Genomic DNA, 62328 nt, shown 5'->3' on the forward strand with positions numbered 1-62328 from the left:
AGAGCTAGATGAGCAAATTGGTAGTACTTTGATGTAGAAAGCTTGGTTGAATACTAAATCTTCCTCACCAATTTCCTCTAAACCACATTTACTGGGATCGTCTCTTGAATAGTGTCTTTGAGTAAACAAGGTAACAAAATTATTCTAGAATTATAAAAAGGCAAATATTACATTTCCTGAGTGTTTATCAAAACATTTTTCTCAGAAAATTTTATGTACCTTGTCATAAAAAAGAGATGGTTTGCTCATTATTAAATAGAGTGAGAAGCAATGTATTTCCCCAGTATCCCCAAAGAAATCACTCCTTTCTATAATTTTATAGGAAATTTAGTTATCTACTACCTGACCTAAACAGAAAATGTTCATGCTCAGTTCTCGTTGCTGAAACAACAGGCCATCCCTCAACATTATCTCTCTCCTTCTTCTTACTAATCCTGAATTCAGCTGGGAAAGGCCACCAGGCCATATGTTCCCAATGTCTCTGGCAGGTAAATATGCCTGTATAGCTACATTCTGTCTTTGGGGGGGGTGCAGTGAAAGTCATGAGTACAACTCCCAGGTCAGGCTCTTGTAAAGGAACTATCTTCCTCCCATCCCCTTCCTACTTTTTATCTCTTTACAAAGAGCAACCAGCTCAGATAGGTGGACCCTATGGTGTGGGTTACCCAGGACACCTACATTTGTTTCTGATGCCCTGAGGTCTTATGGTCACTCAATCTTACACCATTTGGTGGAATTTATATTAAGGATGACCAATTTACAGAGTAGAAGAGCCATTGCTATTTTTACCTTTGTTAGAGCAAACAAAAAGGCAGGTGATATAAAAGTAACCCAAAAAATTAGAAAATTTTGTTGAATTTTAGAATAAAAAATTGTTTCCTTCAAGGTGTTTAAAATCTATTATTATGTTGAACATTTGAACAAATAAGGTTTTTTTAGGCAAGACAAAACAAAGCCAGTAGGTTTTTTCTGAGGAAACCCAAAAGGCTTTTTGGATGAGACAACATTTGGCCAGGGCCTTGCATAATAAATACTGAACAGTCTTCCAAAGGAATAAATGTTCTGAGTAAAGAGATAAATATGAGCAAAGATATCAAGGGGAGATGTGAATGACATTTCCTAGGAATTGGAGAATTTAGAGTGTCAAGTTGCAGTATGTAAGAAAAACTAAAACAAGTTTTCTATTCAGAATCCAATTTGGGAGAAATTCAAATGCTACTCTGAGAAGTCTAGCATTTATGCAGAAAATGTGGGTCACGGAAGGTTCCCCTGGACCTGCTCTATACAGGAGAGATCGCAGTGTTCATACTCACAGGACAGACGATTGACTAAATGTGGTTAATGAGGGGACAGAATTAGTGACACATGAGGATATTTTAAAAATAACTAATGCTGGTCTCTATTCCCATTTTCTGTTATCTCTTGACCCTGTATATCCTTATACTTCGCATTCAGCCAGAGAGATTATGTTTTTTTGCTTCTGAGTTTCAAACAAAAAGGCCTTGAGAAACTCAAACTGTAGGGAAAGAAAAATTAATAGATTTATACCTCATTACACAAATATACCCAAGACTCTCCTTGGAGAAAAGGAAGTTAAAATATTATCCATCAGAACCTAGGTATTAATTGACCCCTAAGAAATGAACCCTGCATTGTGACCATCCTTAGGACTTCTAAGAAATTGTGTGGGATCCAACAACAGAAGAACCTAGGAAGGAAAATGGGATTCCCAGATGAGAAATTTTGGCCTTCCAGAGACAACAAGATCTTTGTCAACTATAAAAATTTGCAATGAATCAGCATGGGAAAGAACTTCTAAGTGATGTCCAGATGGCCCAGGGAACAGAAAAGCAGCAGAAAGAAGGGGTCAACTTCAATCATCTTCTACACAAGAACTGGAGAGCCTATTGGGTCACTCTTGTGCCAGCAACTAAGGACCAGCAGAAGGATGGTATGACCATGAGGCCCCCACTGGCAGATGGCACAGTGAGTGAGACAGGTGCACTCTGCCCCCAACATCACTATGACACTTATAGAAGATGTCTGCTACCTAGAGTCAGCCCTGCAGAAAGGGTGAAAAAAACCCAGTCAGAGAACAGTGCTCTGCTCTGCCAGAGAAACACTGGCTCAGAAGAGAAATGAACTTCAGTTGTAGGGAAGGTTCAGGACTTTTTCCCACCTGCATTTTGGGATGATGGGTTGCATCAGGCCTCTGAAATCTCTGACTAGGAGACTTGAAAAGATACTGGTACTATGACAGGTGACACAAGTAGAGAAGGAGAATGTTACTGGCCTAACACAATTTTTAAATTCCTGTCTTAACTAATGGTGAGAATAATTTATAATTACTTAAGAATTTACTCTTTTTCATTTCTTTCTCTATTTCTTCAGTAAACAACTATTGATTAAATTTTCCTCATAGACATGTTTAAAAGTGAATTAAATTACTAAATAAATTAAAATCTCAGAATTGAGTTAAAAGTTATAGTAAACCCTAAAATTAAGTTAAAGTGAGAACAAATGAAAAGAAACATAAAATATGATAAAAATTAAAAATTATGCTTGAAACTTAAATGCATACTTTTAATTAATTGTTTTCTATTTAGTTAATTACTAGTATTGCAATAATGCTGTTTTATACTCTTAATATAACATTTCACCAGCACTAATAATTAAGGCTTATGAAGTAGTATGAAATCTAATCACCACTTATAATTTTATTGTGAAATACATTCCATGTGCCAAACCGGCTTTTACCAAGTAATTTTGAGGAAATTGAAGAGGAAAAGGTAGAATTGGGAGTAGAGGAATGAAAGGAAGAAGGAGGAGAGAAGAAGAAAAGAGGGACCATAATAAAAGGAAGATGGCCGTTGGTACCTGAATGTGACTTTAGCAATAGGGAGGATGAATCTCAAATTTTGCCCACACTCTCTATACTGCTTCCAACATGGAGTACATCCAGAGTAGCAATGTCTTGCGCCTCTCTAAGGGAAGGGAAGGAAGAGTGGGCAGAGAGGAAGATGGAAGCCATGCTCACACAGAAATGCCATACCTGTTGGGCCCTGGGCCTGGGGAGCAGGGGAAGCACAACTTGTATGCTGGTGGCTGTGTGGACCATGTGGCAGTGCTGAGACTGTGTCCAGGGGTCTGTGACCCTTGAGGGAAGGTGCTCTTTGTTATTGCCTCATTGTCAGTCACCTAGAAAGCACTCTGCCAAACCAATCAATAGCAAGGTGATTGAAAGGCCTATTATTATTACTGGTGATAGAATGTTTTAAACCATGAACAGATAAAAAGAATCAACATTACAGATAAAACTTATTGGTTTCAAGTATTTTACATAAAAATTATCATGCAATTATATGAATTAATCTTCTTCTCCCACCCAAGAGCTGAAAGTTTTAAAGTACCTACTCTTAGTATAAAGGAAAAGTATTTACATCAGACTTAAAGACTGGTTTGTAGTTTTTTATTTTGAAATCATACTAACTTTTCCTCTAATAGACCATATGATTTGCTTTTAGTGAGTTCATGGACATGATTCTAATAAGGTAACAGGTCTGACACAAGCAAGCACTAAGGTGCTTACTCTAGGCTGGGGATTGTGGATGTAACTCAGTGCTCAAAGGTAGAGTGCTTGGTTATCATGCCTGAGGACCTGGGTTTGATCCCCAGCACCATGAAAAAAGAAGAAGATATTTACTCCATACTAACTAAGGCTACTTTTCAATGCAAAGGTTGACCCTGCTATTACTCCTTATTTTAAAACATCAAGGAGAAACATTACTTTTGTTTTAGTTTATCAAGCAACTACATCATGAATTCTTGCAAAGAAAAGAACATAGTGAGAAGATGTGCTTCAAAACAGAAAACAATGGGAATAGAACAAAATAATTATTTGCAAAGAAATATTCAATGTCAATGCTAAGTCCCCAAAAAATTTTAAAAAAGAAATTTATTTTCAAGTTTTTCTTGGTTGGACAACCTGTGGGAGAAAGAAAAGGGAGTCACACATGGGAACAACTTCATATAGAACCTGTGAACACTTGTGATGCCAAGTCTTGAAGGCTAGTTTAACCATATGAAATGTCCAGTGTTTGGCTATCTTTTCTCCTACTTCAGTGGCAAGTCCATATGGCTCAATTTAAGAATTACCTTATCAGACACAAAAATAAAAATGAGAACTTTAATAAAAATAATTACATTATTTTTAATTTCTCTAATAAGGAAAAGCTAACAATTAAGTTCATTGACATTCCTCATTGACACTAGGCTGACATCTGAAAATGGCAAAAAATGAAATAAAAATAGTTTTATGTGAAGACTGCCCTAGGACCATCTCAATTTTTAAGACAAGCTACCAGAGGGAAGAAAGTGAATACATAAGACGTAAATATCAAAGATATCCTCTGCATAACTCATATTTTAGGGAATCTAACGTTTTCCTTAAGACAAAAAGGTCAGAATTCCTCCAAATCTCAGTGTAGGGGCCTCTCTCAGGAGAATGTGGCTTTGACCTCTCAAGGTGATATAAGAGGTAAGAAAGGAATAAATTCATTGGATATAATCTCAGTAAAAGGAAAAGGCTCTTGGGATTAAAATTGAGTTTGAAGAGAAAAAAAAAGTAATAGAAAGCAAAAAACAAACCTGGAGTAAGGGGGCCTCAGTATTCTCTAGTTATACAAGCTAACCAGAAAAGGGCAGACATCTGAGCACATGGCACTACTACTAGAACAGGTGTTATGTTAGATGGGCATCAAAGCCCGTCACACTTCCTGTGCCAGGACCCAGCCAGCACTCAATAGCCTGATGAGCCAGGTTCCAAATCTCACAATAAAATAGGAATGATGCTTTAGACATGAATCTGATAACCACTGCATTCCATGGGAAGCCTTTTGCCTTCCCCTCTGTAGCTCCACATCCATTGAATCAAGGGTGTGAATAGTCCACAAGAAGGGCTGAACCTAGCCTTGAACTTAGAAATCAACACAATTTCTCTTTCTACTTGAGTCAATGGTGGTGGCATAGCCAGCTCTCATTGAGAAAGAGGGGGGTTCTCAAAGCTTCACCAAGCAAAGAGGGGCTAGAATGCAGCTTCATGGTAAAGAAGGGAGCAGGAAAAGTGGGAAAGAGGGAGTAAAGAGTCCTTCTAGGACTCAAGGGAAAGAAAGAGAGAAGAAATAAAAGTCATGGTTTTCCAATCCTCCAAGCATCAGAACTTGTATGTTCCCTGGAAATAACTTAGAAAAATATTCAATGCCTTAGAAAGGCACATGACAAAACAGAAGAGCAACATTGAAGAGGAAATTGTAATACAGCATAATTAAGCAGAGAGGAGCTGAGAGATGATGTTTTGCATCAAACACTGCAATCCAGATATTCTGGAACACTCCAAAATGCAGAAGATAGCTGATTATACTGGTCATGATCTCCCCCTTGGGAGTAGGGAAGGTAGGAAGAACTGCCAGTCAGAGAAGGACAAATTGATTGTGAAACAGAAAAGCACAGGGCAGACTGCCCAAGCCAGTGATGAAATGGGAGTGCAGCCCAGCTGAGGAAACAGCAGCACTCCACTTCTGTGCTCCCCACCACCAACCTATAGAGTGTGAACTAATCCAGTGAGAGCAGTGGGCTACAAAGGTTTGTTGAAAGTTAGGAGCAAAAGTGACCACACAGTTCAGATGTATCATGGCAGCAAGCTGATAATGAAAGATGGTGGGTACCTGTCACCCATGTTCACCCCATGTCAGCATCCTAGTGATCCTAGCTTCACTAGAGGGTTGGGCTTTGCCTACTCTGCAGCCCCATCCATTGTTTCCCCCACATTCACCAAGCTCCAGAACACTGGTCTCCTTCTGCTTCTTCATCCCACCACTGAACAGAATGCTCTTTTCCCAATTTCTTGTGTGGCTGGCTTCTCTGATATCCCTGGTCTTCGTTTATTTTATTTTATTTTTTTTGGTAAAGATGTGTTTCAAACCAAACCATTATGCTTAATGGTGAAACCTTTGAAACATTCCTATTAACATTCAGGAAGAAGAAATCAAAGATGCACTCTCACCATCTTACTGCACTTTTTTTATATAAAAGTACTAGCCAATGTGATTGCCAAGATAAATAAGATACAAATATTGGCAAAATATAGACATGCATGTGATATGCATACTTGGAAAACCCAAGAAAACTGAGGAAAAAAACATTAAAAGTCTTAAAATGAGGTGTAGTTTCTGGCATACATAATAACAGCATTCATAGCAGGGACTATGGTGAAAATATAAGTGGGGCTATTGTTAACATTAACAGGTTGAATAAACACATCTAATTTTTTTCCCTCCTGAATGCCATTAAAACTATAGCAAAGGGAATTTGTTTGAAGGCATAAACTCACAGGATAGGGACCAAAAAAAGAGAGAAGAGAACAGAAGTAGGAAAGCCATATGCAGACCGCCAAGTGATAACCTCCTCAAGAAAGCCAATTTAATGTGGAAAACTAAGAATTTACTCAATTTATACAATAGAATCCTCAAAAGGCAGAAAATACCACAGACCCTAATTCTGGACATCATTTTGTTTGGTATCTGTACCTGGTATTTATTGTCATTGTTCAACAGCTTTGTTGAAATAGAATTTTCATACCATAATATTCGCCTGGTTAAAGGGTATGATCAATGTGTTTTTAATTTATTCAGAGGTGTGGCAACCATCACCACAGTCTAACTTTAGAGTAGTTTCAAATTGTGGGTCTCAGTATAGATGGCTTCTCCTCACCAAAGTTCTCCCAGTCCTTCATAGGGACTCCTTATTTCCTGTTTCTTGCCTTTCCTTCTTTCCTGGTTCAAGAGATACTAGCAATCCATAGTTATTTTTGTTGGTGGTTGGCTTCCTTGTTTATTGTCTGCCTCTCCCACTAGAATTTTAGCTCCATCAAGCACTCTTTACATCTTTCTTGATATACTTTGCAGTCCAGCTGGTAGCACAATCCAGGGGCTTGCACATAGTATGTGTCACTGCAAACATCTGCTGAGCCAATAAACTGGCAAGACATCATTGGCACAGAAGATGGGCTCTGTGAGCTGATGAAGGACCAGTCATCATCAATAGCACCATGAAGCCCTGAGGATGAACAGCAAACAGGAGAGTGCTGCACGGATAAAACCCAGCTGTCCACCTGGTGTTTGGAAGAGGAATCAAACCCTCTGAGATGAGAAGATCCAGAGGTTCTTGGACAGTTAGAAAAAGTGGAAAGGGAAGGAATCAAGGTGCTAACACTTCCAGTAAGAGTAAGTAAATCTCATGCAATTAATTAGAAAATAAAAAGATATGACTACGTAGGCTGGAGAAGATGTTCATATTGTTTACATTCACACAAAGTATATGTTCCTTTGATGCATCAACCCCACATCTGATAGGGTTATTTAAATGCAAAATGGCTATATTATACAGGGTAGTACACAATTCTGGGGCCACGAAGCCTGCTTTTATAGCTCATTACACTACTTTCCAGCTGTGTGATTTGGGGCAAGTTATTTAACTGCCTTTTTCTTTGATTTATATATTTATGAAATAGGCGTATTAATAGTTCCAAACTGTAAGAGGTTCTTTTAGTGAAAATAATCAGAACAGCACCTGTCACAAAGTAAGCATCCTATGTCATCTAGTAGGGAGAGGTCACAGTAGTAGTCATAGTGATGGCAGTGGTGGTAATAATATTGGTGAAATGACAGCCCATCATGATTGTTTTATGGGGCAAGAAAGTAGAATTTAGATCAGTGTCAAGTACTAAATTAATATCAAATTGACTTGCGCTCATGTTTCCTGTAACACTGCAAGATGATTTGACATAATTGATTTTTCTTCAAGAACTGAGTGAATCAGCAGATTTGTAATCCTTGTCATTGGCAAACCAATTCCAAGTAATTCCTTTTCCACATTGGCCCACAAAGTTGGACAGCCAACTGTGGGGGATCATCAATGTTGGGGCAGGCAGTAGATGTGGACTCTTTGCCAGAGGTATACGAGAATTTTATTCCTTAACACAACAGAGTGGGACAATAATGGACAGCCCTGAAAAATAAGACATGACATTCACAAATCAATAGATTCATTGATTAGAGAAGTCCCTGGTTTGCATTTATTGACAACAGTGTCAATGCTTCCTCTTCAAAGACAAGTAAGAGAGAAGCCTCATTTAGCATCCTAGCTAACTTCCCAGTTTATTTACAGTGGAGTGTGCTGGCTCTTCATGTGTGTTATCTAAGGAAGAGGAGTGGAAAGGTAGTTTTTTTCTCACAATCTGTACAGAATCAGGGTTAGCCTCCAGGACCAGAAGTGGGGTGTGAGACTAGTTATTTAGTCTCCAGGGGAACCAGGAGAGAAGATTTTAGCATAAACAAGGATAATAAAAAGAATGTGATTTTAAAAGAAGAGCCTAAAGGATTATTTTCCATCTATGAAATGATATGAGACCTAGAGAACATTTCACAGTAGGGTGAAATAAAGTTGAATGCTCAAATCCAGTGTAGAGCAGTATACACAACTTACTCATAGGAAGACATAGAGCAGGAAGTAATGATGACTAGCTCTTATAAGAAGCTGTCTGATTCTTCCACTTCTAGCTCTTCCTAAAAAAATATAAGGGCCAGTTGTAATATATGCTGGTTATCCCAGTTACATGGGAGGTGGAGATCAGGAAGATCACAGTTTGAGAGCAGCCTGGGCAAAAAAGTGAGCAAGACTCCACCATAACCAAAAAGTCAGACATACTGGTGCACTCCTGCAATCCTAGCTCCAGCATAGGTAGGAGGATTGTAGTGAGGCCAGCCCCATGCACAAACAGAGACCCTATGTGAAAAATATCCAAAGCAAAAATAGGCTAGGCATGTGGCAAATGTGGCAGAGCAAATGAGAGGCACTGAATTCAAACACAAGTACCACCAAGAAAAAAAAAATCAGATATGAAAAGGGAAGGAAATGTCCTCCAGATGACTCATGTGCCTACTTTTGAGTGAGAGTCACAAAAAAGGAGTATGTGCAATTGATGCACATAGGTTAAATTCCTATAGTAAATTCACTTGTAAAATGAAATACAAGGATATTCATATTTTTGGTAGTCCTTTAGCAATTAGTCAAATGCTAGCTGACTCTACAATTGTATTGTGCCTGATTCTAATTTGACTGATGACAAAGAAGGTTAACACTATTGAAAGCAAATTTTAATACACCTCCTCCAGAATAAGATGCACAGCCACCACACGAGTTCACACGATGGAGAAGACATCCAGGCAGTCAGGAGGCAGAAGATGAAAACAAGGGAAGGTTTAGGCCTGTGCCTTTACTGGGGTTCCACAGCAATGGTGAGGCTGAGCAGGGGCAAGTTTAGGATTGTGTAGACTGAGCAATGTCAGCATGCCTTAGGCTAGAGGGTGCTTCCTAGTCTCCTGGTACCCGGCCCTGGGATGATGAAAGCACAGGAGATCTGCTGCTGAGGAAAGCAGACCACGCACAGCATTATTCTGGATTGCTTAGTTCACATGTCAGGCATGGAGTGCCACACTGGACCCTCTGTTGTGTTTAAGGGTTGGCCAGCCCCAAGAGGCACCATGTCTCTCCAGTCAGACAGGTCCTTCAAGATGTCAAAGTTCAGAGATTACAAGATGGCGGCTAGAGGGAGGAAGCAGAAAGCGAGACTCCTATAGTGAAATCTTGGAGAGATGCCGGAGACACACTTTGCAGGCATAATCACTGAGAAAAGGCATAATTTTGACCCCTCCACACCTCCAGCCGGTGCAGAGAATCTCCACTTCACATTAAATGGAGAAACAAGGAGGGTCCCCGTGCCACCAGTCGCCGACGCCCAGACAGCTTGGGAAGACGCAGACCAGATAAGCTTCGCCGTACCACGGTACTCCCACACACAAACCTGGGCCAGAGCAGCATAGCCCCCTGGACAGACTGACCTCCACCCAGGGAAAAAAGAGAAACTGAATTATAAGCAATAAGAGCAATAAAGACACACTGGAAAGAGGGTGGGGCGCCCTGAGCACTGAAGATTGGGGAAAAGGAATCCTTTCTGGGACTGTAAATAAACTGTAAATAAACAAGCCAGGCAGGCCGGAGAGGCTCTGGCGGGAGCAGGGGCGTGCGCCAAGCAACCAGGAGCGGGGAAGCTTGTGAGAGTGGCAGAGGGAGGAAAACTCCACAGGAGAGGAGGGAAGACCCACTTCCCACATGAACTGTAAACAAACATGGCGGCTGGCAGGAGCAGCAGCACCGCCCAGTAAGCAGGGGCAGGAAAGCTTATGGAAGTGGCAGTGGGAGGAAAACTTCACAGGAGAGGGGGAAGACCCACCTCCCACATGAACTGTAAATAAACACGCAGGCCTGACAATGCGAGTGCAGTGTAACCATTCCCAGTGTTTGGAAAGGGGAAAGCCTGTAGCAGAGGCTCTGGCACAGGAGAACTCTGAACAAACAAAGCCTGCGGGGCCAGGTGAGTGCTAAGCTCACCCCACAGATCTGCATAAACAATGCCTCCAGCAACAGCAGGCTGACAGCAGTGGGCAGGCAAGCCACAGCTCTAGATACCATTCTCAGAACTGTCTCCAGGCTCTTTTTTTTTCTTCTTTTTTCTTTTTCTCCCTACCTTTGATGAGAGAACAACTGAATTACACCTGCAAGTGGAAAAACTTACTGAAACTGTATTACATTTGAATTTGGGATACTAGATGGGGTTTTGTGTGTGTGTGTGTGTGTGTGTGTGTGTGTGTGTGTGGTTTTGTTCTACTTTATGCGTCCCCTTTGATGAGACAACTACAGAACAACATCTGAGGCACCATCTCCAGGACTGGACACTGAGACGGACACCCAAATTATTAAGATGGAAACTTCATTGCATTTGAACTTGGAGGGTTTTTTGTTTTTGTTTTTTTTTTAATTTTCTATTTTACATTTTATTTTAATTCATTTTTAATACATAGATATTTCTTCCATTTACTTATTTTTTATTTTTATTCCTATCTTAATTTGTTTTTTTTTATTTTCAATCCTATCTCTGTCCCTCTAAAGACTGTTCAGCTTACTGTCAATTACTACACTAACGTTCCCTGTTTATACCTTTCAAACTTTCTTGTCTGAAACCTTGTTCTGCTTTCTCCCATTTATCTGTGTATTTGTTTTCCCCTTTTCTTTAACTTCTTGCTTTCCATCTCAGCTCACCCTTCCATTCTAAATATTACCATTGTTATTATTACAAGCTAGAAAATACTTAATGGCACACAGTACAGGGACAGTAACAACACCAAAGACAATGATGGGAAGACAGAAAAAACAGGGAAACCAGTTTCCTCACAGAAAAAATTAGTACAGGAACCAGAGGGGAATTAAGAAAACAGAAACTCAGATCCAAACTCCAACAAAATGAAGATAAACTATGCCAAAGGACCCAATGAAGCCCTCAAGAATAATTTAAAAGAAGACATACTACAAGTACTCAATGAGAATTTTATAGACATGATACTGGATAGGGTCAACCAAAATGTACAGGAGACACTCAAGAAATTCCAAGACAACAAAAATAGAGAATTTGAAAAAGAAAAAGAAGAAATAAAGGAAACCATAGAAGCACTGTATAAACACCAAAGTGAAAGAGAGAACATGATGAATAAATGGATAAATGAACTCAGGACAAAAATAGACAACATTAAAGAGGAAACCACCCAGGATATGGAAAACCTCAGAAAAAAGAACGAAACAGAACTGCAAAACAAAATGGAAGGCCAATCCAGCAGAATAAAACAAACAGAAGACAGAATCTCAGAACTTGAAGATGAAATGGTAATTAAAGGAAAAACTGAAGAACTATTAATTAAACAACTCAAGACCTGTGAAAAGAAAATGCAAGAACTCACCGACTCCATCAAAAGACCAAACTTGAGAATCATGGGCATCGAAGAAGGAGAAGAGGTGCAAGCGAAGGGAATGCGTAATCTATTCAACAAAATAATAACAGAAAATTTCCCAAATCTAGAGAAAGATATTCCCATACAGATGCAAGAGGCCTCCAGGATACCAAACAGACCAGATCAAAATAGAACTACCCCACGACATATCATCATTAAAACAACAAGTTCAGAAACTAAGGAAAGAATATTGAAGGCTGTAAGAGAGAAAAAACAAGTAACATACAAAGGTAAACCCATCAAAATCACAGCAGACTTCTCAACAGAAACATTAAAAGCAAGAAGAGCATGGGGTGACATCTTCCGGGCACTGATTGAAAATAACTTCAACCCCAGGATACTCTACCCAGCAAAGCTACCATTCAAAATAGATGGAGCAATAAAAGTCTTCCATGATAAGCAGAAACTAAAACAATATGTGACCACAAAGCCACCACTACAAAAGATTCTGCAAGGGATTCTGCACACAGAAAGTGAAACCCAACTTAACCATGAAAAGACAGGCAGCACCAAATCACAGGAAAAGAAAATGCAAGACAGTAGAGAGTAACCTCAACTTAGGTACACACAATCAAACCTTCAAACAACTAAGACAGCTAAGTGACAGGAATCAGGAATCACCACATACCTATCAGTACTAACACTTAATGTTAATGGACTTAATTCACCCATCAAAAGGCACCGCTTGACAAAATGTATTAAAAAGGAAGATCCAACAATATGTTGCTTATAGGAGACCCATCTTACCGAGAAAAATAAGCATAGGCATAGGATGAAAGGCTGGAAGAAGATTTACTAAGCCAATGGCCCCTGAAATAAGGCAGGAGTAGCAATACTTATCTCAGATAAAGTAGACTTCAAACCTACATTGATCAAACGAGATAAAGAAGGACATTCCATACTAATAAAAGGGGAAATAGACCAAAAGGAAATAATAATCATCAATCTGTATGCACCCAATGTCAACGCACCCAATTTCATCAAACATACCCTGAAAGACCTAAAAGCATATATAAACGCCAACACAGTGGTTGTGGGAGACTTTAACACCCCATTATCATCAATAGATAGGTCATCCAAACAAAAAATCAATAAAGAAATCCAAGATCTAAAATATGCAATAGATCAAATGGACCTAGCAGATGTCTACAAAACATTTCATCCAACTTCTACACAATATGTATTCTTCTCAGCAGCCCATGGAACCTTCTCCAAAATAGATCATATCCTAGGTCACAAAGCAAGTCTCAGCAAATATAAGAAAATAGAAATTATACCGTGCATACTATCTGATCACAATGCAGTAAAAGTAGAACTCAACAACAAAAGTAAAGACAAAAAACCATGCAAACAGCTGGAAACTAAATAACTCATTACTTAATAAAGAATGGATCATCGATGAAATAAAAGAGGAAATTAAAAAGGTCCTGGAAGTCAATGAATATGAAAACACAACCTACTGGAACCTATGGGACACAGCTAAGGCAGTCCTGAGAGGAAAGTTTATAGCCATGAGTGCATATATTAAAAAGACTGAAAGATCCCAAATCAATGACCTAATGATACATCTCAAACTCCTAGAAAAACAAGAACAAGCAAATCCCAAAACAAATAGAAGGAGAGAAATAATAAAAATAAGAGCTGAAATCAATGAAATAGAAACCAAAAAAACCATTCAAAGAATTAATGAAACAAGAACTTGGTTCTTGGAAAAAATAAGATCGATAGACCCCTGGCAAACCTGACTAAAATGAGGAGAGAAAAAACCCAAATTAGTAGAATCAGGAATGCAAAAGGGGAGATAACAACAAACACGATGGAAGTCCAGGAAATCATCAGAGACTACTTTGAGAACCTATATTCAAATAAATTTGAAAATTTTAAAGAAATGGACAGATTTCTAGATATATATGCGCATCCAAAACTGAACCAAGAGGAAATTAATCACCTGAATAGACCTATAACACAAAATGAAATTGAAGCAGCAATCAAGAGTCTCCCCAAAAAGAAAAGTCCAGGACCTGATGGATTCTCTGATGAATTCTATCAGACCTTTAAAGAAGAACTGATACCAACACTCCTTAAACTGTTCCACGAAATAGAAAGGGAAGGAAAACTGCTAAACACATTTTATGAAGCCAGTATTACACTTATTCCAAAACCAGGCAAAGACACCTCCAAAAAGGAGAACTATAGGCCAATCTCCTTAATGAACATTGATGCAAAAATCCTCAACAAAATAATGGCAAACTGAATTCAACAACACATCAAAAAGATTATTCACCACGACGAAGTAAGCTTCATCCCAGGGATGCAGGGGTGGTTCAACATACGAAAATCAATAAACGTAATAAACCACATTAACAGAAGCAAAGACAAAAAACACTTGATCATCTCAATAGATGCAGAAAAAGCCTTTGATAAGAGCCAACATCATTTCATGATAAAAGCTCTAAGAAAACTAGGAATAGAAGGAAAGTACCTCAACATTATAAAAGCTATAGATGACAAACCTACAGCCAGCATTATACTTAATGGAGAAAAACTGAAGCCATTCCCTCTAAAATCAGGAACCAGACAAGGATGCCCACTATCTCCACTCCTATTCAACATAGTACTAGAATTCCTAGCCAGAGCAATTAGGCAAGAAGAAGGAATAAAAGGAATACAAATAGGTAAAGAAACTGTCAAAATATCCCTATTTGCAGATGACATGATCCTATACCTTAAAGACCCAAAAAACTCTACTCAGAAGCTTCTAGATATCATCAATAGCTATAGCAAGGTAGCAGGATATAAAATCAACATAGAAAAATCATTAGCATTTCTATACACTAACAATGAGCAAACGGAAAAAGAATGTATGAAAACAATTCCATTTACAATAGCCTCAAAAAAAATCAAATACCTAGGTGTAAACCTAACAAAAGATGTGAAAGACCTCTACAAGGAAAACTATACACTTCTGAAGAAAGAGATTGAGGAAGACTATAGAAAGTGGAGAGATCTCCCATGCTCACGGATTGGTAGAATCAACATAGTAAAAATGTCGATACTCCCAAAAGTAATCTACATGGTTAATGAAATTCCCATCAAAATTCCAATGACATTCATTGAAGAGTTTGAAAAATCTGTTAAATTTATATGGAAACACAGGAGGCCATGAATAGCCAAGGCAATACTCAGTCAAAAGAACAATGCAGGAGGTATCACAATACCTGACTTCAAACTATATTACAAAGCAATAACAGTAAAAACAGCATGGTACTGGCACAAAAACAGACATGAAGACCAATGGAACAGAATAGAGGACCCAGATATGAAGCCACACAACTATAACCAACTTGTCTTTGACAAAGGAGCTAAAATTATACGATGGAGAAATAGCAGCCTCTTCAACAAAAACTGCTGGGAAAACTGGTTAGCAGTCTGCAAAAAACTGAAACTAGATCCATGTATATCACCCTATACCAAGATTAACTCAAAACGGATCAAGGATCTTAATATCAGACCACAAACTCTAAAGTTGATACAGGAAAGAGTAGGAAATACTTTGGAGTTAGTAGGTATAGATAAGAACTTTCTCAACCAAACCCCAGCAGCATACCAACTAAGAGATAGCATAGATAAATGGGACCTCATAAAGCTAAAATGCTTCTGTTCATCAAAAGAAATGGTCTCTAAACTGAAGAGAACACCCACAGAGTGGGAGAAAATATTTGCCAACTATACATCAGACAAAGGACTGATAACCAGAATATATAGGGAACTTTAAAAACTAAATTCTCCCAAAACTAATGAACCAATAAAGAAATGGGCAAGTGAACTAAACAGAACTTTCTCAAAAGAAGAAATTCAAATGGTCAAAAAACACATGAAAAAATGCTCACCATCCCTAGCAATAAAGTAAATGCAAATTAAAACCATGCTAAGATTCCACCTCACCCCTGTTAGAATAGCCATCATTAGCAACACCACCAACAACAGGTGTTGGCGATGATGTGGGGAAAAAGGAACCCTCTTACACTGTTGGTGGGAATGTAAACTAGTACAACTACTCTGGAAAAAATTTTGGAGGCTATTTAAAAAAGCTAGACATTGATCTACCATTTGATCCAGCAATACCACTCTTGGGGATATACCCAAAAGACTGTGACACAGGTTACTCCAGAGGCACCTGCACACCCATGTTTATTGCGGCACTATTCACAATAGCCAAGTTATGGAAACAGCCAAGATGCCCCACCACTGACAAATGGATTAAGAAAATGTGGTATCTATACACAATGGAATTTTATGCAGCCATGAAGAAGAACGAAATGTTATCATTCGCTGGTAAATGGATGGAATTGAAGAACATCATTCTGAGTGAGGTTAGCCTGGCCCAAAAGACCAAAAATCGTATGTTCTCCCTCATATGTGGACATTAGATCAAGGGCAAACACAACAATGGGATTGGACTTTGAGCACATGATAAAAGCGAGAGTACACAAGGGAGGGGTGAGGATAGGTAAGACACCTAAAAAATTTGCTAGCATTTGTTGCCCTTAACACAGAGAAACTAAAGCAGATACCTTAAAAGCAACTGAGGCCAATAGGAAAGGGGGACCAGGAACTAGAGAAAAGGTTAGATCAAAAAGAATTAACCTAGAAGGTAACACACACGCACAGGAAATCAATGTGAGTCAATGCCCTGTATAGCTATCCTTATCTCAACCAGCAAAAACCCTTGTTCCTTCCTATTATTGCTTATACTCTCTCTACAACAAAATTAGAAATAAGGGCAAAATAGTTTCTGCTGGGTATTGAGGGGGGGAGAGGGAGGGGGCGGAGTGGGTAGTAAGGGAGGGGGTGGGGGCAGGGCGGAGAAATGACCCAAGCCTTGTATGCACATATGAATAATAAAAGAAAAAAAAAGAACTCTAAAAAACAAACAAACAAAAAGATATCAAAGTTCATAATATAGAGAAAAATTTAAATGTTTTTAACATGCAATACAATTTAACATGCCTAATGTCTCATTGGTCATATCCAATGTGATGCCACTCATGACACCTCGGTTTCTTTTATCTTAGTCTATTCACATACACCAAATATGTACTTGCATTTTGCAGCAATGGAAGTATTTTCAATATATTAACTTTTTATTTGGATATATTAATTGTACAGAGGGAATTCTTTGTCACAATTCCAAATAGGCTTATATTGTACATTGATTAGATCATCCCCACCATCTCTACCCATAAGACTACCCCCCATTCCACTTAAAACTATTGCATCAGGTTACTTTGCTCTTTTCATATAAGTATTTGAAGTTCATCAACCATATACCCTTACCTTAATCTCTCTGTACACCCCACCAGTACCCCCCCACTATATCTATTTTATAGTCCTGTATTTTATTATTAATATTGAAGTTGAGTTCAAAGGGGTTTCTCTGCATATCCCTGCTATGAGTATACTTTACTTTGGTCCATTCAACCCCTTCCATTACTCTCCCCTACGCCTTTTCTTTTCACCCACCCATTTTTCAACAGCTTTCAATATGTATCCTTATATTCTCTACCTTCACAGATGTTATGTCTTATGATAATGTTTTTATTCTCTTTCTCTTTCCTTTTCCTCCTTCCCTGAGTTCCATAGAGTAGTTCCACTATTACAAACATGTTCTACATATGAGTTTGTATATGATCATGTTTGTTTTTGTATATATGCATATATAGATATGGATCTATCTTCCACATGTGAGAGAATACATGTGGCCTTTATTTTTCTGAACCTGGCTTACTTCACGTAACATGATGTCTTCTAATTACATCCATTTACCTTCAAACCACATGTCATTTTATCCCTATGTCTAAGTAATACTCCATTGTGTATATATACCACATTTTCTTGATCCATTTATCAGTTGCAGGGTATCTGGGTTGTTTCCATAGCTTGGCTACTGTGAATAGTGCTGAGATAAACACTGATGTACAAGTGTCTCCACTGTATTCTGACTTACATTCCTAGAAATGGAAATATTTAAGAGTGGGGAAAATGAGAATTGGTCTTTGACTTGACAATCCTGGGGAGATTAAAAAAAAAAACACAAAATCTCCCAAAAGTTAATAGGCCATGTGAGGAACTGCTGAGAGTCAATGTAAAGGCAAAAGAGAAGTGTATTCTGTAAGCAATGCAGAAAGACCTGGAAGTTTCAATGGAGAGGTAGACATGGTGCTGTCAAGGAAGCTGCACATGCATGATTAAATTCTACCTCCAAAATAGATCAGAGACTTTTCCAAGTTTGTAGTTCACTTTGAATTGAGGATAGAAAGTATGAAACAGGGACAGAGAACAGTGAAACAAGTCTCTGACAACTGACAGTCTAGCTGGCTTAAGGCCAGTCTCTGCAAGTTAGTAACTATGTGACACTGTGTCACCCCAGCTTTCCAACCCCTTAAATGAGAGTAACAGTAAACCTGACATATACAGAGCTATTATTATGACAGAATGAAAAAGTCCATGCCAAGCACTGAGGCTAGTACCTGCCATATATAAAATGCTGAGCTGTTGGTGATATCACTATTCAACTCATGTTCACTAAGTACCCGCTACTTGCCAGCCATTGTTCTAAGAAGTGAGGACACAGCAGTGAAAAAGTGCATAGCACGGTGTTCAGGAAATGTTAAGAGCTGTGATAGAGAAAAAAGTAGGTTAGGGTAGCAGAGGGAGTCTGTATAGTTGCAAGAGAAATGGTAGATGAGATCAGAAGGGAGAATAGGTGCCAAAGGATCTGAACTCTCCTGAGTCATGATGAGGACTTTGGACAATATTCTATTACAAAGGAAGACTGAGAGTTGGAGGAATAATATGATCTGATCAATGATCTAAAATATTCTGGTTGCTGCTATGTAATAAGGAATAGATTGTCAGGGAAAGAATGGACATGGGAAACAAGCTTTGTTAATATTGGTTGAGATTACTCAGAAGAGCAGTAAGAGTGGGTTGGACTAGGGTCCACTACCAGTGGATATGGTAAGAGTGATAGATTCGGGATACCTTTTGAAGGTGGGCCTGGCAGGTTTTCTTGGTAGGCTGAATGTAAAGTGTCCCAGATGAGAAGAATCAAGGATGATTCCAAATTAGTGAGATGGGGCTGCTGGAGAAAGGAAGAGAGTGGAGAGTAGAAACCATGAGCTCTGTTAGGGATGTCATAATATCATGAAGCTCAGCAGATAGCTAAATGGAGATGTAAGTAAGCAGTTAAATATAATATATGAGTTTGGAGTTCAGGGTAGAGGTAAGGACAAAAGACACAAACTTGGGAGTCAGTACCACTTGGATGCCATAAAAACCACCACCTGGGAAACCGGTCACACTAACGGAAGGACACTACCAGAGAGGGAGAGTAAAAGAAGGAAGTTAAGGTCAATTTGGTTGATGTACTTTCTATACAAGAATGAACATAGAACTAATATTTTTTGCAGTGGTGGGGCTTGAATTCAGAGCTTACACCTTGAGCCACTCCACCAGCACCTCCTTTTTTTGTGAAGGGTTTTTTTGAGATAAGGTCTTGTGAATTATTTGCCTGGGCTGCCTTCAAACTGTAATCCTCTCTGCCTCCTGAGTAGCTAGGATTACAGGCATGAGCCACCAGTACCCAGCTGAATTAATTTTTCTTCTTCTTCTTCTTCTTCTCTTTTTTTCTTTTCCAGCTTTGTATTAATTTTTAAACTTGTTGAAATCACCATATGAAGGAGACTAAGGTAGAAAGGAGAAAAATAGAGGGATGAACCAATTTGGGTTATAATGATACATGCATGGACATGTCACAATGAAACTCCCTAAACAGCTATCTTAAAGAAACAAAAATTTCCTTTATTTTGACAGAAAGGTAAAACAGGTCCTATCTGGGGGTTGGTACCAGTGGGAAGGGGAAGGAGGTAGGGAAAGGGTATGGGAAGGTGAATATGGTACAAATACTGTGTACACATGTATGTATATGGAAAAATGAGATTTGTTAAAGCTATTCCAGGAATGTGGGAGGGGAGATAAAGAAGGATGGAGGAGGTGAATTAAACTATGATACATTGTAAGAACTTTTGTAAATGTCACAATGTACCCCCAGTACAACAATAATAAAAATAATTTTAAAAATTTAAAAACCCATCACCTAAGTCATGAGTATAGCTGGAGATAAAGGAGGCTGAGGACTGCACTCTGGGGCACTTCAACATTTAGATGTTGGAAAGAGGAAAGGCAGTGAGAGGGGTGGTCAGTGAAATGGTGTGCTCCCCAGATGTGAGGTAACTGGGGAGGTGTGGTTCCCATAAGCCTAGTGGAGAGAGCCCTTCCAAAAGAAGGAAGTGAACAGATGTATTAAATATTGCAGGGAATAGGTAATATAAGGACTGAGAATGGTCAGTAGATTTGGCAAGAGGTTGTTGGAACCTTACAAGAGCCATTTAAGTGGAGTCTTAGAGGTAAAAGCCAATTGGAGAAGGAGGTAGAAACCAGTCATTGAAAACAACTCTGGAAGAATCTTGCCATAAAGGAAAGAAGCAAAAGAAGCAAATAGATTCAGAGGATATAAATACAGGTGAAAACTTTTAAAATACTGGAGGTGTGACAACTTAGTGAGCACTTATAAAAATGACCTCATAGATGGGAAGGGAGTGCAGTTGGGGAGGGAATGCCAGAAGCAAAAGGCACAACTAGATAGGTTTACCTTCAATGGGAGCAAAGACATTCACCCAATGTGATAGGAAAGAAGGCAGACTATATGCACACTTTACAGGAACTTTGGTAAGATTCACAATGGATGGATAAGAAGGTTCTATTCTGATTCCTTTTATTTTTTAATTGGTGAAATAAGAAACAAAGGTACCAGGTTGGCAACAGGAGTGCAGGGAAGTGTTCCAAGTTTGAAGAGAGGGAAAGATAGGCAGCAGGTATGTGGGAGAAAATTAGTCAACAAGAGAAATGTAGCAGGACAACTGGTCTGGTGTGGTATAGCATATTAAGTTGGCTGCAGATAACAGCTGTGCACTGTATATCTTACAAAGCTAGAATAGAAGATTTCTAATGTTTTAACCATGAAGAAGTGATGCACATTTGAGGAATTAGATATGCTTAACCTGATTTAAACATTGCACCATGTATACATGTATTGAAACATCACACAGCACCTCCTGGATATGTACAATTTTGCTTCAGATTTAAAAAATAATAAAATCATTTTAAAATGTATTAGTTTAAAAATAGTAATAAAATTAAAGAACAGGATGGCTGAACAGTGGTGTGAGGCCACTGGGGTTTGTGGTCACAGGTTTTAAGTAAAACTGTCAGGATTTCAGTGTGCTTTTCTCTGGCCGTGTTCAGAGGCTCAGCCAAGGCCCAGGTGCACAACTGACCAAGCACTAGACTTAGCCAGGGCTGTGGTTGTACACAATGAACTTCACCAAAGAAGAGAACATGCATGTTTAGAGTATGTATAGAGAATGATTACTATGAGAACCTTGCAACCCAAGCCAAACAGGGAAGGAAGTGGTGTGGTGGCGTCAATGAAAGGGGTGGGGGGGTCCCATGAGGGGAGCAGAATTACAGAGTGAAGACTTTTGGGAAAGAGAGTCCTGAGAGAGGAAATGGGAATCAGACAGCAGGATGCCTACAATCATGGGTATTTCCAACAACACACCAGTATTTTTCAATTGCCTCTGCTATATGCTTTCCCCCTTCTACTAATAAGAGAAATCTTAGCAAGGAAATTCAAACTGTATGGGTTGAATTGTGTCCACAACAAAAGATATGTTGAAGTTTTAACCTCCAATACCTGCAAATGTTACCTTGGAAACAGGGTTTTGCATGTACAGTTATGTAAGACGGGGTAGATACTAATCCAATAAGAAATTATATCATAGGCTGGAGGCATGGCTCAAGTGCTGGAGGCATGGCTCAAGTGGTAGAACACCTGCTTACAAAGCACAGAGTCCTGAGTTGAAACCCCAGTACCATCCAAACAAAACATAAGAAGGAGGAAATTTGGATAAAGAAACACAAGGGAAAAGTGCCCTGTGATGATAGAGACAGAGATTGCTCATGTAGCTGCAAGTGAAAGAATGTCAAGGACTGCTGGCAGCAGCAGAAGCTATGTGAGGCAGGTGAGTGTTCTCCTGAGAGCCTCAAAGAGAGTCTGCTGATACCTTCATTTTGTACTTCTGGCCTCCAGCACTGTAAGAAAATACATTTCTGTTGTTTTAAGTCACCCAGTCTTGGTACTGTGTTACAACATCCTCAGCAAAGTAATACACAATTAGAAAAATAATTATTATGTTCAGCCAAATCCTTTGTGTATGGTAAGACCCAGGGAAAATAAAAGGGTTGCCTTTGATCAGCGTAGTCAATCTCCCTGGCCACATGGTTGCTTAAGGGAAAAACGTGACTCAATCAGAGCCAATAGGACTTGAGAAGATATTTTGACTTCTAGGAAGGAAAAGTCTGCATATTCTTTTTCCTGGGTTGCTGTCAAAACTCTCTTTCCTTTTTGATGCAAAGAAGGGTGTCTTAGCCCTGGAAACTGTGGGCACTCACCTCAACAGCAACCTGGAGCTCTTTAGGGGAGACTCTCCCTTAATTTGGTGTCAGGGTCAAGGACACAAAACATAGATGTTGAAGGAAAGAAATTCTTTCTGCCCTAAATCAAACCATCCCTGAAATTTTACCTGAAGTCCCAGTTAAATATAACCTTCATTATTTATGTCAGTTATTTATCAATATGACTTATTTCGTACTATCATATGTTTTTTATTGGCATGACTGAGGACTTTTCTATTACTAATAGAGAATCAATTATTTAGGTGTTAATGTGGTCCTGCTTGCCTCTTAAACACACAGCCCAGACCTAACCTATATTGACCAAGATGGTCATAACGTTCCACTCACCTTCACTGAAATTCAGACAAACTTCTTTCTGAATGGAGACCCCTGGCCCCCTGGCCTCCCTTTTCTTAGGGTATATACGTTTCATTATAACTTTTCTCTGTCGCTTTGAGATACAAAGCTTTTAAAAATTGGAAAGACCACGAAGGTCTTTATCTAGGACCTGGAAGCCATAACTTTGAACGGCGAGCCCCAAAGGAGATAGCACCCCAATCTCCTACTCTCTGTAAAGGGGTAGGAGCCTAACTTCATGGACAAGTAGCAAACACAAAGAACCTAACATTGACAAACCTCCCCTTCAGGTCTTCCAGCACTTTTCCACTAGCTCACCCCCCTCCCAGGATTTTAAAAACCTCCCTGCCTTTTGTTCCACTGGAGTCCAGTTCAATCTCTCTACCTTATTCCAAATGGGTGCTCAGTAAGTCTTCCTCCTCTGTGCAACTCAGCCAGTGCAACTTTAACAGTATCTTGGATCTCCTCTTCTCTATGTTCCACTTAGAAAACCAAGCACTACACAGTGTCCAAAGCATGCTTTGCTAGTTTAGCTTTAGTCTGACATTTTCTGAGAAGCATTGGAGGTGAGTGGCTTCTGTCCTTGATCAGAAAAGGGGCCAGCAATCCCTGAATGTGTGACACCAGCAATATTTTCCCACTGCACCTTGTTTTTGATTTCCCGTTATTTTTATGTCTTAAACTTCTTTCCATTGGCTTGTTTCTGTGCCCTTTTCCCTTAGCCCTGAGGCTGTCTCTCTCCCACAGCCAGGCCTTCCTTTCAAGCCAGAGCACCTGAAGGTCCTTTCCTTGTTTATAGGAAGATAATCAGTTACATCCACTCACACTGAGTGGGCCAGCTGTTTCAAACAGGAAATGTCTTTGAAATGGCTTATTTACCAAGGCAGCCCAATTTAATTGTCAGAAAAGAATGCTCAGAGGCCAAACACCTTGGTCGATTTCATTCTGAAGTATTTCTTTTGAGTGGGCATAAGGCTCTAGGGGAATAGCTCAGTTGAAAGTCCTTTTTTTGGGGGGAAGAGCCTCGTTTTGTTTTACAATACTGACATATAACCAAGTAAAAATTAGAAATTAGTCTTTCAATTTAAGTTGTGCTCATATGAGTGCAAGTCTTAGCCCTGATCAGCCCTGAGATATAAAAGTCAACCTTCAACTTTTGTTTCCCTGACACATCCTGCACCCACCTGGTTTATCTGGGGGTTCTGATTCTACTTGGACTTCCCTTGTTTATTCTAAGCTCCTATCCAGAATTTCTGAACTTCCTTGAAGAAATCATCAGGAAAAGTAATACAAGGCCCATCTTCCTCTTAAACCTGAGAAGCCTCACTCTGGGATTGTGATAGAACTACACACCTTCTCTGCTTCCCCCTTGTGGGAATATCCCAACAACTCAGCCCCTACACATCTGTCTGTGTCTCTGGGTCCCAAACTTGGGAGAGATGAGCCCCTTTAGTAGCACCAATAAGGGATCCACTAATGAGTTTTATGAATGATGGTAATACAATCAGATCACTCCTATTAAACAGTATTGCCACACCGTGGTGACGGGCTAGAAGGGGGCAGAAATAAACCAAGAAGATCAGTTCTTGGGGTGATTTTTTCAATCCCGATATAGGGTAAAGGCTGAAGCAATGGCCATGGTGGTACACAAATAAACAGAAACCTTAGTCAGAAAAATCATTAGGAAAAAAAAAAGAAAAAATCATAGAACATGATGGTTGGTTGGATGTAAATGGTAGACTGAGGAATTGGAGATCCCAAGAATGACACCCAGGTTTCTTGTTGGAGCTATAGGGTAGAAAAAAATAGTTGGCATTCATTGATTCTTTCTATTTGTCTAGCACTGCTCTCTGCCCTCTACATATAATCTCAATAGCACAACCAAATTTTTAGGTAGGCACAACTATAATTCACATTATGCAAGTTAAGGAAAATAGAGGATAAATAGTTTGCTCCAAATTGTGCAGGCAGTAAGAGTTCAATCAGGATTTGATCGAGCCACACTGCTTCAGAACCTACACTCCTAAGCTCTGTGGCATTCACTGAAAAGGATAAGGTCTTTACTTGAGCACTTTGGGGATATCCTAAGAGAGAGGATGCATAAGTCATTGATATACCCAGGACTAAGCTCAAGTGTGAAGACTACTTGAAAAGTAGGGATTTCAGACATTAGCACAGAGACAGTAACTGAAGCCCAGAGGTAGGTAAGATTGATTGCCCAAGGAAAGTGTAGAGGAAAAGAGCAAAGCCCCAAGACTGAGCACTGAGGAACACCCACAGTTAAAGGGTGGAAAAGACAAGAAGTTGACAAAATGGTAAAAGGACGCTTTCTGAGAGTTAGGAAGATAAACAAGAGAGTGTGGTGCGATGAAAAGCAAGGATAAAGTAATCAAAAGTGACAAATGCTACTGGGAGTAAGGTGAGGATCTGTCTCACTGTTTTCAATATGAGAAAATTAAGCCTGTGGGAAAGCTGTTGAGAAAGTAACCAATGGCTTAGCTTTAGGAAACTTATCACTTACCTGTTCTGACTATATTTCTTTCACAAATAGAGCCAGTATAATGTGACCTACCACAGGGGATGTTGTGCATTGAAGTAAGAGTTGAAGGCATGAGAGGGTCACAGGACAGGTCCTATTTCACAGTCATATGACTGGCTAAATTTCCTAATTCTTAGCACCTAATTCTCAAATGTTAAACAGGAAACATATTGTTAGTATTTGATAAGAGGACTTTTGATTGGTTGTTTTGTGCTCAGAATTAAACACTGGGTCTCAGGCATGCTAGGCAAGGGCTCGACTCCTGAGCCAAATCTCAGTATATTTTTCATAGAGGTATATTTTTAACATGATAGAGGTACAGTTTTAATATTAAAGGTATATTTTTAATGTTATTATATTTTAAGTCCAATCCTTATGAACTAAGAGAGTAAGCAGTTTGGAAAGAAATCTTAAGTACTATTGAAAATATAGATCATAAATATTGTATATGAGCTTTATTTATTTAGTAAATATTTATTAAGAATTAATTATGTGCCAGGTATTCTTTTGGATGCTGGAGATCTGACCAGAAACAAAGCCACACTCCTGTAAGGAGATCTCATTTATTTCTATGTTTTGTCATGAGATATTGAGTACAGGTTGTGGTTGTTGGTAATTACTACTGCTACTTTAAAAAAATTTTTTAATTATTATTATCATTATTGGTGTTGTGGAGTTTCAACTCAGTGCCTCATACTTGCTAGGCAGGCGCTCTACCACTTGAGCCACTCCGCCAGCCTTACTTTTTTAAAAGAGTATATATATACCATCTTGACTAATGGATCTTTCCTAAGGCTCTCATACTGCCTAATTTTTCAACAGTATAATAACTGTAATTGGTATCAATACCAATTTAGAATTACATTAGCAGAACTGATTCTACAGTCCCTGAATGGATATAATCAACAAAAGAAAAATGTTTACTAAACATTAGTTAGTCTGGAGACTTAAGACGATACTTTACCATTCATATAATGACAGACTTTACTTACAGACAATTTGAAAGAAATGTCACTCTCTTTACTCAAATGTTACCATAGTGCAATTAAAGCAAGGCATTTGTCTTCGACTGTGTCTTCCCTATCACTGCTAATGCACTGGGTCATTAGCTCCAATACTGTGAATAGGTTCTCACTACCTCGTTCAATGTAATTAGTACACCAGATCATATATAAGAACACACTTTGGACTGCAACTAATAGTTGATAATGGCCTTAAAAAAGCAGGGCTCTGTGATGGCTACACGGAAATACACAAAACACACATGCACGCACACATACCCGCACACACAGACATGCACATGCATGCATACATACATACACACATGCACACACAGAGACACATACATGCACATGCACACATATGCACATTCATACATATACACACACAGACACGGGCATACTTGCTGTCATTGGAAGATATCAAGACACAGCTCTCTCATGAAAGCCAAGGGTCAACCTCAGCTCTCTATATAAATTAAAGACAGTCTCAGAGAAGGGTAAGTCATTGCCACACACATAGAGCAAATATGTCAAAAGAATTCCTATCCTTTTTTTTATTTTATTTACTTTATTTATTTTTATTCATATGTGCATACAATGTTTGGGTCATTTCTCTCCCCTCCCCCCACCCCCTCCCTTACCATCCACCCCACCCCCTTGATACCCGGCAGAAACTATTTTGCCCTTATCTCTAATTTTGTTGAAGAGAGAGTATAAGCAATAATAGGGAGGAACAAGGGTTTTTGCTAGTTGAGATAAGGATAGCTATACAGGGAGTTGACTCACATTAATTTCCTGTGCATGTGTGTTACCTTCTAGGTTAATTCTTCTTGATCTAACCTTTTCTCTAATTCCTGGTCCCATTCTCCTATTGGCCTCAGTTGCTTTTAAGGTATCTGCTTTAGTTTCTCTGCATTGAGGGCAACAAATGTTATCTAGTTTTTCAAGTGTCTTACCTATCCTCACCCCTCCCTTGTGTGCTCTCACTTTTTCCTTTTTTTTTTTAACTCAATCACACTAAGCAAACAGAGCATGGCATTATCCAGCCTAATGATCTTCCACCCTTTTTGACAGAGTGATCAAAGCCAAATACTTAAGCAGTATACTATATTTTCTTGTAACATAAGCCAATACTCTGTTACTGTGCTCTTATATATGAAATGGAATTAATATTGAAGCTATATCCTTAACATAAAATTGAAGGTATGTTTCTCACAGTGATGGTATTAGGTCTATACATTAAAGATTTAAGCCAACTCCTCTGTTAGTTCAAACCTATCTTCAACCTTCATCTAAAGGCACTTACTAACAAAAACCACAAGATATGCTGGCAACAGAGAGCTTTCACATTCAATGAACCTCAACCAGGGTAGAGCCATATATCAGATACAGTGCCAGGTCCTGGTTCTAAGACTCCAGCTAGACATCAAGTTGCCAAAGACTTGGTAAGAGAGACAGAAAAGGGCACTGTGAAAAACTGGAAAGTTATTCAGTTTCTAAGAATTAGACTTAGAATTCAGCACAAAGCCTTGTATTTGAATAACTGACTACTGAGTCAATAGGTAATAGATCTGATCAGAAATATGGAAAATCCTCTTTTAACAGCAAAGCTTTCAGGCCCAAAATGCATGAATGATTTAAATTATCAAGAGAGCCAAAGTCTTAAATTAATGTCTGGGATTAGATTACCATTAAATTAATGGTGTTATTAAATTAATACCTTGAGCATTTTGGGGGGAAGTTGATTCTGCATGTGCCCCCATCTGCCATCCTAGAACAGGCTTTGGGGCATCTTCATTTCATTTGGATTACAGTACTAACTATGTAAAGTCAGATGCCTACAGCAGAGGACAAGGACAGCTCTGTCCTGGTTTAAGAGACAGTGCAGGGCCAGAAGCAAATGCTAACCTCTATTTAAGAGACAAGGAGCTTTCAGAATTTGGGGCTCCATCTCGAAGTCAACACCACAAAAAGGTTGTTTGTCCTAGAAACAACTCAGAAGAGGTAGATTGGTGCTGGTGAGGATTGATTTTTATTTCCACCAAAAAATTCAGTAGAGCAAGAACTTTCACATTCAATAAATCTCCACTAAGTACCAGCCTATTGAATCAGAAGTAAAGCCAAATTCCATTCAGCCAGCTACAAGAGGAGTCATGTGCAGAAGGCAGAATCAACTGGGACGTACTTTCAACATATTCAAGGCTGTAGACTACCTCATATCTTGGTACGCTGGCAATTGTCTGACTAATCTGCCCATGGTCCTATTCTGCCTACAGAGAGTAAAAAACAAATTAGGCAGACACAAATACCTAATTTGCATGATGAAATTTCTCCTTTTAAGTTAATAATGATATTCTGGCTTTTAGATCAGTCTTGGGAGTTTTTCAGCATGAAGTTGCAGCGTCTTCACATCTATCCTATATGGAACCTGGTAAGATAAAGTTCCTGGTCCTGCAAACCCATATGGTAACTCTATCCTGGGATAAATTTACCAATGCAGTCTGATGAGGACCTGCTCTGACCATCTCAGCCCCTGACACTCTACCCATTGCTAATTGGACCAAGGATTGGTGCCCAAACCATAATGCACAAGAAAGGAGTCCTCAATAGGGAGTCAGTTAGATTTTAGCCAGGAAATTTCAACAAAACAATGTCAGAAAGGATGAACAGACAACAGGATAGATAACAGTAAAGACAGCAGTAAAATGCAGTGAACTGAAGACAGGAGGCCAATAGCAGTCATCAGTATGTAGAATCCATAGGGTGGAGAATTGTTGAGAGATATTGTTCGCAGTGAATGGTGACAGGAAGTTTCAGGGGCACTATGATACTGGCAAAGACAGCTACAGGTGTGATGGTCTACCATCAGCTGTGGAAACAAGTCCTTGACACCTTTAATTCTGTATTTATCCTTCTCAGACACCCTGCTAAGTGAGATAACTAAAAATGTTTTGTTCCTAGCAACATGGAAGAGCTTAATGTATTAGGAATATTAAAATGTAAACTTCATTTGAACAACTTTTTTATTTTTATATGAATTTTCTTTCTAAATTGGTAAAAATGACTTCATAAAATCATGTGTTAAAATTTTACTATGAGAAACCCCTTTTAAATAAAAACTTTTAAATATTTCTCAACTAAATCAATAAACATACTTTTATAGATACATGGCCAGATAAATCAAAAAGTTCAGAAGCAAGTATCTCTCATAAATAGAAAATTATTGCTTGTCATATATTCTGAAAACAAAGCAAAATAATACAATTGGTTCATTTTCTAACCATCCAATAGATGATATATGATGTATTTTGTCACTGTTCATTCAATAAGGTTTATACCTTTCCCTCATGTTCCATAATTTGATCCATGTATAATCATTTAGTTCAATTTAGTCCTGTCCTTACATAAAACTCTTCTATTCTCATTTCTATCACCAGCTGAAGAATTCATTGTTCCTGAAATATTAAATTAAAACCTAATCTGTACTTAGTCTTATACTAACCACTCATCTCAAGTCAAAATGTAGATCTCACCTCAGAAAGAGAAATCTCTGCAATCAAAATAAAAAAAATTTTTTAAAAAACCTTGCCCACTAGCTAAGGGGATGGACAAATGGACGCTAACCTAGGATCCTGAAAATCTTATAGATGGTAGCATAGGCTGTATATCAACAAATTAAAGAAATGCCATGACATTGCTAGTAATTTGTTGTGGAATAGAAGTTCACCCTAGAAAGTCTTGGGGAAGGTGAATGTTAGTCAGACTGTATTTGATAGTGGGATTAGAATAGCAGAACAAAGGGGAGACTGTCTCAGGCCATGGTACACAGTGTAAGGAAGGACTTTTCTCCAGCTACAGGGGTCAGAATGGAGAAATGTGGATATAAAATAAGCTGGGCTGTGGGACTCTGGTAAGAGCTCTAGAATACAATGACCAACCTGCTTGATGTCATAAGCATTGTGGACCTTACACAAGAAATTGTCCTAATAAAAGTGGTTTCAAAAAGAGAAATAATATCATCAGTGGAACCAACTAGGAGACCACTGAAAACCACAGAAGATTCCACAGGACTGTGACAAAGGACAAATTGAAGGACACAATAAATGATTGAGACTTAATGGATTAGGGGATAGATTTTTTTTCTTTTACTCATATGTGCATACAATATTTGGGTCATTTCTCCCCTCTTCCCCCTGCCCCCTCCTTCTCCCCACTTACCCCCTCACTACCAGGCAGAAACTATTTTGCCCTTATCTCTAATTTTGTTGAAGAGAGAGTATAAGCAATAATAGGAAGGACCAAGGGTTTTTGCTAGTTGAGATAAGGATAACTATACAGGGAGTTGACTTGCATTGCTTTCCTGTGCATGTGTGTTACCTTCTAAATTAATTCTTCTCAAACTAACCTTTTCTCTAGTTCCTGGTTCCCTTCTCCTATTGGCCTCTGTTGCTTTGAAGTATCTACGTTAGTTTCTCTGCATTGAGGGCAACAAATGTTATCTAGTTTTTTGGGTGTCTTACCTATCCCCATACCTCCCTTGTGTGTGCTTTATCATGTGATCAAAGTCCAATCCCCTTGTTGTGTTTGACCTTGATCTAATGTTCACATATGAGGGAGAACATATGATTTTTAGTCTTTTGGGCCAGGCTAACTTCACTCAAAATGATGTTCTCCAGTTCCATCCATTTACTTGCAAATGATACGATTTCATTCTTCTTCATGGCTGCATAAAATTCCATTGTGTATAAATACCAAATTTTCTTAATCCATTCATCAGGTGTGGGGCATCTTGGCTGTTTCCATAACTTGGCTATTGTGAATAGGGCTGCAATAAACATGGGTGTGCAGGTGCTTCTGGAGTAAACTGTGTCACATTCTTTTGGGTATATCCCCAGGAGTGGTATTGCTGGATCATATGATAGATCAATGTCTAGATTTTTAAGTAGCCTCCAAATTTTCTTCCAGAGTGGTTGTACTAGTTTACATTCCCACCAGCAGTATAAGCAGATTCCTTTTTCCCCACATCCTCGCCAACACCTGTTGTTAGTGCTGTTGCTAATGATGGCTGTTCTAACGGGGGTGAGGTGGAATCTTAGTGTAGTTTTAATTTGCCTTTCCTTTGTTGCTAGAGATGGTGAGCATTTTTTCATGTGTTTTTTTGGCCATTTGAATTTCTTCTTTTGAGAAAGTTCTGTTTAGTTCACTTGCCCATTTCTTTATTGGTTCATTATTTTTGGAAGAATTTAGTTTTTTGAGTTCCCTATGTATTCTGGTTATCAATCTTTTGTCTGATGTGTAGCTGGCAAATATTTTCTCTAGAGGATAGATTTTAAAAGAACTGAAAATGAAAACCCACTTCTGAGTCAATGGCATCAGAGTTTGAAAAGTGAAGGTAAGTGAGGGAGATGAAGTGTTTGGGTGGGGAAATTGTAATTTCCAAGTCATCAGAAAGTTGGGCTAGAAGAATTGGATATGGGAGAAGAACAGCATGTCCTTTGTTCTGCCTCCTGGTTGGCATGATCACATGAATTCAAAGCAATGCTGATGTGCTCACTCAGTGTTTACTGACTGCATTCAAGTGTCTGTGTTGTTTGGAAATTTAATAAGGCATAGGCTTGCATCCATGTGGCCAATCAGTACAAAAGCACATAGCACAGGTCTAGAAAGCAAGAGAAAACATTTGTGACAAAGTCATGTTATAGCATGACAAAGTGATGATGTAATAAAAACAGTCTGTTTCATATATGAGGCTCAACTAACAATACTGTGTTTCTAGAGATCCTGGAACCTTTGGCTCAAAACAAGGTCCTCTGAATAACTCTGACCAGCACTGACCACTGTTTTGGGCAGTTGGCTCCTCTGAGCTACATCTCAAGGCATCTTGACCTCCTAGGTTCTCCTGTGTTCTTTGGGAATGCTTGGGTTTATGCTGTGTCATTATCTTAGTCTTTGAAACTAGGACCACTGTGTTCATCTATGTGATTGACCTTATCCTCTGGTTCTTAATAGAAGACACAATTTAAAGAGCCTTAATCTAATGATTTGTTAGTTCAGCACTACAACTCAACTAAGTTTCCTATCTTGCTTTGATTTTGTGATTAGATTTTTTAATTTTTATTTTATTCATATGTGCATACAATGTTTGGGTCATTTCTCCCCTCTTTCCCCCTCCCCCTCCCTTTCCCCCCTCCCCTTCCCTTCCCCCTACTCCCTCCCTTACCTCCCTTACCCCTCGCTACCCAGCAGAAACTATTTTGCCCTTATCTCTAATTTTGTTGAAGAGAGAGTATAAGGAATAATAGGAAGAACCAACAGTTTTTGCCAGTTGAGATAAGGATAGCTATACAGGGAGTTGACTTGCATTGATTTCCTGTGCATGTGTGTTACCTTCTAAGTTAATTCTTCTTGAAATAACCTTTTCTCTAGTTCCTGGTCCCCCTCTCCTATTGGCCTCAGTTGCCCCAAAGTATTGTGATCAGATTTAAGTAAGAGGATTCTTGCCTTCTGTCTTGGGACCCCAGCAACAAACAAAGTCACTAGGCCTTTATTTTTTTCTTTCTTCTTTCCTTTTGAAATTGTTTAGAGCCATAAGTACAGTCCTATCCACAAATCCTTATATCTGAGCCTCCAATTATTTGTGTGGTATTTTATGGTAAACTATGTTAATGACTCCCAAATATGTATCCCATTCAGAAAGATGGAATACTTCCCTTTGTAAAGGTACTATTCAAATAGGACTGTCTTCTTCTCACCTTCAACTTTGTCATCTAAATTAAACTCCTCTCTGTATAGCTATCCTTATCTCAAACTAGCAAAAACAGTATGTCTTCCTTATTATTGCTTATGTCTTCTCTTCAACAAAATTGGAGAAGAGGGCAGAACACTCCCCTGTCTGGAAGGGAGGGAGGTGGAGGCAGGGGGAAGAAATGGCCCAAACAATGTATGCACATATGAATAAATGAATAAATTACAAAATAAAAATAAATTAAACTCTTTTAGTCTAGGGTTAAAACTCTTTTATAAGACAGCACAAACTTCTTGCATAAAAGCTATAGTTACTTTACAAAGAGACTATGTAAGTCAAGAATTGAAAGTACAAACACAAGTTCTCAAAGAGAGCTACTTTTCTTTTTCATACTCTATTGCATTATACCCTAAAATATTTAAGTATAAAGACTGAGGATGCCTAGTACAAGTCAGGCTCTAAGTTTGATCCCAAGCACTGCAGAGAGAGAGAGTGAGAGAGAGAAGAGGAGAAGAGAGGAGAGGGGAGGGATTGATTTAATTTTAGCTAATCCTAAGAAATCTTTCAAGTGAATGTTTTTACCATGAAAAGTATCATCCTACAAAAATCTACTTATGAAAATCTTAGTGTTTTGGATATTTTAACCACTTTCCTTAAGAGAAGATGTTTTTGATTAGTAAGGCAATATTTGGGAAAGAAAACCTACTCATCAAAGAATAAATCTTGTACAATGTTTTGTTTCCACCTCTACAACAAAGTTGCAGTGGAAAAGTCATTTATGTGTATGGGTAATCTACACTCGAACAATGCTGATGCACAATTTGGGGACATTTGTTCTTTAGGTTAGTTTTAATTGGGATTTTTACATTTGTTTGTCCATGTGCTTGATTGCTTGCTTGGGGGTAGTTCTGCCTCCACCTTGCTCTGCCAAGGGGCCCGAGAGGAAGATCAGAGCAAGTAGCCTCTTGCTTGTCCCTGGCTTGGAGTGATACCTACCTGCCTATAGATCCTTCCATCTCGTAGTCTTCACTGCCTAGGAGACCTGGTGGAGTCCTCAGTCCTTCCTCACCCAGAGTCCAACTGGCCAATGAGAATGTCTTCCTGTCTTCCTTCTTGACCATCACCACAACCATCTCTGCAGCTGAACCTATGCTAAAGTCCAAGGATAGTCAGTTCTTTCACTGCCGTGTCAGACAAGAAGCACAAAGCAATAAAAGGGACAGTAGAAGGTGGCTCTATTCCTAACCCTTTTCTCATGGCAACTCAAGGAGTGTCCAAGAGGTTGGGATTTAGGCCTTGGGAGAATGACCCCTGTGATGCTTCCTCCTTTACTGACTCTTCACCTTTCCCATGTCACTTTTCCTCAGCCTAATGATAAATTTCTATCTCCTGGTCAATGTTCTACCAACTTCCTCCAGGAAATGCCACCCGCACATTTGAGTAACACCATCACCTATTCCTGATAGTTTTGTGCAAATTGTAATGGGTTCAACCTCATCTGGACATTCGTGTTGGCTTTATTTGCCTGGAGTTCTTGCTGCTGGATCCATACAAGATGATCACAAATGTGTGAAAGGAAACAATATATAGTTCATGAGTGAATACACAAATGGACAATGACCAGACCATATATAACAAAGCACTCTTACTTATAATATGTACCAACAAGCTCAGGAAACTAACCCACTGGCTGCAATAACCAGCCAGGAGGCCAGCCTACAACAAAGTTGTAGGAAATCAATCAGGATCTCCTAAAATGATTCAAGAAGCTTAACAATAGCTCTCATAACAATTGGCCCCAAATAGCTAGGAATTAATTGAAAATGGAAATGCCCCTGAATCTTATTCCCAGTTCCAACTTATACCCAACCAGAAAAAGACAAATATTCACCTAAACAATTGCACAGAATGCCTGACTTCTAGAAGCCTACTGTTGCCCATGCCAATGACCTCCATCAGAACACACATGAAATCTTCCCTTCTTTCCATGATTAAATGTTACCTGCCTCTCCCTGTCTTTTAGGGCTGTCAAAACACAAGTGGTGGTGCCTGACTCACTTGCTATGGCAATCTCTGAATAAATACACTTTGCTTGTTCTTATTTGCTTGGTATTCATTTATTTCCACAAAAGATTTGTGCTGTTTCTCCCTAGCTAAGGCATACAATCTCCTAATAAGAATTAATTAATTATTAGTTAATTAATAAATTATCTTGGGACAGTCAACCTACTAGTCATGCATGAAGAAAACATGGTCCTCATATTCAGATGATTTTAAAGCAACTCTTTAGAACCTTGAGAAATAACTGGCTTCATTTTGCTAAAGAAACATTTGACTCCTACTTGTTCCTGTTTTTATTACCAGGAGCCCACATGTTAGCTGAGAATGGCTCTGTCTGAGTCAACCAGGATAGATGGCACAGTTGTTCAATAGATTATGTATGATACTAATTGGATGGAGAAATAGTTTCAATCCATCTCACTGCATTTAATTCACTTGCCCCTAGTTTGAAAGCAAAAGACATTTTTAAAGGTCATACAAAACCAGTATTAAAAAAATGAGATGTGCTATAGGAAATCATTTTTGGAAAGAACAGGAGAAAGAGTAGAAAAGAAATCTAAAAGGCAAAGCTTTATCCAAAAGAGACTCTCATACAAAAGAAATTGTTTATAATAAGTTGCTCCCAGTCTTATGGAATTAGGGAAGTGGGGACAGACATCGCAAGTTTCTATACTTTGTTGAAACCATTTGGCAACTCAGGAAACAAGAGATCAGAAAATTCACAAGGGATTTCTTGGTGCATTTTCAGAAGTAAGCAGAAAATTGTAAGTCTGTAAATTATTCAAATAATAGATGAAGGTGGGAGTTCTAGAGTAAGCATAAATTTTACCCCAACTGTGGTAGCATCAGCTTCTCATCACTACAATAAAATACCTGGTATGGTTGACTTATAAAGAAAAGAGGCTATGTATTCATAGTTTTGGAGATTCAAGTCCAAGATTGGGGAGCCCCATTGGTCTGATCTCTGATGAGGATGTCGGATAGCAGTAACACTGGCAGAAGCTCAGGTAGGAGCAAGTGTCACAAAGAGCAGAGAAAGAGGGCCAGCAGGGTAGCTCTCTCCTTTTATAACAACTTTCTTTTTGAAAATTTGCTTATTATTATTGTTGTTGTACTGGGAGTACACTGTGACATTTACAAAAGTTCTTACAATATATCATACTTAAATTCACCCCTCCATCATTCTCCTTTCTCCTCTCTCCCACCATGCCTGGAATAGTTTCAACAGGTCTCATTTTTCCATTTTCATATATAAGTACACAATATTTTCACCACATCCACCCTCCTTCACCCTTTCCTTATGCCCACCCCCCTCCCACTGGTACCAACCCCCAGACAGGACCTGTTTTACCTTCCTGTTCTCCATTTTTTTTTAAAAAGAGACATTTTGGTTTGTTTAAGACAGCTATACAGAGAGTTTCATTGTGACATTTCCAAGTATATAGGTACTATAACTCAAATTGGTTCATCCCCTCTATTTTTTCCTTTCTACCTTAGTCCCCTTTTTATGGTGATTTCAACAGGTTTAAAAATTCTGTATTCACTTTTGTATAGAAAGTACATCAACCATATCCATCTTCTTAACTTCCTCCTTTTACCCTACCTCTCTTGTATGTGACCTCTTCTTAATGTGACCTGTTTTTCATAATATTGCTTGTATTTGTATTGAGCCTATATTCCACATATGAGAGAAAACATGAGGCCTTTAGTTTTCTGAACCTGGCTATCTTCACTATAACAACTTTCTTAAGAGAACTATCAAAGAAGTTGCATGAGAAATTCCTCACACTCTCCAGTGACTTGAAGACCTCCCATGAGGCCACCTCTCAAAGTTTCTGTCACCTCACGGCAATGCCACCATGGGTACCAATCTTTTAATCACAATGAACCCTTGGGAATACCCTCAAACCACACCCAAGCCATAGCAGACCATGTCTGAAAAACAAGTTGAAAGAGCCTACAAGTCATGTATTTGAATTTGGTCTTGGGCCTTAAGACCAAATATAAGAGAAAACATGATCCGATGGCAATACCCCAGTCATAGAAAGAACAACAGAGTCAACCTCTGAGTACAGCCAGGTTAAATTTGTCCTCTGTCACAGACCACAATGAAACTGTAAGAATGGCAACTTAAGCCTTGTAATGGTTTGAATTCAAAATGCCCCACAAGCTCACATATTGGGGTCTTGGTTGCCAACTGAAGGGCTTTTGGGAAGTGACTGGACCTTGAGGGGTCTGCCATAATCAATAGATTAATCCGTTGATGGATCTGCCATAATCAATAGATTAATCCGTTGATGGATTAATATGATGGCATTGCTGGGAGGTGGTGAACAGGAAGGGGCGGGTCTTAGTTAGATAAAGTAGGTCACAGGGGTGTGTCCTTAAGGGCTATATCTTGCTCTGGCCCCTTCCTGTATTCCTATCCCGTGCTTCCTGTTTGACATGAGGTAAGCAGCTTCCTCCTCCATGTGCTGTCATCCCCACAGGCCCAGAAACCAGGAGCCAAGTGACCATGGCCTGAAGCCTCTGAAACCATGAGCAAAAATAAATCTTTCATCCTTTAAGTTGTTTCTGTCAGGCAGTAGCCCCCAGAGGAGGCAGAGCTCTTCCTGTTAGCACAGCAGCATGAGTACCGCAGTCAGACCCCCTGATCAATCTGCATGTCCAGAGCAGAAGAGGACAGGTGTTCTCAAGTAACTGGATGCATTGTTACTTGTTATCACCCACATCTTAAATGATGACTTCCATGAAAGGATGGGCTTCCCTGGGAGCAGAGGCCGGGGAGGAGGACTAGTCAAAACCTCATTCTGCTCAGAGAAATGTATAGAGAATATGGGGAAGACACAGAAAATAAATGCAGAAATCCAAGTGGGACTACAGTCCCCAAACAATAGATAAAGATGAGAACCAGAACACAAGTTCTTGTTCCTTTTCATGGAAGCATATTTTTTTCTTCAGTGTTAATATGTGTTTTGGGAAAGTAAGAGTTACAAGTACATAATTGTACTTTTCAAGGGCACTATTTTGAAATTTTCTAAATGATGGGGTTTTCCTTTCTCTCCCCAGAGCCTCTCTGCTGTTTTCTTCTAAAGAAAGTTCTTCCAGACTGGGAAATAAAAGAAACCCTCTATGCCAGAGAGAAGGTAGAGAAGGGGCAGTCAAAGAGGAAGAGGCAGCCAGGCTGATTTAGCTCCTATTTCCCAGTTCCAGGTACAAACCTCAGAAGAGAGTGGTGATAGTGAAGTGGGATAAACACAAGGACACCAAACTTGGGTCCATTTCTTTAGCACAGCCCAGGCATCTTCAGGCTAGCATAATAGCCTGGCATGTGATTCAGTACCATATCCAGCATGACACAGGAACAAGGCAGCCCTGACAGATGTAGGTGGCAAGGTGAGGAGCATGACTCTCCTCCACCCTCACATAGCTACGGTGGTTTGTGGAGTTCTATGCACCTGCCAGAGAACAGCAGAGGCATTAAGAGAACTGCTGGACTGGCAGAGACATGGAGTCAGGACATGCTGCAGAATACAGGGATTTCTTGATAAAAAGAAAATGGCTAGAATCTCAGACTTCCAGAGATAGTGACAACATACTTCTAGAAGTCCAGGTGGTATGAAATATGCCTTCATGTACACAGGCTAATGAGAACAGAGAAGATGCAGAGGTTCTCTGACAGACAACCAGGTGACTTCCCTGCCACCTCAAGATGTCAACATAGCACTCCTCCTGTAGATGGCCTTACAAAGGAGCTGGGGGAAAAAGAGAAAAACTGAACACCAAGCATTTGCCTGTAAGAAAATATCATACAAAGTAAATCGCTGAGCAGACAGAAGTACTTTGTAACTTCAGAATCCCCTCTTCCACCAGCCCCAGGTCCATTCTGTACATATCTACACAGAGCTAGGTCTCAGAAGGAAATCATATCCACTGCAGGAAAGACAGAGCTCCATGTTACTTTAATATCCAAGTTCATCCCACGAGTTTGTATTCTAAGACTCCCTTAAAATGTTTAATAACATTTATAGATTATACATATAAATATGTTTATGTATCTTAAACATTATTGTGTCTATCTGCTTATGAGAGAAATGCAATTGAAAATAGAAGAAAAGAAGCAAAGAGAAAGTTCATGAGACCAAAGGACTGCCTTGGAAATTCCCGGGGGTCTGAGGACTGCCCAGTGGACTTGGTAGAAAGTTGAAGATAAGAGCACAAAGAACACTGGAGACAGAGCCACACCAAGGTTGCTGAACACAGTCCAGCTGGTCAGAGAGGACTAATGGTGTGGGCAAGGAATACAATGATACAGCAGAAGCTGTTGGTGTGAATTAAGACAAATTGGGAACTGATGGAGATATTGGCATCTTCAGAGGTATCTCCAAAGTCTTGATGAATCTACTACTGCACTTTCAAATGACAGAGAGAAAAATGGTGAGGCATTTTCCCATACGCTGCATACTAAGCTTTAAATTCAGTATTGTTTCAGAATCATATTTTATTGATTCCTCTGAAGTTTGGGGCACATGAGTTGTATAAAAAGTGGAATCATGACAGAAGGATCATTATTATTCTAACTTATTGCAGGTGCTCTATGGAGTTATTTACAATAAAGAAGAGGCGTGTTTCCTGTTAATGACATTTTTCATTGTGTTGCACTGGCTTGGATGTAGGGCAGAATAGTTATAAAGACTTTCTCTTTGAAGGGATACCACAGAGATCTGGAAGAAGTCTTCAAAATGTCTCTTAAAAACATTGTGCCTACATACAAAGGTCACACTATCACCTAAGTTACTCTTAAATACTGATATTTCTGAATTTCCCACTATATACCTCTGCCAAGCCCATTCCTTGCTGGGCAGAAATTCTGTGTCTCCCCAATAAAGCAACGTGCAAGCCACTGGAGTAACATTTCCATGCAGAGCTTCCAAAGTAAGTGTGAGTCAAGAGAATGCCATGGACCAGAGACAGGCATCAGTCATGAGAGGAGTCTGAGTATAATCCAGGGTCACCTGGGTTTGTCATTCAGCCCAGCAGCATGGGGTCATGACAAGTAGGGAAGAAATGGAAACAAGCCCAACGATATATCCTGCTAAAGACCCTCAAATCACAACTCAGTAGTAACCATTAAATCGTGTTAGCAGGTACACAAAGGGGAGAAAGCATTCCCTCCAAAACTTTGCCTGGAACTGTGAAAATTCTGGAGAGCACACTACTGGACCCTCTGTGGCTCCAGTGCATTGGCAGAAGGAGAAAACCTCAGTCCCAGCAGGGATGACAATGATGTACTAGCTAGACATTGGCTCCTAACAAAGGTGGCAGTGCACAGACAAACTGGAGGTGTCCAACAGCAAGAGCATCAGTAACCAGAGGATGCTGAATGAACTCTGGGCTTGTTCACGAACAAAATGTCACCTGGACTTCAGGCACAGTTACGTGAAAGAGGGAAAGGACTGCAGGAGACCAAATTCCTGACTTGGAAGACTGACATAAAAGCTAGACAGCACTGGTTAATCCTGTGAACATCTCCCCGTATACAAAGTTAGGGACATATAGATGAGGAACAAAAACCAGATAGATGGCCAACACAAGTCTCCACAATCATCCTCAGAGTTCTGAGGATTTTTAATATGGTGTACAGCCCCTAAGGAATCCAGAGAAATATTTAGTGAATAAATATTCAAGTTTTTGGAAATAAACCCCAAATTTGTAAAATTCTATAAATGTGTCTTTATGGCCACTTCTTCTCAGGGAAAATGTTCATAATTTTTAGTAGACTATCAAAGGAACATATGATTCCCCTAAAACCTAGGATCTTTGTTGCTTCATCTCAAGTGTACATCTCATTCTCAGGAGCAGCTGAGGATGGAAAAGGTCTGGTTTTGCCCACTGTGAAAGCACTGAACTTGTTTTCAAAAGTCTTTTATCAATAATATCTTTGATCTTCAGAATCTTTGTTCTGTAATGTCAGAAATTCCTACTCAAGGGGTGGGTTATACTTTTTCTCTAGCCTCTAGACTTATAGCACAGAACTGTGTTGTTTTCTCAAAAGAATCTTAGTGGATTGCAGAAGAAAACCAATGTGAGGAGCAAGAACACTGCCAACTAAACACCATTTATGAGGCTTTCATGAGAACTTTTCCCCCACTGAAAGTGGTGGAAGCCAGGGTTGAGTGGAGACCATGAAATCAAGCTGTGTATTTACCAAGAATCACTGTCTGGATGGAGAGATAAGACACTGGGCTTGCTCTGCTGGGCACTCTTTCTTGGCAAGGAAACAGGATGGAATTCTTTGTTTTTATGGTCACAGCAATGTCAACTGATAGCAGAAAAGCCTCCATTTTCTTGTTGAAACACACAGGTACTCTACATGTGCCTTGAGTTAAAAAGAAAAGAAAAATGTCATGATTGTATGGCTAAATGTCAGATGAATAACAAATACATTTTCTCTCTTTTTAGTGACACATTCTATTTTCAGTACTAAGTTGACATACTGTAAGATAAACCCAATCAAATGCATGAGGGCTACTAATATGTGACCTTAACCAAACACCATTGACCTTGTAGGTATTTCAGTTCTGTTGAGATAATTGCTAGGAGAGCAAATACATATAAGTATATAGGTGTATGTATTTTATCTAGACTATATATAAATATATTATACATATATATAAAATATAAGCAAACTCCATTCCAAAAGCACCAAGAACTCATCAGATCCCCAAGGTCTTCTCACTGTATTCACTAATCAAAACTCTGACATGAGCACTAAATCAAAAATTCTAATTTCCTGGGATTTTATTCCCCAAAACCTTAAATGGAAGGGATGAACTATTTCGGGTTATAACACATATATACATGGAAATCTCACAAGGAAACTCCCTGTATAGCTATCTTAAACAAACAAAAATATCTTTTTTTTTCAAAAACAGAGAACAGGAAAGTAAAACAGGTCCTGTCTGGGGGTTTGTACCAGTCAGAGGGAGAGGATACAAGGAAAGGGTGTAGGAGGGTGAATATGGTGGAATATTATGTACTCATGTATGAAAATGGAAAATGAGACCTGTTGAAATTATTCCAGAAATGGGGGGAGAGGGGATAAAGGGGAATCATAGAGGGGTGAATTCAACTATGATATATTGTAAGAACTTTTGTAACTCTCACAATATGCCCCCAGGACAACAATAATATGATAATAAAAAAATATACCAGAGAGTAAGGAAAGCCTAATATCTTTAACAGACAAAACCAAAATTGGGTAAATAAATTATTACCCTGAGATCTATGGTGTTGAGATTATCCAACTAATTTTTGTGACACACAAAGACCTGTATATACTAAAAAAGGGGAATATTCAAAGGGTGTTTCTCCTGTTTAAACTATTTTTAAATGACAATATTTACTTATTCTAGAGATACTAAACACTAATGGTGGAATAATCTCAAGACACAATTGTACATTCTTAGAAATTTCAGCCAAAGTTAATCAATCTATTTAATTTCTACTACAGGAAAAGAAACATTCTCTGAAGACCACACTTTCTTATGAGGTTATAAGTTTATGATGGTAGTATAATTGGAAAGAAATTTATTAAAGGGCTGAAAATTGTCCTCAAATTAAAACATTCACAGCCTAAAGGTGTAATTAGGGCAAAGGTAAAGGCAAGAGCTTCGCAAAGCAATCCTGGCTGCTTCTGAATTTTCTTTGGATGCTGTCTTTTCTAATTAATAATCTTGCTTCCATTGTTAGTTAGGGGGACTCCCCAAAGTCCAATAAGGACACCTCCTTCTTCTTCTCTCTATTTCATTCATATTGTCTGTGATTTTAACAGTTCAGACAGAGGTGATATTGATTGACACCTTATGAGTTCTAGGCCCTGTGCTTGGCACTTTTGGTCTTAACTACACATGTGACATGCCTAATTTTCCTTATTATCCCTTCACATCAAACAACCCCACATGATATTGCTAGCAATTCTGAGTGTGGTTCATGGAGTGGGCTTCTTATCCCAGCTTGTGACTAACAAGCTATGTGACCCTGAGCAAGATCCTAGATCCTTCCCAGTCTCAGTAAAATAGGGAACTGTATCTGTAATTGCAAATAGTGGTCATTGGACAAGTCCAGCCTGGGAACATGTTTCCTTGGCTTGATGATGATTGAGAAAAATGCAAGCTTATGTAAAAGTCTGATTTCTTTGATTGCAAAGATTGACTGATGCCAAGCAGCAGTGGCTCCTTTAGAAAAGACCTGCATTCTTTTGTTCCCTACATCTCCCAGTATTCCCTATTATAACTGTTCCCCTTTATCCACATACTGTTTGTGACTTCCTTCTCAATACAATGGCCAAACCCAACACTGAAAGGTACTGTCTTCACTTCCAAACATAGCTCATAATTTGTTTTATTTTAGGCTTTCTCTCTACCCTAGTGCAGAACCATAAACACACATTTGAAACCTGTCCCAAGGTTTTTACTCTTACACAAATGTATTTCCTCTCTTGTGGGCTACTCATTCTTTCTGAATTCTCTTTGACAACTATTGTCATACTTAAACCTCCAAAACTTCTTAATCTTGATTTTACCTCCCTCCATACTTTATTCATAGGCAAGTGCTAGAAACTCCTTCTCAGAAATTATGACTTTTATACCCAGGCCAGTACTTTAGCTAAGACTCTCCCTAGCCAATTAATACTTTGAAAGTAAGAATAATATTTCTTACAAGTCTACATAATTTCTAATAACTTAGTTCATCTCCTAAAAACCAAACATAGGTTTTAAGGATTTTTGCAACAGAGACTACAAGTATCTATCCAAGACCTGTTTTTTCTTCATTCCTCAGTTATAAAACTCAGATTTTATAACCAGCTAAAAAGGTACATTTTTCTAGACGCTCCTGTTGCAAGTTGTGAACATGTGACCAAGCTCTGGCCTATGAGATTAGCAGAAGTTTTGCATTAGAATTCCAAGAAAACTGCTTTAAAGAAACCAAGTCAACTGAGAGAAATCTCACTTTCCTCCCAGCCCTACACCCCATGTTTTGCCTTTTTATCTTTCTTCTTGATTATAAAATACTGTGAGGGCCAGAGCTTTTGGAGTCATTTTGGACCAAGAGGCAATACCTTTGAGAATGGAAGCTATGCCCTCAGATAGTAGAGAGAAATGATAGGGAACTTACCATAAGAAAACACTGATTAATGTGACACAGAAAAGAGCCATTGCTAGGTGTAGTCATTCCAAGTAACCAGGGAATCTAATTCTAACAGAAGTAAACTCTCCTCTCCTGCTGTCCCACCTTCTTGGTAATTCCTTTCATATTCTCTACTCAAATCACAATAACCTCCCTTTTGTCAAAACTGGTATGTCTTACCTTATCTATGAGGAATTCCAAAAGAAGTAAAACCAATGAGTGTCTGGCCTTAATATGTTAATGTATTTTAGGGTCAGGTTTAAATTCCTTGAAGCCTCCTACTTTGACTTACTAAAGATACAATTTATCTATGGGGTCATTAATCCTTCCTAAAAGAGTTATGGAGAAAAACCTAGTCCCATACTTGGGATTTCATCTAAACTGAAAAAGAATATCAGAGTTTATATGAATTATCAGGATATCCCAACAGGGATAAAACCAGCATATAAAAGAAATGGTGGAAACTCTCAGATGCCCAGGTCTCAGGTAGTCTCAAGAAGACTGTCAGCCATTAGCCAAGTCCAGCCATTAGACTGAAAGTCTCAGTCAAGACTCCAGTCGCTCACAGAGTATATTAGTTAATCTTCTTTTAAATAAAAATCCAAGGTACAGAAAATTCAGTACAAATTCATTTAAGCAAGAGAAAACCAGCTCAGAGTTGGCTTAAGCTGTAGACCATACAGACTCTTAGACATTAGTCTACAAAAACTGAAGCATGTGTTTTTACCTGGCAAATTCTACAAAAGTGCTCTCCTTCCTGCTCTGATAGAACCTGCTTGGGCTTGAGCCAATGTCCAAGGCTTATGAAACATGAATATAAGAACTGGTCATGTGTTCCATCCCTGCAGGTATGGAAGGCATGGGAAGTGGTCACCAAACAAAGCAAAATGGGTACAGGATAGGTGTAAATAAATGCTTACCGCACAAGCATATTGGAAGTTGATATGGGAAAGAAATAAAGATGGGGCACCCATAAGAGCAGGGAATTAAAATTGTGAACAATGTTAAATCCTACTTATCAAGACAGGGACATAAAATCAACAATAGAGTAACAGCAAGAATATTTGAATGAAACTCTGTAACTCCCTCATGCCACAGTCAGGATTTGTCTCCGTTTCTGATGAGGATATAGACATGTCACTCTACCTATGGCAAGAGATAAACTTCAGAGGCAGGACCTAATGGAAGGACTGGAGCTGGGTCCCCAGTGAGAAAGACTAGCTCCATCCAGTTTATATAAACCCTTCTGTTCATTTCCTTGACAACAGTGGGTATGAGAAGAGAGAGCCCAGCTGCTCAGCTTTCATGACCCAAGAAGTATCCTTCAGAAGAAATCAATGGTTCCATCCAATTGTCAAAGCTATGCAAACTCGGCACAAACTGCAAAAAAAATGAGTAAATGAGTCAGGCTAAGTGGGTAGGACAGCACTGAATGCCTCAGTTTAGATTCCGAATTTGTTTCTGTGTTTCTTTCCTCAATCTCTAGCAAGACATGCAATTCCAAAGCCTGGGAGAGAAGGGGCCTCGGTGACCGCCTTGTGTATCATCAGCTTGGGTTTGTCTAATGGATGGTGATGGGACACCACTCCTAGAGAGTTTCATGACAGGTCTGGATACTGCTAGAGGCAGAATTCCAAGCAGCTACTGCCAGACACGGACAAGGCAGAGACTCATGTGAGCAGCCAGCATGCTGAACCCCAAAAGCAGCAACTGAGGGGAGGAAGGGAAGGGGTAGGTTGTGTTCCCATCCCAAATCCACACAAAGCTCAACTCTAGCATAAGCGAGCACACACGTACAACCAGCAGGGCTCTGATGAGAACTCCAGGATGTCGTTTCTCAGGCGCTGCCATGTGGACCTTCTGTCTTTGCTGGAGTGGTTTCTGCAGCTCTTCCTGGGTCAAGGCAGGTCCTTCTTCAAACCACTGCACTTCATCCATATTTCCTATACAGAAGATTTTGATCAACTTATTTTTAATATTCTCATTCTACCTAGATTTAGTTTTATATCTCTGGATTGGTTTAAAAAACAGTGTAGTCTTATTCTGAATTTGAGTATATGCACTGGTTGGTATTCCTTGTCTAAATATTAGTTTCCTGCCATGCGTAAAGTTGGCTTTGTTTGCCAAATCCATGGCAAATTCAAATAATTTAATACATACATTGGTTAGAACATTAAAGTATGTATTGACACTTGATCTGAATGTGTTTATGTGTAATAGGCGGCATTGTCATTTAAGATAAAGAAACAGAAATTTAAATAATTTTTGCACCTGCACAGCACTTGGAGATGTGCCAGTGGCTCTTTATTCCTTGCCTGAGGACATAAGATCGCCACCTGCATTTTCTGTCCTGTTCAGAGTTCTGAGTGTTTCCTGGTTAGACAGGGTAACTAGCAGGAGCCACTCAGGTCCATACTGAGGGATCAGCATCTGGTCACATTTGCTGTTAATCCCACCTAAATCCACTCGAGTAAGTAGGATTCTGGGAACCATACCCAGACATGGTCTCACATCCCTGTAGATTCCTCCCAGGTTCACAACGTACCTTAGTTCTTCTAGACCTGAAGCCCTGTTCTCGTGTTGCTGGTTGCTTCTCCATCAACCACACCTCCTTGATTTTCTCCAAATTCTTCCTCCCATACACCTCATTTATTCACTTCATCTGCTTGCCAATAGCTTCTGTTCACCTCTTCTAGACCAATCCAAGGCATCTGACTGCTAAGAAAACACTCGTACCCATTTGCAAATTACAAAATGCTATAGGTCATCATGTTCCCTCTAACTGGCTAGACCCTTCTTACTTCCTTGATACTTGGCTAGGGAACTCTCTACCTTTGACTGTGAATTCTGCCTTTTCTGACCATATAACTACTGTCTTGTATACAGCAGGTACTAATGTTGCCTGCATTTGTTTTGTTTTATATTCTCAAATAATTGAAAATAAACACTTAATGGGTCTTGCTTCTGGAAAGTTAGATATGTCTTTGAACTCTGTTTTATATTAAAAATAAATAAAACCATTAGCCTCTGCTTAATTATATATATGCATATGTGCATGTATATGTGTGCACATCTATGTGTATATACATAGATGTGTGTATATGTGACAATTACAATACTTAACTGTTACCATCAAGTATAACCCTCGCCTCTTCAATAATGTGTATTCTGGTGAGGTGGCACTGGGAAGTTGAGGCAGGAGGACAACGTGAGCCTAGGAGTTGGAGACCCGCTAAGGAACATAGCAAGATTCCACATCAAAAGAAGAACACATAATCAGATATTCTGTGGTTTCATACCTCCCTGCATACACATCTCATTCCCTCAACAGGACTCGTGCCCTAGTTTGATAATGCATGTAAACCAAGAGTAATAATCTTTTCAGAAGAAAATCTTATGATTTATTAGACTAACCACAAATATGACTGACAAAGTTCACTTCCTTTGCCTCCTTAAAAAATACCTTATTTTCTCTTTCTACATATCCCCTGTGAAGTAGGTCAGTTACATTTCCATAAGAATGGTGTGAAGTTGAAATGACTCCTTTTGTTTACATTTCTGAAGGAAAATAGCAATTCCTAACTTCCTTAAATAAAATGAAATACATGATGTAATTTTTGTTCCTAACTTTTCTGAAATAAATGCATTGTTTGTGTACTGTATTTATAATTAGTGCTAACAATATCAACGCAAACTTATTTAGTGTCTTATTTATTTACTATTTCATCTCTGGTGCCAACCTTTCAAAGCAAAAAAAAAATTTAAGCATAACATACTTGAAGTAAAAGGTAACTTTACTGACTTAACACTTTTTGACACCCATTAATTAGTTTAATTAATTAATCTTTTATGTCAATGAAGACCTTCCAATAGAGAGTATAGTCCAAAAATGCTATTTTAATGAGCATTCAATGGGACTTTACACAATAGACTTAAAATGAAATAAATGCCAACTGGCTGGGTAGAACAACCCTTTAACAATGAAAAGGTAGTATGAAAAACAGTGAAGTTTTACAAAACAGTAGCATGAAAAGAAGCATTCTGGGAGGTAGGCTGGGGTGGGGAGAAAGGACAGTTATCAGAATGGTAGACTTCACAATCCAGAGCTCTTTACATAGAAGAGTCCTGACTATTGGACACACACCTCTTTGTGGGAAACAGGAGAAGGGAGGGATAAAGGCCTCTTTGAAAGTGTCATAAAGGGATCCATAGGTAATTTCTGAGCTCTAGAAACAAGGTTCATGGCACCAAAGGCTGCTGGGATTTGAATCAGAGGAAAGCGCTGGGGCTATTTGCAAGTTCGTGTGAAAATTTAAGAACGCAAGAACTCAGTACGTTACGTGTGTATATGGAGATAACATGGAAAGCTGCCAGATACTGCTTGAAAAAGCAGAAGAGGAGGGAGGACGGCTTACGGGATGCAATAGAGGGATGAATTTGTTTAAAATGCACTGTACTCATCTATGAAATTACCACAAAGAAACTCCCTTATATTTTAATGTATGCTGATAAAAAATACATTGATTCAGAATTAAATCAAAGTAGTGCTTTTAAGACACCCTAGGAAAGGGCTAAGTGCACTGCACAAGCAGCACCACCTTTGCTCTAGAGGGGGCCTGATGGGGGAACCAGCAATGTATCTCATCATCCTCTATCACCCCAGAAAATGTCTGTGGAACACACATCCCACCAATGGTCACAATGCCAGACCGTGTCATTAAGAGTTGTGTATGGAAATCGCTCCTCATGTCACAATTCAATTACTCAGATTATACTGCTGATGATTTATCTTAAAACTTTAATAAACCAAATTAATGCCTTCTCTGTTATAAAACCCCCTTTTCATCCTGAACCATTGCTTTTCTTCCATGAGAGCACATGTCCTAAACACAAATAAACAAGCCTGAGAAAAACGACAATGGGGCAAAAGCATAAAACAGTATCAAATTGTTTTATATAAAGTATGATACCGAAACCAACTACCTGTGCCTGTCAGAGCACTTTCCATGTGTGGCTTCACAGCCTCGTTATCTCCACAACTTTCAGTTTCTATCAATTGTAAGACACATCAACTTAACACCACCTTTGGAGGAATGAGTACACAATTACATTTTTAAGTGACTAGACAAATACTCAGCAGTTAGTAACTCCTTTATTCTCCAATGTAAAAACTGACTTGACAAGATGTCATTTTTTTATAAGATGGAAGAACAGGAAAGCAGAACAGGTTCTGTCTGGGGGGATTGGTAACACTGGGAAGAGGAAGGGAAATTGTGCAGGAGGGTGGATATGGTGCAAATACTGTGTACCCATGTATGTAAATGGAAAAATGAGACCTGTTAAAACTATTCCTAAAATAGGGGAAAGGAGCATAAAGGAGAATGATGGAAAGGGTGAATTCAAGTATGACATACTTAATATATGTAAGGACTTTTGTGACTGTCACAATGTACCCCTAGCACAACAATAATAATAAAACACAAAAAAATAGAACAACAAAAAAGATTGGTTTGAATTTAAGCGCTCTTCAGTTCACAAGTGTAAAGGTTCCTTAGCACCTCATCTGTCTGTAATAAATCTCCATGGCATCATGATGGTATACAAAACATACCTTCACATCTCTTCCTATCTAACAATGCTAGTCCTGACAGTTCAATTTCAAATGTTTAATCTACACTTCCTATTGAATCAAATTTGTTGGAGTTTTGAATTCTTTATTGAACCAGCTACTAAAATTCAGCTTCTCTTGGGCATCAGACTGGAGGTGTGGCTCAAGCTGTAGAGTGCCTACCCAGCAAATGCAAACCTAGTCCCACCATAAAAAGGGCTGGGGATGTGGATAAAGTTACAGAGCACCTGCCTTGCAAGTGCACAGCCCTTTGTTCAAACCCCAATTCTACCAAAAAAAAAATGTCAAATGGGCTGTGGAGTGGCTCAAGTGGTAGAGTGCCTGCCTAGCAAGTGTGAGGCCCTGAGTTCAAACCCTAGTACTGCAAAAAAAAAGGAAAAATGTTGGCTTTTTAAATTCTTTATTGAACCAGTTACTAAAGTTCAACTTCTCTTGTACATGAGCAATAGTCCTTCATAGCACACAACTTGTACCTGTAAATCTGTCTAGCCTAAAAAGAAAAAAGAAAGCTCTATCCAGGAGTGGCAATTTCTTCTATATAATTCTAGTGCTTGGGATTTGACAATAATGTGCATTTGTGGTTTTATCCGATGCTGTAGCATGGTGTGATATCCTCAAGACATTCACATGACACATGCTGTCATTAATCCAGTAACATAGTTGAGTGACCATGAGACGAACTGACACTTTCTGTGCTGGACAGGTCTACATGTCACATAAAATGTGTCCTACGTTTTAATCCTCTCATCATTGGCTAGGTACATCCTTTTGATATTAACCAAATATGTCTCAATTTCAGAAACTCCTCTGTGACACAGACACATGGGGAACTTATCCCAGTGTTATACAGTGTTTGCTAATGGACTGTGAGCTCTAACTTCATTCTACAGAAGACAACCAAATCTACTTAGTAGTTTTCCTTTTCAGGGATTGGCAGGCAGGATTTCAGAGAGAATCTCTTTAAAGAAAAGTCTTCCCTAGTTCCCAGACACTGTGACTCAAAGATATCACACATACCAGTACGTTTTGTTACATGACAAAGGGACTTAGCAGGTGTGATCAATATTACTAGTCAGCTGACTTTAAGACTGAGAGATTATTCTGTACTATCTGGGTAGGCCTGATGTAATCACATGAGCCTTAAAAGCGGGCTACTTTTTTTGACTGTTAGCAGAAGAGGAAGACAAAGTGGGAAGTCCACGAGATTTGAATTAAGAAGCTGGCCATGGTAGGTTGATGCCTATAATCCCAGCAACTCGAGAGGCAGAGATAGGTGGAGTGCAATTCAAAGCTGGCCCCCCAAGAAAAAGTGTGAAACTAAAAGGAAAAGAGACTGGGGGCATGACTCAAGTGTAGAGTGTTTGCTAGCAAGCATGAGGCCCTGAGTTCAACTCCCCAGCACTGCAGAAAGTTGGGTGGAGAAAGGAAGGGGGAATGAGGGAGGGAGGGAAGGAGAGAGGATGGAAGGGAGAAAAGGAGGAAGGAAAAGAGAGAGAGAGATGAATTAGGAGGATGAAATCCTCCATTAACTTAAAGATGGAGCCATTATGAGAAAGAATTCAGGGGGCTGTTGGAACAGAGATCAGAGCCCACTGATGGCCAGTAAGGAAGTGGGGATCTCAGTCCTACACTGGAAGACTCCTGATTCTACTGACATTCTATGAATAAGCGTGGAAACAGTCTTCCCCCATCTCCATGTGGGAGCACATCCAGACAGTTGCCTTGATTTGGGCTTTCTGAGATCCTGAGCTGAGAACCCAGTTAAACCTGCAAAGGCTTCTGATCTGCAGAACTCTGGGTATTGTTTTAACTCAATAGATTTATGAAAAGTTGTTATAGCAGCAAAAAGAAACTAACACAGGCAGGCTGTCCAGGAGCAGCAGGGATGTGGGAATTCTGGTCTCCAGCCTGATAAGGCAGAGCAGCTCAGATGATCCCAGGTGAACAGTATCTTGGCTGGTTTACCTCTACCTTCCAGAGGCAGAGAAAACAACACAGCCAGTGTCACTATCCACCAGGGTACAGCTATCTGCACGGAACGCTAAGGCTTTTACCTAGGGGGAGTGGTACCAGTGGGAGGGGGAGGAGGTGGGAAAGGGTGTGGGAGGGTGACTATGGTGCACATGCACACATGTATATAAATGAAAAAATGAGACCTGTTGAAACTATTCCAGGAATGTGGGTGGGGAGGAGGTGAATTCAAGTATGATATATTTGGTATATTGTAAGAACTTTTGTAAATGCCACAATGTACCCCCACCCAGCAGAGCAATAAAAAATAGTGTAAAATATGAAGATAATTTTATCTTATATTTAATATTTAGGCCTTAATCACAGCTATGAGCTAATTTTAAAACAGAGAAAGAATAAACTGTTGATTTTCCCCTTAAAAAATAAAAACTCTGATGTTTTGTAGAGCTTTTATTTTTAGAAAAATACACAAAAGCTTCAAAATCTTGATTTAAAAAAAATTTTTAAGAGAATTCCTCAGGCTGGTTGAGTGGTTCAAGTGGTAGAGCATATACCTAGCAAGAGTGAGGCCCTGAGTTCAGACCCCAGTGCTACAAAAAATACATATATATACATATATATATATATATATATATATATATATATATATATGAAGAATTCCTTCTGTTTCAGAACATAAAAGGATGCTTTGAGATATACACCAAAATGATTTGTCTTAACACAATGGTTTTGGCTCAGTAGTCATAAAATTCAACATATCATTCATACATCAGGTATATTTTTTCCAAGTTTCTCAATGACTTATGTCAATTTAGTTGACTAATAATGTTCCTTCTTTCACAAAACCTCACCCCAAAGATAATTATTCCCCATCCCAGTAGCAGACATTTGTCCTCATGCCATCTAGTGTATATTAACAACCCCAGTGGTGCCAAGACATTTTTCTAGCAGGTGACAATGATTGAGGGTGCACAAGAGGCAATCTCTTCTTTCCAGGAGATTCAAGAGATGCAGAATGGTGGACCCATGACAAGAAAATATTGACTTACAGGGGAAACCAGAAACCTGAAGAAAACAATTCAAACTGCACACAGAGAAAGAAAACCCTGCCACAGACCTCATGAGATGCTGTGCATGTGTTTAGTATTTTAGTTCACCTTCATTTGCTATTTTTTTAGTGGTACTAGGATTTGAACTCAGGGCTTTGCACTTGCTAGGCAGGCATACTCCCATGCCTCCATCCCTTTTGTGCTCCATTTTTCAGTTAAGGTCTCATGAGGATGGGGTCAGCCTCAGACCATGATACTCCTACCTATGAAGTATCCTACCTATCCTATCCCCATCACTGGGATCGCAGGCATTTGCCACCACACCCAGCTTTTTGATTGATATGAGGTCTAGCTACCATACCATCCCCTCCATCACTGGCTTTGAACCTTGATCCTCCCGATCTCTGCCTCCAAAGTAGCTGGGATGACAGGCATTCACCACCAGGTCTGGCCCTAGTTCATCTTTAAAACAGAACTCTACATATAGAAATGATAGAGAAATGTGATAGAGAAATTTGATACATGAAAACAGAGGTAAGGAAAATACTGAGTGTTATAAATTTCATCTGCACACAGTTTAGGCTAATCAAAAGGAAAATTTATCAGAAGGCATTTGATCTGTGTTTTCTGGATATTATTATTATTAGCTATTCTAGCATCCTAGGAGCTATGATTTGTATTCCTTACTTTGTTATTAATTAGTTTAAATTTACACCTGTCAACACAGATTTACAGTAGCAAAACTACCCACCACAAATATAAGCTTCAAGGACACATAGTTAAGAATATGAAACACTTAAATTGATCCAACACTTGCTAATATGCTTGCTTCACTTATATGAGATGATCCATAGCCAGAATCTTGCTAGAAAAAAAATGTCCCAGTAATACATCTGATTTCCTCCCCTACGTTTCTTGAAAATTCCCAAGTAATTTCCATCTGTGAATCACTGCTCCCAATACCAGTGACTGATGATGGTAATTCTTCCCTCAGAAGCACATCACAGAAAACAGAGCTAAATTCTATGCCTTACCTTGGAGCAGGTCAGATGTGAAAAGACTCACATGCTTTCAGTGATATCCATGCAGATCCTGTAGCATTTCTATAGCAAAGATGACTCTTTGCATTGCAGGTGACACAAAAGCGGAGATTCACGTGCTTGTGATACAAACAGAAGGGATGAGATGCTCCTTCTGGCAAGAACCAGAACATTACACTGGGTTTTACTCCACTGACAGCCTTCTGTTTCTACCCTTCCTTGCCCTAACCCAGACCCTCAGCATCTCCTGCCTGGGTAATTAACTATAAATCTCCCATCTGCCTTCCCATCTACTGTTCAAAGAATTTCCTCACTGTCCACAACCTTAAACAAAATGCTTTGTTTTGGATTGCTTAGCACCCTTGCTTGAAAGTTTTTGGCAGCATACTTGACAATGAATAAGATTCAAATTCAATAAAGCATTAAAGGAATGCATGTTGCAACCTTGGCCCAGCCCTTGCTAGCCTCTTCTCTGCATATCTTCCTTGCCCTGTTGTTTTAAGGAATGATCTGGTCCTCCTGAGCTACTTCCATCATTAGCACATGGCCGTGTTTCATTCTCTAGTGCCTTGGTGTTGATCGTGATATCTTCCCCTTTGAGACTCTCCCCAGAACCCTTGTCCCTGGTCCAAGTCCTCCTGGTTTCTGATAGATACTTGCTCATCTTTCAGAACTAAGCTGTCATCTCCCACAAAATCTTTTCAGCTCCCACCCACCTTCATCCCAGCCTCAACAGGTAGAAGTTATGATTGTCTCCTTCATGTTCCCCCAGCACCCTCTGTAGGCATCCATCAGACCATCCATAATAGGTGAGGGGATATATTTCTTTTCTTGTCTGTAACTCTGTATCAACAGTAAAGCAGAAGACACACTTCCTTCTTTTTATTTCCCAGAACTGTCTTGAAGGGTATTAAAGCATCGTTAGAAATAGAAAACTCCCACATGAAACAGCTACAAACACCAAGCAACAGTCTACAAGGAAGAGTTCTGGTGTGTGTATCTTGCTCTGAGGACACAGGAAGGCACATGGATGGGGTGGTGAAACATCAGATTGACCTGAATTTACATCCTGACAGTTCATTTCCCCATAATAACCTGCCGTACAGCATAGTTGTACAAAGATTAGGTGAGATGCGTGACAATCAAATACAGCAGTTGCTAAGAAAAGATCCAGTCTTATCCCTTTCTCCGGAGAGGAGAGATCGATTAATGCTAAACCACTCCAGCATAACTCCTTATAGGAGGTAAGAGTTGAGCAAGACCCTGCGTAGGAAGTACTTGACAGATTTTGAGAGCAATGTCGTCACATGGAGAAATAGCTTAAGCAACTGATAACTTAAAACTCTTCCCAGATGTCCCTAAGATCCAGCCTTCAGATGCCCCACCATGCCCAAACTCACCCTCACAGCAGTGTAAGAGTAATTAGAGATGGGCATAACCCAGATTCTAAACCCAAGAAGAGCATAAATTAGATAGGAAACATAAAAATCACAGTAATGGTATTTCAGAGAAGCTTGCTTTAGTAGAAGAATCTTCCCCAAAAAGATGCTGTAGGGTATTGGGCTGATCCCTCGTTTGCACGGAAGTACCCATTAAACTAACAGACAGCAGAGCTGGTGCAACAGCATCTACCAACATTTAAACAAACACAGAGTGGGTAATAATTTCCATGTGTGGATGGTTCCAATGTTAACAGAGCAGTCTAAAGCAATCTCATTTACTTTTATGGTTAAGTATTCAAGGAGCATCTTTTTTTTAGATCTGAATGATTTCATGGATGAAGGGAGGCCAGCACAGCCTGGAAAACAATTTATAACAATGTGTAAAGTAGTTACATTTTCCAACAAGTCTGGTGGCTCAATTATTCCACCTAGATTCATAGCTCTTAGTGGCATTTGATGAGTCCTAGTCCCAATGCAATCACCCACTTCAGCTAGAGAAGACCAAGTCCTGTCCAAATGGAAAGGCATCCAGGTTTGCAGTTGATTATAAACTCAGCCCCCTCCAAGCTGATTGTTTCCAGCACCGGCTGCTGTCATTGAGAAAGGGCGCCGTTGGCAGGCTAGCACGCCATCACTCTACAGCTAGTTCATTTCCTTTCAGATCTGCAGTGAGGGCTGTGCTATCAGAACACCAAAGCAATTGATTCCTTTTACTTCTGTTGAGATAAGTGGAACAATGTGTAATTTGTTTTAGATCTAAAAAAAAACCCTTAGTTTTAGGAAAAGGCTTAAAGAAAGGGCTAAAGACACAAATGGCAATTTTCACAGTACCCTGAACACAGTAGGAATTGAATAAACTGAAAGAGAATTATAAAGAATTGAAGTAAAAAATCCAAAGATAAGAGGAGAAAGTTTGAATGTTGCTGAAATACTGACTTCTGATACCATTCATGTTGGTTTCTCATCACAGGTGAATAAATGCAATTGACTTGGAATGGGGTTCCCAGTGAGGTTCCTGCACCCTGAACTTCAATCTACCCACAACGTTTATAGTTATTCCTTGCAAATGTTATCCCATCCTATCACTTCCCTGCTCAAAGTTCTCTAATCACTTCCAATCTCATCAGAATAAAACCACAAGTCTTCACCAAGGCCCACAAGTCTTTCTGGAACTTTCCAGCCTCACTTTACCACCCATCTTGTGCACACTATGAAGGTCTCACAAGACACTGTGCCAGCTTCTGCCCGAGGTTTACAGGGCTTCCTTCATCCCACCCTCAACCCTGCAGGCTCTGTCTTCCTTCAGGTCTCTGCTGAGTGTCACCTGTTCAGAGAGGCCTGCCCTGACCACCACATCCTACAGTTTTGTCCCACTTCTCCTTTCCACTTCATTGTTCCTCTTAACAGACATCACTACTTCATGCTAGATTATTTGTCTAGATGTTCACTGGTTTATCTGCCTTTGCCACTGGAATATTAGGTGAATGCTGTATCTCAGCACCTGGAACACTGTACACCACTTAGTAGGTGTTGCGGGAAGGAAGAAGGAAAGTTTCCTTGTCTTACTACCTGAATTCTTGTCTTTGTTGCCAGATAAGTGAATGTGTGGCCAGTTTGGGTAGAAACTATTTATCTCATTTGATACATCTGCTAGAGACATGAAGGAAAAGGGCATGGTTTTGGAACCAAAAAGACCAGGATTCAAATACCATATTCATCACTAAATAACATTCTGACTTTGGACCAGTGTCTTAACCTCTCTTTTTAACTAAAACTAAATTTTAAACTCCTATAACTGTTGAGCTAGGCACTACGGATACCTCAGACAAATTACTGAGAGAATTAAATTAGTCAACTTCTATTTCTTAAAGCTGGGAAAATGCATAATTAATATATATTAGTGTTCTGCCTCTGATCCCATCCACCCTGTCATCTCAGGAGCCTTATATGGGCAATAAATGTCCATAAATAAAGGAACAGCTACTATGAGACTGTGAAAACTAGAAATGAGCAAACACAAGAACTTGGATGAAAACACTTTGAAAATGGTAGCAAAGTGTGCAAATAAACTGAAGGAATTATCATTGCTGCTGTAAAAACTTATTATAAACTGGGTGCCAGTGGCTCATGCCTGTAATCTTAACTACTTAGGAGGCAGAGATTGGGAGGATCACACAAAGCCAGCCCAGACAAACAGTTTGTAAGACCCTATCTCAAAACAAACTCATCACAAAAAAGGGCTGGTAGAGTAGGAAGACCCTGAGTTCAAACCCCAGCACTGGGGGAAAAAAAGCTTATAGAACTTGACCTTTAAATGAAGTAAATTAGTTTGAGAGCAGTCTAAGTGAAGAGGAGTCTGGGGTAAAGAGGAAGCCAATTGAAGATGAAACAAGACAAAAAGAAGAGTTTCAGAAGTGCCTACAGGAGGGAAAGCACTAGAGCGCCAGGTGTCTGAGTGTCAGGGTTCTGACTGTCAGAGGATTTAGAAAGCCCCTACCCAATTCACAAGGACTTGAGTTTCCATCTTTGTAGGAGAAGAAATGGAAGCTGAGAACCCCGCAAACAGGCACACAGCCCATCCATGCCTTCTCTTCTGATGCTGTGGATCCATGGGAAAAAAGACAATGATACAGTGAAAATCATCCCACCAGTCAACAGAGGTCAGTAAAATATAAACCACAGGAGAACACCCTTCATGTTTGTCCTCACTCTATATGGACTCCCCCCAAGTCACCTCCATCATGCATGTAGCTGTGCAGAGAAGAGAGCTAACATTCCTGTGAGTTCCTGCAAGGTATCAGGTCTTAGGCTAATTGCCATCCATATACACTATCACAGTTTTATCTTCACAGTAATCTGAGTAAGTCTTATTATCGCCCATTTTCTCCTGGAAAAACTCAGGTAATTGTTGAAAATGTTAAAGTCAGAAACAGCATTTAACTTCATTACTATAAAAAAAAAAAGACACAAGTCACCACTCACATTTACAATTTACAGTGTTTTCACAAACACTCGCCTGGGTTGATCTGCACACACACAGACACACTCACACACATACATACACAACTTGAGACAAATAATATAGTATTGTTGTCACCAGATTACAAGAGAAGCTATGTATGACTCAGAACAGTTACGTGCATGACTTGTCTGAAAGTGCACTGCCAGTGAGGGCCAGAACTGGACCTACTTCCCTAATTCTAAGAACCAGGCTCTACCCACTAAGAGATTAGTTCCTATATTGCAAAGAGGACTAGGTTTGCTTGTGCAAACCACATCTACTTTTTCATTTGAACTGGGATAAGACATGAACCCACAAAGAACCACCCACACAATAGCCCAAGTCCATGAGTTGCATGGAATAACAAAAGTCACTGGTACCTTAATACCTCAGTGGCTGGTTTTACTCAAAAGTTTAATGCAGGTATTCTGGGTACCTGATAATTCAGGGATCCAGGCTACCATTCATCCTTGACTTGGGAATCCCCTGAACCCAGGCAGAAGGGGAAAGAAATGGATCCAGTCCTTTATGAAAGGGGGCTAAAAAGTTCATGGTTATGTGGCCATTTCATATTAATAAATGCATACCATGAGCAGCAGAGAGAATTGTAACCTTGACATACCAATGATGAAATAAACAGTGACTGACATAATGCTTTGAGAGTCACAATACAGCTTAGATTGTTCTATATAGTCACAAGCGAGGGTCATATTTTTAAATAATATTTTCTGTTGCTCTGTGTTCTTCTGAAACATACAAATAGTAAGAAACAAGTGTACAATGGCACCATGAGGGTGGTGCTCTTATTCATCATGCAGCAAGAGATCACGTGGGATGTCCATTTTAAAAACATCTAGACTTTCAGGACTCAGGCTTAGTGATTTTTATATAAATGCTCCTTTTCCCTCAGGCCCACAGACCATACTTTGTGAAACAGTGGCAAAAAAGCACAGTTATCTCATGACTGGAGGTTGTACAATGGCTGCTTCATGCTAGATTAGAAAGAAGAGGAATGCACGAGCCATCCAGCAACTTCCTCACAAAACCCCAGCAAAGTCAGCTGGAAATCTCCAGCAAAGGAGCAGGAAATCTATGTTGTTTAAATATTTTCCACATTCAAGCCCACGCCCACTCCCATAAATGATTTGTTTTGCTATCCAGTTTCTATTTTCTTGTCTCCTTGACACTGTAGGAACAACTTGGCCCTTCACAGAGACTAAGCTAACTTCAGATGGCAGGAGTCCCTCATGAGGACAAAAGAAACAGAGATGGATTGGGCAGATCTAAGACCTAGAAAAAAAAAATCTGTATTTAATAACTTCTACTTACCTTGCAACACAGCAGCTCTCTCTGGAGTAGGGAGAAACTAGGGTATGTGTTATGGGCCGCACTCCAGCTATGAAGCAGTTGTGCTCATTAACCTTGTATAACATGACACCTGATACTTCCATAACACAGCTAACAAGTCACCTCTCATATCAGTTGGTTGCCCCAGAAGCCTTCAATCTATTTTAAGCTTAGTGCTGTGTCCCAGAAAATCATTCTGAATGTTATCAATGATGATCCTGAGGAATTCAAGAACAGTCAAAAAAAAGTAATTCAAAATATTTTCCACTTTGGGGAGTCTTTAAAGGACCTTTTTTTATTGGAAAAAGAGAAAAATAAGTTAAAATTTAGAATGTATGGCTTCATCCTGATTGCCAGGTTTTGTGACAGTTTGTTGAACTAAGTAAGATAAAAGAAGATAGTCAGCATTTCAATGTGAACTGGGTCAGGAGGCTGGGGACAAAAGTGACACCAGCAAAACTGACTCAACCTGCAGCAGGGCCTGGCAACTGTGGGCAGCAGGGAGTTGTGGTCTGGGGAGACCACAGTGTTCCCACTTCCCCGGGGGTCTCCACAAACATGATGCTTTCCTTAAGACTCCAGTCTTAAGAGCACTTGTGGGTAACTCAGGAAGACATAAGCACTTCCCCACCTCCCCAGAGTCCTGGAAAACTCCCAGTGCTCCAACATGGCAGATCTAAATTATTACCCACGAGCTTCAAGCCGCAAGCTATTGACATCCTCATACCTCTAGTACACATAACCATTATTCTCCCAACTCCTGACGCCTCTCATCAATCAATGCTCCCAACATGTTGCTTTCTTGCTGCTATGTATCCCACATAGCTGACCTACTCACATCACCAACTTTCTCTGCATTGACAAGCAACCTCCAGTGCCTCACCTATATGGCAAAGGGGCTACGTACCTGTTATACAGTCACCACCACCCTCTAGGTACTGACTTCAGAGCCAACCTTATCTCCTTCATCTCCTTTGCAGTCCCACATGCATCACATAGCCAAGCTGGGCAGTATCTTCCAACCCTCTACTTCCTAATTTCCCAGTCGCCCAGGATTCTACTGCTTACCTGCACAAGTTCTTGTCTGTGCCCCCAGCTTACAGGTTCTTCCCACTCCAATGCATCCTTCAAACTGGCCTAGAAAATTTGACAGACAAGAAGCCCTCACATCTCATCTCTTTAAAAAAAATATTTTTCTGGTTTATTTGGTTTTTTTCCTTTTTTATGGAACAGCTTTGTACCTTCTTACTACCCTTGGACTTCAATACAGCAGAGTTATCTTGAGAAGCTGAACTCAATTAGATATAAATATAAACAATTAATTAATAGAACCAACCCTAGCCAGAGAGGTCAAGTGTCATCATATGTCATAGAGATCAAGGAGCACCTGTTAATTAGAACACTAGGAAAATGGTAGTGAGTTCTGGGGAAAAAAGTAATGGGTGAAATTAGCAATTTGTGTGTCCTATGTTATTTCTTTTTTTCCTCTTCTTTATTTTTTTTATTTTTTGTATTATTGTTGTACTGGGGGTACATTGTGATATTTACAAAAGTTCTTACAATATGTCATAGTTGAATTCACCCCCTCCATCATTCTCCTTTATCCCTACTCCCCCCATTCCTAGAATAGAAAGGGTGTAGGAGGGTAAATCTGGTGCAAATATTATGTACTCAGAAAAATGAGACATGCTGAAACATCTCAACTCTTGATAAGGTGTAGTGATAACAATGTTTCTAGCTCTTTATCTCTCCTGTAACCCATATTCTTTGCCATGAAAATCTGCAGTTACCTTCACACTGCCCCTGGGCTGGGTCATGAGACTTGTTTGGTCAATAAGATGCTTTTCCTGAAAAGTGTCTGTACAATGGCCTCACTTTCTTTTGCTCCTCTACAGTTGCCATGACAATATGCATGGGATGGCCAGCTGGATGAGAAGCATGTAAAGAGCCAAGGGGTCCTAGAAACCAGCAAAAATAGTCCTAAACCCTCCAAAAGCAAAACACCAGGTATATAGATGGGCCAGCTGAGATCAGAATAATGGAGGTAAATCCACCTATATCCCCAAGTCACAGACTAAATAAATGTTTTAAGTCATTAGTTTGTGGAATGGTTTGTTATGAATCATTACAACATTGGTAACAACCAATATGAAAATACACATCATGCCAAGTGAGATCAAAGGATATACAGATCAGAACTGAAGCCTCCCCCTCATCTCACCACCTCTCATGGTCCTGAGTACTAAATCCGCTTGTCTGCGAGGTTTATATGCCCCTGTATAGCAGTCAGATAGGTCAGATCTGGACACCTTCTCTAAAGAAAGTTTGACTCTACCCTGGATGGATGCAGAAAATTCCTGGAAATGGCCATATTCAGGGTCTAGCAATGGCAGTAGTGAGCCACCAATGTCTGGATTTTCTT

At 39.5% G+C, this 62328-nt stretch overlaps 1 long non-coding RNA gene across 5 annotated transcripts; it reads right to left on the reverse strand.

The window, feature by feature from the left end:
- Nucleotides 1–30656: 30656 nt before the first annotated feature.
- LOC109702683 (uncharacterized) lies at nt 30657–55361 on the reverse strand. Of its 5 annotated transcripts, none has more exons than XR_012442434.1 (5): nt 54833–55361; nt 46225–54270; nt 41447–41617; nt 34174–34329; nt 30657–32091 (listed from the first exon to the last, which is right to left on the reverse strand). It is a non-coding gene; the product is annotated as an uncharacterized lncRNA (long non-coding RNA). The 5 variants fall into 5 exon arrangements; XR_012442437.1 differs by lacking the exon at nt 30657–32091 and having other exon boundaries at nt 32733–34329; nt 46225–46370; nt 46973–54270; XR_012442436.1 differs by lacking the exon at nt 30657–32091 and having other exon boundaries at nt 32733–34329; nt 46225–54235.
- Nucleotides 55362–62328: the final 6967 nt, after the last annotated feature.

The sequence above is a fragment of the Castor canadensis genome, chromosome 16 (assembly GCF_047511655.1).
Source record: "Castor canadensis chromosome 16, mCasCan1.hap1v2, whole genome shotgun sequence".
Classification (NCBI taxonomy): domain Eukaryota; kingdom Metazoa; phylum Chordata; class Mammalia; order Rodentia; family Castoridae; genus Castor; species Castor canadensis.